Genomic DNA, 72089 nt, shown 5'->3' with positions numbered 1-72089 from the left:
AATAATATTTTGTAGTATAATTATCAAGATTTTAAAATTGTTTTTATAATTTACCAAAAAATAAATAAATTGTTTTATAAGGTAAATTATATTAAACTTCAAAAAAAAAAAAAGTTAGTGCAAAAATAGAAAACGGAAAGAGAAAGAAATTTGAAGTTTTAGAATTGGTAAATCTAGTACAAGTTAGGAATTGAGTTGTTGCGCGACATATAAAATAACTGTTAATGGGACACATAAATAACTAACTCAATAAATAAACATAAGTTGCTTTTTCCAAAATTTTAATGATTAACAAGATTTTTCTCCTTTAGATGGAGGATTGATCATATTTGGGAAACTTTCTTGCATGTTTGATGACCTCCTAACGTTCATTGCATAAGTTCTAAATCTTAAGCTAGACAATCTCACACCAACGTATTTAGTTCGATTTGAATTCTTTTTTATCCAACCAAACTAAACTGATAAAATATTTTGAATTTTGAAATTGAATGGATATTTTTTCTCAACCGGTTTTTTTAATGAACAGGTTCAAATTTTGTTCATGGTTCAAAATCAAATTGAGTCCAATTCGAAACTTTTATCCTCTGAAACAGTTATGAGAAAAACTAGAAATATGGCATTTCAATAGAGAAAACTTGCTACAGTAAACTGGTTATGAAGAATCATTTCAAGATTTGTCATGACTATTCAAAACACATAATACCAAAGAAGAAGAAAATTCCGATAACAACAATCATTTTGCAATCTTGAATTCAACAGAAATTTTTTTATAATACCAAATTAGTAAGAATGATAACAACATTTAATTCAGAAAAAGTCAAGTTAATTGGAGTTTAATAACAGAAAAATTAGTCGGAATATAAACAGGCAGGCCAAAAAGACTTTCAATTTCACCCAACAACAGTTGATTTTAGTCCCTCAAAGTCAGCCATTCTGTTTTCCAGGCACAATGTCTCCGAAAAATACTTGCAATGTTCAATCAAAATTACTTCAAGCATAGAAATCTAGCCTCTTTACTTCCAAGCATTTTCAGCATAGATAGTCATTTTTATTTTTTACAATTACAAGGAAGATGAAGAATAGACGGTCAGCCAACTAAAACGTGGCTAAATTTTAAAAATTAGTCAGCGGGGGCAACTGGCTCTGTAAAGAACCTTGGGATATACCACTCCAAAAGCTAGCTCAAAGGGTGAAAGTGTCCAAGACCTTATAAACTCCACATTTGAGCTATAAATGTGCAACTAATGTGGAGTTTATAAGGTCTTGGGCACTCCCACCCTTTGAGCAAGCTTTTGGGGTGATGTATCCCAAGGTTCTTTACATGGTATCAGAGCCTCGCCGCCGCCCTCCACTTTCTCTTGTGGCGTTTCTTAGCACAGGTAGGCTGAGCCTGTTGCATTGTCCACTATTCAAGCCCAATGGGCTCTCGTGTGAGGGGGCGTGTTGAGATATATAGTCCTGCATTGGTTGTATGTGCAACTAATGTGGAGTTTTTAAGGCCTTGGGTACTCCCACCCTTTGAGCTAGCTTTTAGAGTGGTGTATCCCAAGGTTCTTTAGAGGCTCCACCACTACTTTTACATGTATATAAAAATGTGTGAGATTATGTGAAAGGAAGAGAAAGATATGAGTTTCATATATTTTTGTATGTGTGTAAAAAATAATTTTATCTGATAACATAAGAGACAATAAACCCTACAAACATTTATCTTAAAAATTTATACAATCTCTGATAATTATAATGAGTAAAGTATTTTTCCGGTCAATATAAATAAATTATCTTCGGTAAGTATAAAATAATGTCATTTTGTGGTGAAAATCAATGTATTTTTGTAATTCTAATTTATTGCAAGATTATATTAATCTTTAACATTATAATTTTTTAATCTTAGATCTTTAAAATGACGTTATTTTGGATTTACTAATAATAACTTTATTTCTAATAAATACTTTTGCCAATTATAATCTCCAAAATCAAGAAGATATTGGTGCAATCAGCTAATTCTTTAAAAAGAAAAAGAAAAATCTTTTTCTTATATTGACGTAGATAAATTATTTTATGTTAATAAAATAAAATAATAAGATGGACCTATAAATGATTGGAAGGAAAAAAAGAAAGAAAGACTGAAACGCATTTGTTACGAGTGTGTAAAAAAATGGATTATCTTTACGTTGGGATAAATATAACCCAATAAAAAAATGAGTTTGGTGTTTGTCATTTTAAATGACATAATTGATGTCATTTTAGGAGAGAGATAGACACAGAAAAACGAAAATCATGAAAGAGAGAAAGTGAATAGTTTTTTTTAATTTAAAATTTAAATTTTCTGTGTGTGTTTGTATCTCTCTCTTAAAAATGATCATTTTTAAGATAAGAAACAATCTTCCAAAAAAAAAGCGACCTTTTTTCTTTTTGAAATAAATTTGACTATGGTTTGGTAGAGGTTGCGAAATTTTATTTTCAACGATGGTTGCAATTGAAAGCAACACACACAAGCTTCCAAGTTCCAACACTACTTGGGAAGATTCTCTCTCATTCCTAGAAGGATAGGATCACTCTTGTTGACCATCTGTATCTTTCATTTCATATTGCGTTCTCTCTTTGAAAGATGTTGAGGAATTCCAATTCCAAATCCAAAGGAGGATTTGCATTTGGATTAGGAAGGATCCTACTCGTGTGTGTTTGTGTTTGCGTAGTACCAATTGAGTTTGGCGTTGTAAGAGTGACAGAGGCTGAGTTCTTCAAACCGTTCAACGTGACCTATGATCACAGGTCTCTCATCCTCGATGACAAGCGTCGCATCCTCATCTCCGCCGGAATTCATTATCCACGCGCCACCGCCGAGGTCGGTCTGTGTGTTTGCTTGAATTTAATGATTATGAACAAAATTGATTCAAACACAGTAGCATAACATGCAAGTTCAATTAAAGTTCCATTAGATTAATACTGTTTGATTGTTTAGAGCTAGAGCTGCAGTGGTTGATAATCAGAAATCTTTTGTCGTTTTTGGTCTTCAATTGATATACCTTAAATTTATCATCAGAAATGTAGCATAAGATGAGTGAATAATACTTTTGATTTTGCTACACGTAGTGTGCATCTATCTTTTTTCATTGCCAAAATGGATATGTATGAAGAAATGTTAATTTTCCCACCAAACATGGCTACTGAAAATTGTAAATCTAAAAAAAAAGTACCCGTGGTTGACAAGAAGTTGTTGCTAACCTACGGAAAGAGAAAAGTTGTAGCTATGTTGATTATTCTAATCCAAGACACCTTCAACCAACCATCTATCTTGCAGAATGGGGGCAGTAGCGAATACTCAATCAAATAGGATATGAAAGAGTAATATTAAGTTTTTTGAAAATATAATTTTGTCTTATGCATTTTATGTAATTTTAGATGTGGCCTGATCTGATTGCAAAGAGCAAGGAAGGTGGGGCAGATGTAATTGAAACTTATGTTTTCTGGAATGGGCATGAGCCAGTGAGAGGACAGGTGCAAATTACATTTCTCCAGCTATCCTGGCTGGTAGCGTTGTGTTGTTTCTTCAACTCTATACTTGATAGTTATTTATTAATTTTTTTTTCTTTTAATATGCTTGGGCTTGTGCAGTATAATTTTGAAGGGAGATATGATCTTGTGAAGTTTGTGAAGCTAGTTGGATCCAATGGACTCTATTTCTTTCTACGTATAGGCCCTTATGCGTGTGCCGAGTGGAACTTTGGGTCTCACCCTTTTCTCATTATTATCTTTCAATTTTTTGTTGCTCAAGTTTGATATTTGTGTTTAGAGAAACAACTTGAAGAGGAGTACTTGCACTCTTCCATGGCCATCTGAATGAACTCATTACATGATAGTTAATTAATCACACTTCTAAACTGGAAAATGTTAGTTGTGTAATTACTGTGATTTTGTTTATACTATTTTCCAGGATTTTTACACTCATATCTACTTTTCGCATAGACAAGAATGCCATTTCATGTATTAAAAACAAAAAAAAATGCGGTTTCATCGTTTTTTTTTTTTTAATTTATAGTTTTGTACATGTCAAATTGAAAGTTAGACAACTTTTTGGTTCTGGAATGTAAATTAGTGACAGAAAGAAATGTTGAAACTATGCAACAGGGAAAATTCCAACTTCATGGAAAACAGAATAAGATGGATACACATCAAATTTGAACAACTATGTCATTGCATCATCAACAATGAATTGTGCAAGTTGTACCTTAAGTAGTGCTGAGAATTCACCCTTTTTTGTTAAGTTTTAGAGCTGTGCTTTCAACTCCAATTTTCTAATGGTCTGTTATAAATTTATTGGAAATGTGAAAATCAATTTTAAATTTATTGCTCATATTGAATGTTAGAGATATATATAATCATTAATATAGCCTCACCCATCAGCTTAAGCTTTTGGGTGAGATGGTTGCTTTACATGGTATAAGAGCCTCGATGTCATAGGTTCGATCCTCACCGCCTCCCATTTAATCAATAATTAATTATGTCTTGTGGAGTTTCTTAACACAGGTAGGTGGACCTGTGCATTGTCTACCCTTCAAACTCAATGGGCTCTCGTGTGAGGGGACGTGTTAGAGATATATAAAATCATTAATGTAGCCTCACCCTTCAGCTTAAGCTTTTGGGGAGATGGTTGCTTTACATTGAAAGAAGGATCAACTGATTCTATTCTAAAAGAAGGCACTTTTTTTAACCTAAAGTTAGAGTAATTTGTTTTGTACAAAAGAAACAAGGATAAATTTTATAAAAGCTGTTATTATTACTGGTAATTTTATGAAAGCATAAATAATAAGCTTTGGTTTGTGATTGATACTTGTTGATCTATCTTATTTCTCTATTTGGATATTGCCTTGTTTTGCAGCACCACTGTCTTGGTGCTATCCTTCTATTATCTGTTGTTGAAGCTGGTATATAGTTGTAAAAACATGCATAGGGATTTGGCATCCCAGCTGCACTCCTAGTTTCTTTTGTTATGTTTGTATTTTAGTTGTTTAGTTTTTCAGCTCTTAAGGGTTTCTTGTCCTCACCCCTGGTTTACTATTTCTCTTCAATATTGCTTTATATATATATATATATATATAGGGACAAGATCATTTGACACTAGTGCTAAACTAAAAAGTTTGACACGAAATCTTAACCGTTGATTTTTGCCAATCTGACGGTTATAATTTATTGGGGATTAATAATTAATTAATAAGTGTGACCCAATAAATTATAATTGTTAGATTCACGGAAATCAACGACTAAGATCCGGTGTCAAACTTTTTATATTGATAAAACCTAGAGAAATATTTGATAATTTTTACCTTGATTTGTGAGCTGTGTTTGCAGGGGTTTCCCAGTGTGGCTGCGTGATATCCCTGGTATCGAATTTCGAACAAACAATGCACCTTTCAAGGTATAATGCTTTGTTAGTTGGCATTGCTTTCTTTTGGTTTTATTTTTTGTAGCAGACTATAACAGTTGTTTCTGTTTCTCCTTTTTTGTTTGAGATTTTTCTATTTATTCAGTTTATTTAGTGTTCTCAGTTATGGACTACAATTGTCTTGATGAGTGTTTGTTCATGTTTGCACTCACCACTTGATGCTGGAAAGCGTGTCAAATTGCTTTAATTTATGTTTTTTTTTTTATGCTTTTTTGTATCATGTAATGCACCTTATTGTTCATGCTGATAGGGGTGGGGTTTCTGTGAACTCTCCCAAAATCCTAAATAAATGATGGATAGTGGGTTATTCAGATGTCGAGAATAACTTCAATGAGTGCATGATCTCTCTTCTTCTACTTCCTTCTGCTTTTCTTTATTTGTTTTAAGCGGTGTACATAGAAGATTAGAAAACTTAGAAGTATTGTTGGTAGCTGTGAATCGAAAGCTCCATGACAGGACATGGTGTACATATTGCGGATCCACTTAGAGATATGACTGATTGATCTAAGAGGATGTAAATGTCAAATTTGAGGCTTTAACAAACTAAATTATTTGTTCGTGACTAATGTTGGAGTTTTACTTGGGGTAAAACTCAAAGTTAGTAGTGCCTTCTAAAATTAACTTTCCTTTTTTCTTCAGTTCCTTGAGATTGTTTATGCACTAATAACTCCTGTAATGAGTTACATCTCCCGCAATCTCTTCATCACCTTGTATGATAAATCCAAGATACATAAATTGTGTGATTTATGATATGCTTTACTACCCAATTTTTACATGGCCAATGCTAGCTCGCATTTTGCTGAACTTGCATTCCATATACTCTGTTGTACTTCTGCTAAATTTGAAAGAAAGTGATCCTCAAGCTTCTCTCCAAAACTCTAGTTTACTGTTTTTTGTACCCCTATTGACTCTTCTGTTAGGACTATGTCATCCTCAAAAAGCATGTATTCGGTCATAAGGACAATAAAACAACGAAAGAAGTGCAGTACTATGTAATAAACACAACATAATAAAGGTTTGTTTTCCTGTGGGGTTTTTTACTTTTTGGTTTCTTTTGGAAAATACCCTTTCCTCACTTGCATTTTCCAGTACCTATCTAATAACAGTTCTTTTTTATATAATAATAAAAGTACTATAAAGGTTTCTTTTTCTAGCTATTCTCAAAATGATGTACGTAAATTCCCAAAGATGTCTGTTATTTCTTTCAAATTGTGCCGGTAAAGATTTCTTTGTTTCCGAGCAAGTTAGAAGTGAGATTATGTTTTTGTACATATTCATCATTCTTAATTTCAATTGTTGTTATATGAAGGACTGAAATTTCCTAGATAAAGCCATAACTAAAAATTAAGATGAATTTATAACACCACATGATACACTGCAATATATGTAAACTATATTTTATATTTTCATTGGATAATGTTTTCTATTTTCTTAACACCCCAATTTTATATGAACTTCCGTCATTGGACTTGGAAAGGATTGTCATTAACATGGTTTTGATCATTTTTTTTTTCTTTTTAAACTTAGGAGGAGATGAAACGGTTTGTCTCAAAGGTGGTGAACCTGATGAAAGAGGAAATGCTGTTTTCTTGGCAAGGTGGTCCTATAATTTTGTTGCAGGTTGGAAGAGAGTATGGAGTTTGGGCTTTATATGAATAAGTTGATTTCATTTTTCATAACTTGAACGATATTCGTAGTCCTGCTGCGGTTTTCAGAATTGGCAGTAAAAATTACAATTGTTTTAGATTCTTGTTTTGCCTTACTGTACTTGTCTTCTTTACTTAGGTAAGTCTTATTTTTGGTGGCAGTCAACTGCTTTTTCCAGGTTGTGGATATGTCATGTTCTCTAGAATTTTCGCTTCTCTTTTCTTACTTTAATTTCTGTTGAAATCACGTAAATTGGTGACATGTTATATAATACATGTGACATGAGGCATGGGTGGTAAAGGCGGGTACTGGTTCCCTCATATTTGATTTATTAATAGAAATTGTATGTGAGGTTTTAGTTGTTGGTTCTAGTTTTATGCTTCAATTCTGTATTCTGATTATAAAATCCTGTTTTTAATTAGTTCCCCAACTTATTAGCAGACCTAATTAATTTGCTCTAGATAATTGGTGATTATGCTATATTCTGTTATCTTAGAATTAGCACAGGCAAGTGTTACATTTGATGCTTCCCTTTATAGAATGCAATGTTTAACATGGAACATTACTGGATTTTATCAGATTGAGAATGAATATGGGAACATTGAGAGCTCCTATGGCAAGGGAGGTAAAGAGTATGTCAAATGGGCAGCTAGAATGGCTCTAAGTCTTGGTGCTGGTGTTCCATGGGTTATGTGCAAGCAACCGGATGCTCCATATGAGATTGTAAATTATATCCCTTTCCATTATAGAAAAGAAATGTTATTCACAATTACCTTTACTTATTAAAATGACAATAAATGTTAGGGTCTGTTGATTATGATAAAATAACAAAAAAGGAAACTTGGTTATAAATCTTCCTGCGTAGGAATAACTACTAATTCAAGTAGTTAATTAAATAAATATTCTTATTTGTATTCATAGATTGTATTGTTGTCCACAGATTGATACATGCAATGCATACTACTGTGATGGATTTAAACCAAACTCACGTGACAAACCAACTATGTGGACAGAGAACTGGGATGGATGGTATGAACAAACACATCCTTCAATTTAAAATGAGGGAGGGTTGTCAGTAGTGGCTGTAGCGGCCTTTATTGTTGCATAGGGGAGTGCATTGGTGTAGTAACCACCAAAAACTGCCATAGCAGCCCCTATTCTGTCTCTCCCTTGGAACTTTACATTCAACCATGTGTATTGGTTCTTTGCTGGATTGAAGCCCTATGATATTGCCCACAGCAACCGAGGCACTCTGTCCTCTGTCTCACCTGTGGAAGCTACTCATGGCGTGGTTCTCTCTTCCCTCTCTTGTCACCAGCAACATCATGTTTAATTGTCTATGTGGTCCTGGACTCTATCTCTGTGTGCATAATCATTATACGTCCTTGTCATTCTGTTGTACAGGTCTTCTCTGTTGTGTATATTGATTTTGGACAGTCTCCTTTTCTTTCTATTTTCTAAACAGAATTCTAAACTCCCTTGCTAGCTTTCTTGCAATAGTAGCTGCTTCGTTATCTGACACTATAGCATTTTAAGGGTGTGGCTGCTCTGTGCCACGTTCTTCCGTTACCTACTATGCTTTTTATATATCTGAAGTAAACTTGTCAGTCGTTTATGAGATTATTATGTGGTTATGAAAGTATATACTAGTAGGTGCACCCAAAACAAGGGAATAAAGGGTACATGTGAGAGATTATGAAGTTGATGACAGTATTAATACAAGTTTAGGAGTCAACATTATATAAACTTTTTGTAAACCATTCAGTTCAGCCAATTTATTTGTGTTCCCTGCTTCTCTGTGTGTGTGTGTGCAAGTGCATGCAGGTATTTGTGTTTATAAGAAAAAGAAGTAATGTGTTGACAGCTTAATCGGTATTAGGCTGTGTGGTGAGAAATATTTTGATTGCTTCCAATTGACTTTTTGAAGGTATACAGAGTGGGGTGGAAGATTGCCTCATAGACGTGTTGAAGACCTCGCATTTGCAGTTGCACGTTTTTTCCAACGTGGAGGAAGCTTTCAAAATTATTATATGGTATGATAGTGGATAAAATGAAGGGTCGGCTTGGCTCAGCGGTAAGCTTGCTTGCCGTGGTGTGTCAGGTCGCGGGTTCGAATCAGCCTCTCTGCAAAAAGCAGGGGAAAGACTGCCTAGAGTATTCCCTTCCCCAGACACTCACGAAGTGGGTATTTGAACTGGGTCGGCCCTTTATGATAGTGGATAAAATCTTTTATTTTGAGTAAAAGTTCACTTTGGGCTTCTTTCCTATGCCAAGCTAATGGTTATCTCATGGAGGACTCTTGTCCAATATTTGTATTGGAGGGATTTAATATATTACCGCATGTGAAAGTTGATCTCCACTTCATCAAAGAAAAATTAGACGATAAAAGTATATGTATGGCATATATTCCTATCAAGGAACAAACTACAGACATTCTTAAAAAAAGCCTGCACACACTGACCTTTGAAGACTTAATAGGCTAGCTGGGAATGATCAACATATATATCCCAGGAAATGCTAGTATTTTTATTTTTAAGGATATGATTTTTTTCCTTAATTGGGATCAAAGTGGAATGAATTTGTATTCGTTAGTTTCCGTTTTTATCCTTAGGCAACTTGTATATATTGTAATCTCTATTCATTGAGAAATACAAGTCAAAGTACATTTTTTAGACATGGAATGTTGAATTTCTAGAGGGTTTTATCTAGGAAAAATTTCTCTAAATTTGAAAAGTGGGTTTTATACTTCAATTTATTTTGTATATGGCAATTTATTTTCAATGAAAAATAAACATTAACTCAGTGTGATGGTATCTGCTAATTGCAAATTTTTTATGATTTTAGTATTTATTTATGATGAATATAATACATGTCATATAGGGTTTATCTCTACCAATGTATATTTTTGTTTTTGTTAATATATGAGTATCTGTGACCTACATCTTGACAAGCCTTTTTATGTTTACAGTATTTTGGCGGAACAAATTTTGGCCGCACTGCAGGGGGACCCTTGCAAATTACAAGTTATGATTATGATGCTCCAATTGATGAGTATGGTATGTAGAAGAATAACAAGACTTCGTGTTGTTCAAATGGTAGCTAACGTTGGGATTCATATTGTTAGAGAAACATAAAACCATTAAACATAGCCTCACCCAACAGCTTAAGCTTTTGGGTTGAATTGATTCTTTACTTGGTATCAAAGCCCCGATGTTACGGGTTCGATCCTCATCGCCCCCCATTCTGATAATTAAATATTGTGGAGTTTCTTAGTACAGGTAGGCTGGACCTGATGCATTATCCACCCGTCAAGTCCAATAGGCTCTTGTGTGAGGGAGCGTATTAGAGAAATATAAAATCATTAAATGTGACCTCACCCAGCAGCTTAAGCTTTTGGGTTGAATTGGTTTTTTACACATATAGTTGTTATGATTTATGATGCTCCATGAACTTTGTTTTTCTAGGTCTGCTGAGTGAGCCAAAATGGGGTCACTTGAAAGATTTACATGCTGCTCTAAAGCTTTGTGAGCCTGCTCTGGTGGCCACTGATTCACCAAAATATATAAAATTGGGTCCAAAGCAAGAGGTTTGTGCCAAGACAGAAATAGTTGATTAGTGTTTTATAAAAATTCCAAGCATTATGGTTGATTACATTTAGTTTTTTATTGGTAATTACAATTAGGGACCAACTCTCCTGAAGCTAAAGCTCATTAATGGTTTTATATCTGTAACACACCTCTTCATGCAAGAGCCCTCTATGCTTGAAGTGTATACAATGTATAGGCCCATTGTACTTTGCGCTGAAATTCAACTTAAAAGAACATCAAAGATTGAACTCGTAATCATTTAGTTCCAGAGACTTTGTTACCATGTTGGGACCAACTCCCCTAAAAGTTTGAACTATTAGGTGAAGGCTCATGAATGCTTTATATCTCTAGCAGTCTCTTTGATTTTCTGATCTTGGTGTTTCTTTCTAGCAAATTGTTGTTTCTTGTTTTCTGATCTTATCAAAATAGCCATGGCTTCGGAAGCAAGCCTAGAAGGTCGTTGGTGGGTTCTCCATACCTGAAAAATTTATTCAAGCATCTGGGGCTCATACCTTTGGAGACACTCATTCTCTCCAAATAACCCCAACACAAACTGAACACAAACACCCCAATCCAATTTATCCACCCAGACCCAAAGCTTTTCCTATCCAAAACTTTATCCAAAAAACTCCAACCTACACAGTCATAAGCTTTCTTCAAATATAACTTAAAATCTCAACCTCCTCTGCAGTCTAGCATTATCCTCTACCTCATTAGCAATGAGAGAAGCATCAAGAATTTTTCTACCTGGAATAAAAGCACACTGATTCTCAGAAGTGGTGTCTGAAAGGATCTCACTCGGTATGGAAGGAAGATTTGTATATATCTTATAAACACCGGAAATTAGGTTAATGGGGCAAAAATTCTTAACTTTGTTCTATCCTTTTCAGAAACGAGTAGTATTTAGGTACTAAGAGATTTTGGGATTCCGGTGAGCCAGAAGGCAGAACCCAAAAACTGTGAGCAGAAGCAGGACTGTGATATGTGAATTGCTCAAGTGAATTTGCACCCAGCAAGCTGATGCTTATGTACATACAAGAGCAATAATTAGGAATATAACTATTTCCTATGATCCTAGAATTCTTAATGTTACATTAAATTCTACTATTTCCAAAGCTACCTTAACTACTGTTATCATTCCCAACATCTATATTCAATCTTTTTCTGCCAAAATAGGCATTCACAATGAACTTAGTACCTTCATTTGTATTTTAAGTAGTGATAATGCCACCCAATTTTATCTACTTTTTTTACTACATTTATTTCTTCACAAGTACATTTAGCCAACCCCACCTAGTGCGATAAGGCTTGGTTGTTGTCTAGAAAATTATATGGGTGACATTGTTTTTTTAATGAAATACTTTTGTTCATCAATTTCAGGCACATGTGTACCAAGCAAATGTTCACCCTGAAGGATTGAACTTGTCTCTGTCTGAACATCCTAGCATATGCTCAGCATTTCTTGCCAATATTGATGAAAAGAGAGCGGCTACAGTGACCTTTCGCGGCCAAACATACACTTTACCACCATGGTCTGTGAGTGTATTGCCAGATTGCAGTAATACAGCTTTCAATACTGCCAAGGTTAGTTTATGCATGGGGATATTTTTGAGGCATCAAAAGGTTTGCCATGGCATCAATTTGTGTCTCACCTATGTGTGTGTGTGTATATATATAGGCACCGAAGTATGTCTAATATATGAAAAAAATCTGATAATATCTGGATTGTATCTTAGAATATGATCTCTCAGGAATAGTTTCCTTATTTCTTTATATTTCAAGATTTATTTCCCTGTGTAATTAGGATTTGGAGGCTAATATTAGTATATTTGGGATTAGTGCTTCACAACTTGTATCACTTCATATCATATCATATTACATCAAATTAATACCAATTTCATATTATCCTGTCTTTATTTTCTCTTTTCTTCCTTCCCCACTCAAATCCCTATAATTTTAACATGGTTTTGGAGCGGTGCTATCCTCTGTGACATGTCCCATCTGTAAAGAAACCAATTCAACCTAAAAGCTTAAGTTGTTAGGTGAAGGCCACGTCAATGGTTTTGTAGTATATTTGTCTAATATACCCCTTGTGTTTGAAGTGTGAGTAATATACAGGCTCATCTACGTGTCCTAAGAACTCAATTATACTTTTATTATTTGTTAATGGAATAAGGGTAGTGAAGATCACACTCGTGACCACTTGGTCATGGAGGCTCTGATACCATCTAAAACAACCAATTCAACTCCAAAATCTAAGTTGTTAGGTGAAGACTGCGTCAATGGCTTTGTATTATATTTCTCTAACAGTATCAGTATTTCGTTGTCGAGTTTTCTAAAATCTAAAATTGTATTGTAACTGTTGAATAACGAGGAAACAAGAGACATATGATGTAATCTGTGAATTTCAATGACATCATAAGGTTATGATAAACCCCACAAAGGCTTTGGGTATATTATAGTATAATAGACCTTGACCTTCTGCCAAATGGACTCACAAGTGATGTGAACTCATAAGATTTGCTTTAGAGATGGATGAATAGTGGATTTGATGAAGATACACAATTTTCCATCAATCTTAGTCCATCTAGGATGCTCAACAACAGGCACAAATTTAGAGTTGGTGGTGAGGTGGTCTGTGTAGTCTTGCCTAGTAAGCCAAAGTTTAATGTTGGAAGTCAAGGTGTCATATTTGGTACCATCCAACTTTTTAGAAGAGTGGCACACAAGACAGTGGAGAGTAAGGTTGGTAGGACCAAATTTGTTGAGAGAAGAGTGGGCATGTTGCACAAGCAATGGAAAATGCAAGACAGAGACTAGAGCACTCCAAACAGACTTTGAAAGGGACAATGAGCTTAGATCAGATGACAAAACAAGAAGACAAAGCAAGACAGACACAACATGGTATGAAACATGGCTCCATCTCCATCTGCGATAGAGAGGGTGCTAGAGACCAAAGAGGAATCATGAGGGCGTGTCGGTCGATGGTTCACCGCGTTTGCTGGGGATGGGCTAGATGAGAAGAGCCGCTCCGGAATCAGGGTCATTGGCCATAATGGATAGTGACGGACTTTGGTGAACCGGTGGCCAGAAGGAAGACATGACCAGAGGGGTCATAACTAGGAGTGACGGCACTGTTTCTGGAAAATGAGTTGTCGTCAGTGGTTAGTGGTTTCACCGTTAGGCATGGACTAGGGTTATCTCTTGTCAGGCTTTAGATATCATCTTAAGTTAGGAGGAAATGAGACACTTAAGTGACATTAGTTTGTCTCGACTACACAACGTGGTTTGGATTATATAGCCAAAAAATAATAAATACATTATAAATACAGACATCTCTAGTATCCTAATTACCATAATTACATGATTCTTACTACCCTATCTTAATTATCAACAAGATACTATTTATTACTATTTACATAGTTACTACTCTACAACTACCAACAATATCTGTGCACCAACGTTAGGGGTGTAGAAAATAGAAGGATTTAATTTAGATAGTGTAGAATATAGAAACATTTATTTAGATAGCGGACTTTCCTTATTTTTGCAGGTATATGTTGTATATCTCCTATGATTAAGGAGATATGTTTAGTGTGTGCAGCCTATATAAACCTAAACCTCTGTAGCGATTGATAATCAATCAGAAATGAAAAGCTCTCTTCTCCTCTATTGTTCTTGTCTTCACACACTGAATGACAGAGAATCCCTTGTGATTCCCTTTATATTATCTACGGGTTGTCTAAAACTTTCTTCTTTAAATTTGCACAGGTTAGAGCACAAACTTCAGTCAAACTAGTAGAATTTGGTTTGCCACTTGTCTCTAGTGTTTTACCAGCCCAGCAATTGATGCACCACAATGGCATTTCCCACATCTCAAAGTCATGGATGACTACAAAAGAGCCGATCAATGTTTGGAGCAAGAGTAGTTTCACCATAGAGGGCATATGGGAGCACTTAAATGTAACGAAGGATCAATCTGACTATCTTTGGTATTCAACCAGGTGATTATGCATTCCTAAACACTCTGTAGTAGTATCATATGCTTTGCAAAAAGATATATATTGCTCGTTTTACTTTTAGTTACTGATGTATGATGTATATATATTACACATGCTTTACTTTTACCCAAAAAAATATCTGCGTCTTACCTGTTTTCTTTTAGATAAATAGGAATTTATTATATCTCTAGGTTTCAAGGACCAACTTTCCTGATAGCTTAAGTTTAGTTGAAAGGTCATAAATGAACTTTTTGGGCTTGAAGTGTGGACAATGCACAGGATTACACTACCATATGCTTAAATTAAACTTCTTTTATTTGAATGAGAGCAGCAAAGATTGAAATCCTAACTACTTAGTTGTAAAAGCTCTGATACTATGTCAAGGACCAGCTTTCCTGAAGTTTTAGGTAGGCTTATGAATGATTTTATATCTAACAAGAGGAAAAGAGTATAGGAAAGAATACAGAGAATAAGATATCCTCCATACCAAAACTAAAAAGAAAAAATATAAGATGTATAAAAAGACACCAAAACTAAAGAGCTCTGCGGTATTCCCTTTGTTTATCCGCAAAAGGGATTCCCTGGAATACCATGTTCTGAATTCAAAAAAATGCAGTGAAATTCCTCAAAAAAAAATTCAAATATTTATTCAGCGGTTTTCTAATAGCATTTCCATTAATTTGTGTATAAAATGCAGAATATATGTTTCAGATGATGACATCTTGTTTTGGAAGGAAAATGATGTTCATCCAAAACTTACTATAGATGGTGTCCGCGATATACTGCGCATATTTGTCAATGGTCAGCTTATAGGTAATTGATCTTATACTACTAAATGTATGCTGTATTTGAAGACGAACATGTTCCTTTTTTTTCCTTTTAATTCCTTAAATTAATGGAAGTTCTATTCTGAATAATGCACTTTATGTAGTTGGCCGGAGAGCTCGAGAGAAAATGTGGAAAAGAGAAAGAAAACAGAGAAAAGAGAGAGAGTGCGTATGAAGATTCTGAGATGTATTTCATTTACTGAACTGAACATAGAGTACACACTTGTATTTATTGCCACCGTATCTATGAGCAGCTTACAAGAGTTTCATTCTGAGATGTATTTCATTGACTGAACTGAATGTAGAGTACACACTTGTATTTATAGCCACTGTATCTATTATGAGTAGCTTACAAGAGAAGCTCTGTAAAAGATAACAAACAAAAACAGATTGACAATGAAGCACATAACTACATAACTTAAATTTTTAACTGAATAACAGCCTAACAACATTGACTGTGATAGAGTCACTGGCTGGGACTCAGTACCAACCCACAGAGAGGTGACTCTCGCTTACAGCCCCCGTCAAACTCAGCAAGGTTGTTGAACTTGGAAGAGATAAACAACCTTGAGTTTGAGTCTGTCCTTAAGATAGTAGAACTAGGGTTTAGAGAGAGTCTTGTTGAGCACATCCGCAAGTTGATCCTGAGCTGGGACTTCAGCCACTACATGACTTATTGATGACCTTCTCACGAACAAAGAAAATGTCTAGCTCCATATGTTTGGTGCGAGTATGTAACATCTGGTTGTGAGATAAGGCTAGTGTGCTTAGATTGTCGCAGTATATAATAGGTGTGCAAATGGGAACGTGAAGTTCATGCAACAATTTGGAGGACTTTTGCTGCATTAGATGCAAGGCTACGATATTCATCCTCAATAATAAAACGAGCAACCAAGGATTGCTTCTTGGAGGACCAGGAAAAGGGCCAAGGAAATCTGCATAAACTGAAGTGGACCTGCTGTCATCAGGGTCCGAAGCACAATCTGCATCATAATAGGCATGAAGAGAGAGAGAAGCTGAAGAGGAAATGCAGGCTGCAGCAATAACCCATGACTAAGGGTGCCCAGGAGATATTGAAGGATGCACTTGACAGCCTTCCATTGAACATCAAGGGGCTTTGCGATGAACTGTCACACTTTATTTGCATATTAGCTGATATATGGTCTTGTAAAAGTGGCATAAAGTGGTCTTGTAAAACTGGCACACTTTATTTGCACATTAGCTGATGTATAGTCTGTAGATAATTATTACTTTGAATATTGTATACAGGATAATTATATCAAGTAATCATAGTAATTAACATGGTATCAAAGCCGGATGAGAGGCAACCATATTCGTGCATATCTGCTGGACCCACTACCCACTAGTGACATTATATTCCAGCAACCATCCTTTTGGTTTCCAGATCCACTATCGTGTTGTCATTCCGGCAATCTCATATCTTCTGGTTGTCGTTCGTGACTTCGGCATTGGAAAAAAATTCCTGCAACTTTTCTAACCAGTGACCATTGGATTTGGAGCACCTCCTCGAGTCTGGCGCATCCCTAGTGGACCCAATGTCAATTGGCCAGCCACACGTCAACTCTTTATGCTGCGGGTCATCTTCTCCGACAACCTCTCCATCATGCGTGACCGCGCATGAAGTCCCTTTTCTGGTAGAAGCCACAGTCGTGGTGCTTGCCCTAGTTCAGTCTCTGGATTTGGTGTTTTCCTCCCTCGCCTGCTCTGTATTGGTTGTTTTCCAATCTTTTCCGCTGTTGTATAGGCCTTTCCGTGTTCATCCTGTCATCACTAGCCTTTCTTTTTGTTTCCTAGTGTGACTCATGGATGACTCTGTTTCCTCTGTGACTTCTAAAGAGGTTCTGAAGGCTGGATCCCATTTTTTACCAATTAGGTCTGTTCCTCTCTTTCCACTGACAAATTGGATGATAGTAACTAAGACCTTGGGCTTCTGACATTAAACTTTGGTTGATTTGGAAAGATTATCCAGACCATCTCATCACCAAGGCTGACTCTGTGCTTGTTGTTGAACGTCCTTGAAGGACTAAGATTGATACCCAATTATGCAACGTCATCCATCTTTAAGTGGAACAGATGTGGGACTATTATGGCACATTTCTTTTCCTCTAGATCACTCAGCTTGGGTTTGAGATAACTTCTGCTTATATTTTATGTGCATCTTTCACTTTCAACTAACCATCTCAATGAAGCTTAATCACTCTAATCTAAATTCTTGAATAAGATATGAATGGTAAGTTGTAACACCCCCAAATTTCTAACAATTTTAACAACAATAAAATATTCCTATAATAGAGAAATTTTCAAAAAAAAAATACTTTTAATTATTTATTAAGATCTTATATCTATTGTAGAAGTTAATCTAAAACTAATTTGGAGAAATGTTACCGCTGCACCTGTACAGGGACAAGTGCAAGGCTAACTTTTTTACATTAAAATAAAACCAACAATTAAAGTTCAACTGAAAGAAGTATGTCTTATGCATAAATAAATAGAAATAATAATTAAACTCTAGAGCTAGGTAGAAATCTCTGAGTCGTTATCCTCAGAGCCCACTGCTAGCCCCATCCTTTGCAACCTGACTTAGTAATCAAATCTGGTAATCAAATCAAAACAATTAGCAAAGCTGGTAATCCTAATCAAAACACAATTTATATAACCCAAATATAATAATCAAATCAAATATATAATCACATAATAATTTAATCAAATATCAATTTCAATATTCATTACATATATTCACATCGAATCAAATATTATTCATTATCTTTATTAAGTTCATTTAGTGGGAAGGGAACCATGGTAGACCCAAGAAACTCTGTTGTCAGTCTACCCCGTGACTCAGGAAACCCTGTTGCCAGCCACGTATAATCAAAATTGACCATATCAAAATATCAAATCCTAGTGTGCATACCTCTTTCCAAAGTTGCTACTAGTACCCCGGGAAACCCTGTTGCCAGATACCACTTTGGGAAGAACGGAAACATCATTGTCACATCATGTAATATCAAAGGCATAAAGCCCAAAGGTTGTGTTCATCACTTTAAGTGGTACCATCCCAAAGCTATCCTCCCACTAATTAATTAATTACTATCACACACAATCATCAAAATTCAATCATGTCACAATTATCATATTTGAAAACTTCTTTGAATATTATATTTTCTATATCAATTGCTCAAGGGCATCATAATTGTTCAATTATCTATAATTTTCCAACATCTATCAAAATTAAGGTCCAAATCATATCAATTATCTATCATCATAATTTTCCAACATCTATCATATCAATTATCTTTTATCATAGTTTTTTCAATTTATTCAAGAATATCATAACTCAAATATCCAAGATCTATCACAGAAAGCCCAAATTCACTCATCATATCAATTATCATAATTTTCCAAGGTATCAAAATCATAATTTTCACAATTATTCAATCGGATCCATATCACACATATATGGCACATAATTAATCTTCCAAAAGATACCATAATCATAATTTTCAAAAAATTGAATTATTCCCAAAAAATAATTATATAATTAATCCCATTATTTTCTATTGTTTAGAACCCAATAAAGTTCCCAATAATATAATTAACCTAAAAATTAAACCCAATAAGTTTCCAAATAATATAATAAATTTATAAATAACCCTATTATTTTCTAGGGGTCAAAACCCAATAAAGTTCCCAAATAATATGAAAATTTACAAATAATTAAAGATTAGGGATTATGATAAATTTTTATATAAAACAAAACTATAGTGCTCTGAGTGTTAGGATTACAAACAAAAATTCATACAAAAGATAACCTATAAATACCTAGGGATTAGGGTTACATATACTAAATATATAACTACCTAAAGATAAGGACTACACGCAACAAATTTTATTTAAAAGATAACTTATGATTTTCTAGGGATTAGGATTACCCGGTCTCCGTGTTTGCTAACTTCTAGAAAAAAAGCGATTTGGGAAGAGGAGAATTGTTGAGGATTAGAAGTGATTTGGTTTGGTTAGACTAGGTCTCTATTTATAGTTGGTGTGCTAGGCTTAGATATGGGTTTCGTACAATTATTATTATTTTTCTTAAATTCTTATGCCTCAGAATATTGCTGACTCATGACTGACTTATTATTGACTCATCATATCTAATCAAATTAACAATCAAACATTAATGCATAAATGATCAATCAATTAATAATTCAATTAATCACAATTTACCATTAGTCCTAATAACAGAAATATATATATATGTATCCATTATTATTATTACTACTAATTTATAATTGATTACTATTATTAATTTTTTATTGTTATAAATTACTATTATTTTCCTGGGATATTACATAAGTTTTATTTTTAAATGATTGTTTTCAATAATTATTCATTTAGAACATTCTTGTTGATGTATGTTGTAATAAATAATAAGGTTTATGTTTTGAATCGTAATGGTTGTTTTGTTCAAATGGATGTATCAATTATGTTGTAACTTTTATGATTTAGAGTTTTAATATCTATTCCTTTTGTCTATATATTCATATAGTTCCATATCTTTTCCAAGTGAAGGTAGTGTTGTTGGTCATTGGGTCAAGGTGGTCCAAACTCTTCAATTTCTCCCAGGATACAATGATTTAATGCTACTAACTCAAACAGTGGGTTTGCAGGTGAAATTACTACCTTATTTTATCCAGTATCCTTATGGATAATTCCAAAACCTTAAATTATTTGAAATCAAAGTGTTATTTGTGTTTGTGTGTGTAGCGTAGTAATCAAATGTTGGTAGTGTAAGATCTCATACACTTTCATCATTATATAGCTTTACATGGAATTTTATATATATTTTTATTTCAACCATTGAATTTTTTGTTCTTACTTAGATTCATGGAGTACAAACAAATTTGATTAGTAAACAAAAATTATAAACATGGTACGCATAGTGGGATCTTGTAATCCAACTATAGATTTTTATTTTTATTTTTTTTTAAACTTCACCCTTTAATTAGTTGTTTAATGATGTGAGGATGATTTTGTTTTACACTAATGTAAATTGATTTAATAGGAGTGGCAAAAATTAACCGTGTCCATTAGGCCATTAAATCATCGCAAGTTGTTAACTATACTTACAGAGTTAAATGGTTTCTGTTAGAGGTGTCATATAAAACTATTCATGTGTCTTAACAGCTAAGTTTTTGGGATAGTTGGTTCAGGACAGTTTTAATGAATTTTACATACTCTTTTCCATTAACGAATGGGTGATAAAGTATTATCCAATGTGTATGCATATTCCTATTCATCTATATGCTGCGTGACTTGTTTCTCTATTTTCTTCAACTTACTTTCCTATTAAACAACGTAGGGATAATGATTACTGAGTTTACATATGATGTTTCACCATTTGAAACAATGTTACAGAATTATGGTGCCTTCCTTGAGAAAGATGGAGCAGGGATTAGAGGTACAATCAAGCTCACTGGATTTAAAAATGGAGATATAGATCTTTCAAAATCATCATGGACCTACCAGGTATATCTTTATGTGTATAATGATAAAAAATACTACATAGAATCAAAAAAGATTGTAGTATTCTCCTTATCAACTGAGTGGGGCTAGTGTTTTTTTTACAAGAAATCTCTAGCAAACCTTCTTGTAAAAGCCCTCCCTTCACTTCCTCCGTGGGGATGGTCTACAGGGTTCATAACTACTCTTCTTACTACAGGACGCTTACCTAGCCAACATTTAGATCCAGCTCTACCCAAACTTTTCTGGATGGATATCTCGTATCCGAAAACTAGCAGTTCACCCCGTCAATCCCCCATAATGTATGAGATGCTTAATGATCCAAAAAAACTATATGAACTATTAACTGATTTCTAGAAGAAAATACTATTAGATGTAGTACACTATAGCTGTACTCTCTTTGTAAGTAGATAAAAACAGAGGTACTGAAAATGACCCCGTTATTTTCATTCAAAACAAAAGGTTACAATATATACACTATTTTGATTATGCAATTAGCAGAATTAATGCTTATAATGTAGGAAATAATAAGTCAGCTGTATATGTTCTGGCAGGATTAGGTTGTTTAAGTTGCCTATATGAAGTTTTCTATGTTAGGATTTTGACCTAGTCATTGAAATTAATGATATAAATTTGAATTTTTTTGTTTTTGTTTTTTCTTGGTTTCAAGTCTGTTCAACATGAGTTGGTCATTCTATTTCTGCCTTTGTTGCAAAGTAACTTAAAATGCTGCTTTAGGGGTGTGTTTTCTTGGTATGTCACGGTTTCACTATCTTTATTTTAAGTTAATTTCCTTGTTCTATAATTTTTATCTTAATGCCGTCACATTCTATACTTGTGGGTTGTTCTTTTTTATACCTCCTAAGTATAAGGAATTTCAAAATACTAAATCCAGTTTATTATCCTAGCAGGTTGGGCTTCAGGGTGAGTTTTTAAAATTTTACAGTGAAGAGAATGAAAGCACAGAATGGGTAGAGTTGACTCCTGATGTCATTCCATCCATGTTTACATGGTACAAGGTATTTATGAGCTGTTGAAATTATATATCTATGAGAATTGTTGTAATAAAAAAGATCTTATAACTAATTTACATTAATTTTTTAGAAATATAAAACCATTCGTAAACCTCTGCCTAATAGCTTAAGCTTCTTAGAGAGTTGGTTTTTGATGTGATATCGAAGCTTCTATGACTAGGTCAGAAGTTTGGTCCTTATTTCTCACATTTTTCTTGATAAAGCTAAATTTAAGCTTGTTAGCATATGTACAAAATATTTTAGAGGAAGAGAATGATGCATAATAGACTAGGATAATTTTGTCATTTTAGGGATACTTGTGTTACTTTATTTCGAGGAATCATATCTTGTAGAAATTTTATCTTATCTATAGTAAGTTATTTGTTTCCTTATATAATTAGAATTAGGAGTTTAGTATTAGTATAAATGGGACTGATTGGTTAGTATTTTGTATCGTAAAGAATCAATTCAACACCAAAAGCTTAAGCTGTTAGGTGATGTTAGATTAATGGTTTTATATATCTCTAACACGCCTCCTCACACGAGAGTCCATTGGGCTTTAAAGGTGGATAATGCATAAGTCCACCTACTTGTGCTAAGAAATTCCACAAGAGAAAGTGAGGGACGGTGAAGATCGAACCCGGGACACGAGGCTCTGATACCATGTAAAGAACCAATTCAACCCAAAAGTTTAAGTTGTTGGGTGATATTACATTAATGGTTTTATATATCTCTAACATGTATCATGCCACAATACACGAGAATATTATTTTTTATTTTTTTCCCCTCTCTTTTTATCCTTCTCTACCAAAACCAAAACCTATAATTTGAACAAAGCACAAGGTAAAATGGATCTGGTACTTATCCATACTTCAAGCCTAATGGCTCTTTTTAACAAGGGGCTTTGTTAGAAGGGGTTTGATTTTCTCATGTTGCATGAGAATTCAATTCTCATGTTGTGACTCAACTAGTAATAGGGTCACAACATGAGAATTGAATTCTCATGCAACATGAGAAAATGTTTTTCCTTGTTAGAAATATAAAATCATTCCCGAACCTCTTCCAAACAACTTAAACTTTTAGGAACATTGCTCCTTGACAGATTTCAAACCCAACAATGAGTAAGCTGTTAGGACTAGCCCAATAATGAGTTTTGTCTTTAACATGCTCTCTCAGCACCCTGGACAGGTTGGCCACTAATTTTATGGTGAGAATATGGGAAGCGGGACTAAAGGTTTGACCAGTGGGTGAAAGGGGCTCTTATACCATGTCAAGAAGATCAAGTTGCTCAAAAAGATTAGGCTATTGGGTGTGTTGGCATAAGAATGCTTTATCACAAATGATATCCGTAGTAAAATCATTCGGACAATGTAATGTATGTAAACTGTACTGTCTGGCATTATAGGCCATCTTCCCTCTGAGAGATTTCAAGACCTCACTAGCAAGCTAGAAATGATAGATATTCTCTTACAAGCTAGAGGGGAAGTGTTGTAAAAATAAAAGAAATAACTGTGTAATTATTGTTGTAACACCTCCAAATTTCTAACAATTTTTAAAACAAAGAAATTGCCAAAATTCACATTTAATTATTTTATTTGGATCTAATAAATGCTGCGAAAGCTAATCTAAAACTAATTTGGGAAAATGTTGTCGTGCAAGGCTAACTGTATTACATTCATAAGTAATAAAATAAAACCAATAAAACTAGTGACTGTTTTAAACATAAAATTTAGCACTAGCTAGAAATATCTGAGTCGTTATCCTCACTGCCCACAGCTAGCCCCATCCTTTGCAACCTGTTTCACTGAAAATCCTGCTCCCCCGAAGGATTATTGCAGCACAAAAAACAAACACAATAATCAGCAAATGCTGGTAATCCCAATCAAAATATAACTCAAATATTCACATAATCAAATCAATTATATATATTCATATAATAATCAAATTCAATATCAATTCCATTTTTCATCATATATATCTTTATTAAGTTCATTTAGTGGGAAGAGAACCTTAGTAGACCCGGGAGACCCTGTTGCCAGCCAGGTATAATCAAAATTGGCCATCATTTCACATCTTCCTAGTGTGCATATCTCTTCCCAAAGTTGCTACTAGTAACCTGGGAGTCCCTGTTGCCAGATACCACTTGGAAAGAACGGATAACATCGTTGTCACATCAATTCATATCAAAGGCATAAAGCCCAAAGGTTGTTTTCATCACTTTCAGGAGTTATCATCCAAAAAGCTATCTTCCCACCATTATTCATTACAATTACACAAAATCAATTCAATCTTATATCAATTGTCATAATTTCAATTGTCCAAAAATATCAAAATTTCCATTGTCCAAGAATATCATAATTTTCATATTCAATGTCTACCAGAGTAAAGTCCAAATCCAATCATATCATAATTTTCCAAATCGGAATTCGAACATTCAATATCTAAAGGCCCAAATCATATCATAATTCAAACATTATTAAAATAAAGCTCAAATCAATATTCATAATTCAATCATATCAATCATCATAGGTTTTCAAGGATATCATAATTTAAATAATTCAATTATTATCATTAAAGAGTTAAAATTTAATTTAATTATTCATACCAAAATAATTATACAATTTATCCTATTAATTCAAAAATTTAATTTAAATACCCTAAGAGTTACATATGAAAACATCCTAAAATTTCCTAAGGATTAGGATTGCTGGTCTCCATATTTGATGACTTCTAGAAGGAAAAGCGATTTGTGAAGAGAAGCGCGGTTGGTAGTCAAAGAAAAATAATAATAAAATAAAAATTTGAAATAGAAAGAAAGAGAAGAAGGGGAGAAGATGAGATGGAGAAATGCTGAGAATTGGAAGTGATTTGGTTTGGTCAGGTTAGGCCTTTCTTTATAGCTGAAGTTTTGGGCTTAAGATATGGGCTTCGTAGAATTTATTTCTCATGATTGGCTAGGATAAGTTTGCTGACTCATCCTAATCCAATGCATTTAATGTTATGATATGCAAAGGGATACTTGCTATTATTATGCTTTATTACTATTGGTTATCACAATATATCATTAATATAACTTAATTATTACCAAAATAATTATTCACATTATCAATCAAATGATAATAAAATTAAATGCAGAAATTACCATACGACCAATCAATTAAAAATTCAAATAATTATTATCATAATTTATCATTAGTCCTAATAATATATATATATACATTATTATTATTACTACTAATTTATAAATTATTATTATTATTATAAATTACTATTTATCCTGGGGTATTACAATTGTAGATTGTTTTTCCCTTTTATTAGACAGACTATGATAGGACATGTTTTAGGAAAGACATGTGACACATTATTAGACAGATTTATTTCTTATTTGTTTTGCTCGAATCAGCTCTTTATTAGGAGAGTAATTACTCATATTGATCTGTATATTGTATACCTCTGTACATGAATAATCAAGTAGTAGTAATCAGTTTTTCCATATTCCAACTATATGTGACATAAGAGCTATAAATCAAATAGTTGTTTCTTCTTGCATGGCGAGGTAGCGTGGCAATTATGGAGTAGTCATTCGGGCAGTTTGGAGAATGTTACAATTATGAGGTGTGGAAAAGGAGGAAAGAGAGAAAGAAATTGAAGAATATGATATGAGATTCTTTGATGTGATAAAATATACACACCTCATTCTCCTATTTATACTAATAATTAAGTCAATTACTCAGTACTACCAGTACAAGCCTAAGCCTACTGATACAAGAAGACTCCTAACCCTGATATTCTAACGAAGAAGTTTCTATCTTTCAAACTGATTGGGAGTTTTTTCCCCCAATCCACTTTAGGTCTGGGAGTAGAAAGAGGAGTAAGGTGCTCTGAAATTATGCTTTTTGCTAGAGTATGGTCTATTTGGCTGGAGTTCAACTCCAGAATGTTTAGCCTGAGATGTCTTCTTCCTCTTATTTTGTGGGATAGGCTTGTTTTCTTAGCTTACATGGAGGTCGTGGGCTTTCTCAGGGAGTTTCTGTGTCTAATATGACCTGATCAGTTCTTTCTTTAAAGTCTTGTGTTCTGTTTTAGGAAGATTCCTGACCCTCTTGCATATGTTACTTTCTCTTAATAAATTCTTCTATATAAAATATCAAATGTGTTAGCTCCCTCAATTCATTTTTCGTTGTGCTCCCTTGCTCAATTCTATATATGTTTGGTCTCTGTGTGCCTCAGATACTGTCTATTTATTTATTTATTGTAATTATCATGCCCAATGCACACCAACGGAGTGAGAGTGAATCTAAAATCATGATCTTACTGCTCGGATTGTATGAATGTTGCTATTAAGCCCACTGGTCATTTTTTCCTGAGGAATTTTTTTTTTTTTCACAATAACCCAATAATAACCATCTATTTATTCAAGCAGACATATTTTGATGTCCCTGGTGGCACAGATCCGGTTGCTCTTGACTTGGAAAGCATGGGGAAAGGTCAGGCTTGGGTCAATGGTCACCATATTGGAAGATACTGGACTCTGGTTTCCCCAAAAAGTGGATGTGAAGAAGTCTGTGATTATCGTGGAGAATATAATTCAGACAAGTGTTCAACTAATTGTGGAAAACCAACTCAAACCTTGTATGTAGTCTTTGAAGTAGCTAAAACTGTTGGTTTCACAAAAAATCTTGATGGACAAAGTGTGAAAAGCCATTCAAGGCAACATTTATCCCCCCGTTGATTTACAGCTTTACATCCACTATTGTACTAGAATAATTTAAATTCTCGCAGCCAATCCTCGTAATAATCTTACTAATTGCCAAATGAAGAAAGTATTGAATGATTTTTATGTTCCCAAGATATTAAATATATCTACTTTTTCATTTAATACTTTCTTGATAAGGACTAGGAGGATTATTAAGATTTTTTTAGGAGGATATGGCATTACTCATTGTATTATCCTGCGGAAATAAATTTTCAAAGCCACTTTCCTTGACTATGGTCAATCTCCAGGTACCATGTCCCACGATCATGGTTGAGAGCATCCAACAATTTACTTGTCATGTTGGAGGAAATTGGAGGAAATCCCTTTGGGATTTCTGTCAAGTTACATTCGGCCACAATAATATGTGCTCAAGTGTCAGAATCCTACTATCCACCTTTGGAAAAGTTGGTGAATTCAGATCTAATTGGTCAAGAAGTTCATGCAAATAATATGATGCCTGAAATGCACCTGCGTTGTCAAGAAGGACACATAATTTCCTCCATAACATTTGCTAGCTTTGGAACTCCAGGAGATAGTTGTCAGAGTTTTTCTAGAGGGAACTGCCATGCGCCTAGTTCAATATCCATAGTTTCCAAGGTAAACTCTAAATCGGGTAGCACTTTACTCTTGGCAAGTACTTTTGATATTTGTGGATATAATTCTCTGCAAGAAGGCAAAAGCTCCATAAAATTTTTGCGTTGTGCACTTGACATGGATAAAACTGACAAGGGCAGGATATTTTCCAAAATACTTAACTGTATATTTAGGTAAGTATTAGGATTAAAGAAGTATTATAATCAGTGATAGACGTTTCTCTTATATTTAGGTAAGTATTAGTATTAGCCGCAGGCTTGTAGTGTTTTAATGAAAAATATTCTCATTCACCTAAGAAAAGAGGGGGGGGGGGATTACTTACCCGCTATTCACAGTTTTATGAATATAGTGATTACAAATCTCCTTCAGTATAATGATATGGGTGAGCTATCTTTGAAAAGATGGTATTGGGTTGACTATTAAGGTGTGAAGTGAGCAAGGATCTGCTCCATGCTAATTCATGCCTATATCAAGCAAAACAATAGTAGGCATGGTTACACAAAAGCCTAATTTTTCTAGCGCCAAAGTTAATATGTCCTTTCTGTGTGATCTTACCTAATTTATGTTGTAGACCTATCGATATACTTATTACGTTTTGCAGGCTTGCCAAGGGAAAAGGAGCTGCTCCATTCAAATCTCAAACTCGGTATTTGGAGGTGACCCCTGCCAGGGTGTTGTGAAAACGTTGTCTGTGGAAGCACGATGCACATTACCGAGTCGTGATGGTTTCTTTAACTTTGAGGCTTTAAGCAGCTTCTAAAACGAATCAGGTATGAACCTTGTTGCCATAAGCCAACCAGCTGGCCCATGTACTATTCATAAACGACCCTTAGTTGTGTTCAATGGTCGATTGTATAAATATGATACTACAGAATGCGGGGTCTTTTGGCTTTTGACAGTAAGTAAATAATGTCCTTTGTACATGCAATAACATCTGATTATCCTTGTTGGGCTATTCTGGATGAAGGTTATAGGATTAGCACCTCCTTTAATCCATAAGATCTTTGAGACATGGAACATTTGAACAGATCTCACTGTTATAACTAGAGAGCTTAAAACCAACGATGCACTGCTTAATCTTAACAAATTTTTGTAAGCAATATTTATTATTTCATCATAAAACAGTTACTTATTTCTAAACTAAATTTCAAACTTATGATAATTTTGGGGCATAAGACCTGAATATTCAAAAATAATGTTGAATAAAAACATGTTATAATTTAAATTAAAAATAATATAAAACAATATTCTTTTTAAATCAATTGAAAAAAAATGAAAGCACTTTTTGATGTACAAATGCTGAAAAGGAGAAGTAAAAGTAATGGAAAACACCTATAAGCTTAACAATATCATAATCAAATTCCATAATAAATTTTTATTTGTATTGACATTATGTAATCAAAAAAATCGTTTTCATACATAAATTTAAGTACTTTTAAGAGAAAGATAGACACAGAAGTAGAATTTATATATTTTTTTTCAGTGACACCTACATCTCTGTGTCTATCTCTCTTTTAAAAGGATTAAGTTTGTGTCTTTTATTTGTTCATAGTAACTTATTTTCCTTGATACAATATCACCCTCGAGGGCATTTCAGTAGGTTGTTAAGTGTGCCTAGAATAGAAAACGATTAGCAAGAAATGGAGGGAAAAGCTAAGTAGTGGAGGGCAGGGGAAGGCGAGAATCATCTAGAATTTGACTTTGGGTCATGGAACTTACGAAAGAATAAAGTCTCTCTAATTAATTGAGTACTAGACAACACAATCCCAGATTAATTGTTGGTGAAACCAATATCTTGCCTTCGTAAGGTCTTGTATAGGTCATAATTAAATCAAATTCTATGGCTAGGGCCGATAAGGATAAATAGGAATAGTTACGTTGTGACTGACAACTATAACTTTTAATTTAATAGTAAATGGTCAATCCAAAACCATACATTCAATTCCTTGAACAACACTTTGCGAAAAGCAAGATGTTTACAAAAGGGGATTGTTGTCAAGACCAATATCATATCTTAAAAAGGTCTTAGTATGTGTTGAAATCAAATCAAACACTCGATCCAACATTAATGACAAATTTCTAGCTCAACAAAATCACGCTTTCACACAGGTAAAAAGTATAAAGTTCATATAGTGACAATGTTGCATTTTTAATAAAATTATTGTAAACTAGTTGGGTACCAATTAATTTTATCTCCCAAAACCTTTTTTTTTTTCAATCAAGAATTCATATAGTATATTATAAATAAGAGATATATTATTTTACCTATTATTTTTTATGTCTACCTTTGTCTATCACTCTCTAACGCCATTAGATCATAATTTCAATAGGAGAGATAAATTATATAGATAGTTGAAATTCTGATCTAACAATATTGAAAAGTGATAGACAAAGATAAACAGAAAAAAGATAAGTAGAATAATCTATCCCTAAGAAATAAACGGTGAAACCGCTAGGGATGTACATGGGTCGAATCGAACTAAATTTTTTGAAAAACCCAACCGAATTGGTTAAATGATTCGGTTCAAAAATGATTCAATTTAATTCAAAACTGGTTCGATTCAAAAGTGATTCAGTTCGACCTCATTTTGAAAAGAAAAAAAAAAATAAAAATAAAGTTATAAAAATCAATTTAGTTCAGTTCAGAAACTATTCGGTTCAAAAACCATTTCGGTTCTTAAACTGATTCTAAAAACCGGTTCGGTTCATGAACTAGTTTTTAAAAACCGATTATTTTAAGGGCAGTTCAGTTCAGTTCAATTTTTTTGTTATTTTGCACACCCCTAGAAACCGCTACAATATTTTCACAAGCAATTATACAATATCCAAATAATTGATTCACATGTACCAGACAATCCGCAGATCAGTGACATTTTTAGCTCAGCAAAATCAACGCTTTTACAAATATGAAAAGTGTAATGCTTTTAAGACAGCTAGGGAGGAGAACTGGGTTTCACTTCAAGCGTCTGATTTTCTTTGTCGCATTGATAATGTTTTGACCTATCTCTGGATGTTTAAAGTTCAACAATTTATCAAGTTTATGAGAAGCTTCAGAAAAGCAGCTATCCTCGATACAGGACTCCGATTTGAGAGCAAAATGAACCTCGTTGACGTCCTCATCAAGCTGGAGGCAAAAGAGGTGGCTGAAGACCTATGTAAAAACATAAATATTACAGAATGATCAAGAGTCTCTAAATACAGTAAAAACCACGTCGTTGGTGGACAAGGCATGGTTATATATTCGATAAGAACATCCAGGTTGTAATATTCTCAATAAACTAAAATAAGCTTCCTCATAGTAAACAAATGAAATATCATACTAGAAAGGATGGGTTAACATCTTCTAGGAGATAGAATCACAGCTTTCTCACAAATCTCTGTGATGTGTTGCACACATTCAGAAAAAAGCAACAATCATAATTATTTCTACTTTTTCGCAGCAGCTAGTTATAAACCTGGGAGAGGTTTTCTCATAAATCTTCATTGAACACTCGAAACTTGGAGCACTTTTCTTTGAAAAGTTCACAGGTTACGTCAGAGTAAGGGTGCATTTTTACCCAACTGTGCAACTGACTGTATGGTGTTTGCCATCAATCGGAGAGCACAGCTTCAAAGGAAAATATTTGCTCTACTCTATAGATTTGTTTTGGGTTGGTAATGTTTTCACGGCTTCTTAATATCTTGCTCATATCTTAGGATAATTTAACGTATATGATAAATGAGGAATAATTTCCTTATTTCTTCATATATGTTGTATCTTAGGATTCGGAATTAGTGTTTTATACCTTGTATCACATCAAATCACAACTAATTTCATATTCTGTCCTTTCTTCCTTCCATACCTAAATTACCTATAATCTTAACAATATTTATACGCACACAGACTCCTAAAGAGCTCCTTATGTATTATTACTCAAGGAGGGACACCATTGGTGACCATAGTATGAATTTTGTTTCTCATGAAAAAACAGGAAGAAAACAAAAACAGAATACAGATGTTTAACACGTGTAATCAGTATCTAATCAAACAATATGATACAGAGACTGCTAGCAAAAAGCATAGTGTCAAATGAATATTATTGCACTAATATTTGTTTTTACCGTTTCCATTCTCAAGAGGACCATGTCCTTAATGGCCTGGGACCGTGACACCAAATTCACAATAAACAGACCTTGCTCTGAAAGTTTATCCTTTACAGTCTCAAGAAAAGATTCATCCAAAAAGCCCGGAGCAGGGCATGTCATTCCAGAGCTGCATAAAATATGTAAAGGATAATTAGGATTCCAGAAATCATAGTAGACATTATTGAAACGCATCCATTCATTAACTAAAAAAAAAAAACTTTATTAATTGTTCCACAGAGGTTGACCAAGACCTTTTCATTTCATCTTCCTCTGTCCTATTGTTCGTCTCCCTCTCCCCTGTTCTGCAATTTTTTTATTCTCTTCATTTTCTCCATTTTCACAACAACTTCCTTGCACCCAACTTGTAATAGGAGCTTAAGGTCGGTTTCTACTCCTCTGATTCTTGTTTCTTTTATACCAAATCCCATAATCTCTCAAGCTTGGCTAGCTCAAAAATGATGGGTAGGTATATTTTGTAGCTTTGGTTAAAATTAGACGGATTGTGGATTGTGGGTTCTAGTAAGAAATAATAGGAAAGTTAATTTTTGGATATTCACATGAGTTTCTAGAAAACCCAATAACTTACAATTAGGGGGCGTTTGGTTGAGGAAATTTTTTTGAAATAGTAGGGAAATGAGATAGATAGAGAAATGATTGGAAAGATAGATAAAGTGAGATAGGTAGAAAAATGTAAAAAAAAATTGTTTGGTAGGGAAAAAATTTACTGGGAAAATTAGGTAACTTTATGAAATCAACAGTGCATTAAAAGTCAGATACCCGGTTTTCCGAAAAATCCCACCTTCAAATTGGGTTTCTAAACAGTGCGGATATCTATGTTTCTCATAAATCCAGACAAATTAGATAGATGGGTTTTTGGTGAAAAACGTTGAAACAAACATGGTGTTTCTAAAAGCCATACTTGAGAAAGATAGATATCCCCTAAAAAGCTCCCAACCAAACACCACCTTAGGGATTTTAGAAAATCCTCACTGCCTCCTACTGTTGATGTTCAGTCATAGGAAGTTTTCTAAGTCGTGAATCAATAGTGCTCATGGTGGCATAATTTATTTCAAATATTTTTTTTACTTATTTTGTTATATCATTTTCGTTTAATAGCGTATGCAGGGAGACAACCCTTTTATAATTTATGTGATCACTCATAAATTCCATGTTATAGATTTTTGTATAACGGCATCATTATACCTGTGATTTGAAGCAGTAATTACTTATCACATTTTGAATTGGAAAAAAAGTAATTACTTATGACATGTTAATTTTAAAAGTATGTGATTACAGAAAGTTTTAAACATTTGAAATGGATTTGGTATAAGCCAAGTATGATTTAATGATTTTTATGTATATATTGGAGATCCATATTAGAATCTCATAACCATTAGCAAGGGTAACACTCTAAGTGCACCTAGTCATGTATATGAATATTTTACTCCAAGAGAGGGTATTAGTTAGATGAAGCCACTACAGGAGAAAAGCCACCCTTCGATGAGAGGACTGTTAACGAGATAAAGCTGTCCTTGATGAAATGATATGATTTGATTTGAGGGATGAATGCGTTACTAGTTAGATGGAGCTGCCTCTAGAAGTAGAAGGCTATCAACGAGGAACCGCTGCCTCAAATTCAATTCTCACACATATGACTGGGGATGTGATACAGCCCAGCCCATTAAAGTGTACAAAAGAGACAACAATAGAAGAGTTTGGGCCTCTGCTGTGGCCTCCACTGCTGCTGACTCAGCAACAAATGCAACAAATGCCCATCCTACCCTCCAACAGAATGTAGAGCTGGCACCAATTGGTTAAGAAGGGAAGCGTGGTGCTGCAGTGACTATCGGGTAGCATTTTCTGGATTGGAACTTAGGAGAGTGTGGAGTCTCTCGAATACTCCTCATTATCATTTCCTTCTGTTTCTTTTATCTTTTCCTTTAAGTGTAGTTTGCTGTTTGAGATACAAAGAGTGGAATAGTGTAATTTGTTTCTGAGAACGATTGAATTACATACTGTAACACATATACAGACCCATAATATAGCAATTTGAATTTCTTTTCCAGAATTGTTTGTGTGATTTGGTTTTATTGTTGAGAGGTCTGTATCAAGTGGTATCAGAGCTCCGATCTAGGAGCTCTGTGGATGGTATTGACGCGTCAGATGGATCAACGTTTAGCGTTCTTGGAAGAAGGACAACGCCAGAACGAGGCAAGGCAGGAAACAGCAGCGCGTCGAATGGAAGCTACTGAGCTGAGTTTGGCTGAGGTATTGCGTCGTTTAGACACGATAACTCAGACGTTGCGCGAGAGAGACGGTCGTAGCCGTTCAGGAAGTAGAGGAGGATCGCGACATAGCAATCACGAAAATGAAGGGAATGGGGACGGTGAAGGGAATGGGGACGGTGAAGGGAATGGGGACGGTGATAGGTTCGAACGGCGAAGGGTCCCTTTTAATAGTAACCATCGACGACTCGAAATCCCCACGTTCTCCGGCGAGGACGCTTACGGTTGGCTAAGCAAGGTTGAAAGGTATTTTGTCATGAACGGTGTAGAAGAGGCAGAGAAAATTACAGCAGTCATGGTGGTTCTTGAAGGAGAAGCATTGCATTGGTACCAGTGGTGGGATTTAAGCGCTGCAAACACGACTTGGGCGCAGTTTCGTAGAGAATTACTTAGTCGCTTTCAGCCTGACATCCTCGACAACCCTTTTCGTGCCCTATATACATTGAAGCAAACTGGAACCGTGGCTGAATTTAGGGTGGAGTTTGAGAAGGTGGTGGGGGCAATGAGATTTGAGGACGATGAGTTGCTCAAGGGTGCTTGGTTGAACGGCGTCAAAACCAGCATACGTGAGGAGCTGCTAATGTACCCGTCGTTAGGATTGATGGAGATGATCAAGCTTTCGGTGAAGCTTGAAAAAAGAAACCAGGCTTGGTGTGAAGAGGGGATTGGGCCAGCAAGTAGAGCCCAAATGGCTGGAACCCCAAAATTCAACGCTACCCATCGATTGGGCCTAGGCCCAAATGACTCTAAATTAGGAACCCAACCACCATCAGGTTTGGGTATACCTAATACAAAGACAGCTAACAACGAAGGTTCCAGAATGACAAACGCAACGAAGGGATCTGCAATCCCTAATTCGTACGAAGTTGGGGGTCGATTTCAAGAGAGCCAAGGAAGTACGAACAGAAGGTTGTCTCAGACTGAGTGGCGAGACAGACAGAGGAAGGGCACGTGTTTCAAGTGCGACGAGAAATGGAGTCCTGAGCATAAGTGCAAAGTGGGACAACTCCATTTGCTGATACTCGATGAAGAAGAGGGAGAAGTAGTTGAAATGCAGGGCGATCCGCCGGATTTGACACAGGAGGCAACCGTGGAGGGTGAGGAAGTAGCGTTTCACCTGTCAATGCAAAGCCTTATGGGGCTTTCGTCGAATCATTCGCTGATGGTTTGGGGGGAGATTCAAGGAAGAAAGGTTGTTGTTTTAGTCGATAGCGGTGCATCAAGGAATTTTATTCGCAGAGAGTTGGCCCATGCGCTGGGGCTACAAGTGACTGAGACTCCCACATACCAAGTGGTCGTCGGTGATGGACACAAAGGTCAGTTGCAGGGGAGTATGTTTTGGGGTCACGGTTGACATACAGGGGACTTTGATTACACAAGATTTGTACTTGTTTGAGTTGGGAGGAACCGATGTAGTGCTTGGGTTGGACTGGTTGACCGGATTGGGAGAAATCAAAGCTAATTTTAAGGATTTGACCTTGAAGTACAGAGAAGGAAGTGGAGAGGTATTAATAAAAGGAGATCCCTCCTTATGCACATCCATTTGCTCTTTGAAGTTTATTGTCAAGGCTTTCAGAAACGAGGGCCAAGCTTTCTTATTGGGTTCCGGAGAATCTAGTCAGGCACAAGATGATGAGTCATTTTCGTGGAGGGAGCTCGAAGAACTGTTACAGGAATACGAGGACTTGTTCAGAGAACCCAATGGTCTTCCTCCTAGCCGTACACAGGACCATGCCATCTTGTTCAAGCCTGGCAGTCAGGTACCCAACATTCGGCCCTACAGGTATCCTCACTACCAAAAATCTGAAATAGAAAGATTAGTTGCTGAATTGCTTGATAATGGGATGATTAGACACAGTGTTAGCCCCTACTCGAGTCCTGTGATTCTAGTCAAAAAGAAAGATGGTAGTTGGCGGGTATGCGTCGATTATAGGGCACTTAATAAGTTGATTGTCCCAGATAAATTTCCTATTCCGGTAGTAGATGAGTTGCTGGATGAATTAGGGGAGTCAATAGTGTACACCAAACTTGACTTGAAATCCGGATTCAACCAGATTAGGATGAGGGCAGAGGACATCCCCAAGACTGCCTTTAGGACACATGAGGGTCATTACGAATATTTGGTGATGCCATTTGGCCTCACCAACGCAGCCTCTACCTTTCAATCCCTTATGAATGACGTATTAAGGCCATTCCTCAGGAAATTTGCTTTAGTATTTTTTGATGACATTCTTATATACAGCAAGAGCCGTGAGGAACATCTAGTTCATTTGGAACAGGTTTTTCAAGTACTTCGTAAGCATGTCCTGTTGGCTAATAAAAAGAAATGTAGTTTCGGTAAGGGCCATGTAGAGTATTTGGGGCACATTATATCAGCTGAAGGAGTTCGGGCAGATCCGAATAAAATTAGTGCCATGGTTAATTGGCCAGCCCCAAAGAATGTTAAGGCATTGAGGGGCTTCTTGGGGCTCACTGGATATTACAGGAAATTTGTAAAGGACTATGGAAAAATTGCTAAGCCTTTGACTGATTTGCTGAAGAAGAATGAGTTTAAATGGTGTCTTCTTGCTGAGCAATCTTTTACACAGTTGAAAGAATTAATGAGTACCGTACCAGTTCTTGCACTGCCAGATTTCTCCAAGGTTTTTACAGTAGTGACAGATGCTTCTGGGAAGGGTATAGGAGCAGTTTTGACACAAGATGATAGGCCATTGGCTTACATCAGCCAAGGTTTCTCTCAAAGGGCTCAAAACAAGTCAGTATATGAAAGGGAGTTGATGGCTATTGTGTTTGCAGTGCAGAAATGGAGACACTATTTGATGGGCAGGCACTTCATTGTAAAAACTGACCAAAAGAGTTTGAGATTCCTTTCTGAGCAACGTATTCTAGGAGAAGACCAACAAAAGTGGACCTCCAAGCTTTTAGGATATGATTTTGAAATCCAGTATCATCCTGGAAGACAAAATCAGGTTGCAGATGCTCTTTCTAGGCAGATGCAAATGACCATGGTGTCTCAAGTGCAGCTGCCTGACTTGACTCAGTGGGAGGCTGAGGTTCAGCTTGATCCAGTGCTCAGAAAAATTATGCAGGACCTTATTATTGATCCAGAACAGCATGTGGGGTTTAAATTGAAGGAAGGGAGGCTGTTTTTTAAGGATCGGCTAGTCTTATCAAAGGAATCCAGATTTATACCTCTCTTACTCAAGGAGTTTCATGACACATCCATAGGGGGGCATTCTGGTTACTTCCGTACCTACAAGAGAATGGCTGGTTTAATCTATTGGGAGGGTATGAAGCGCACCATTCAGAAATATGTGGCTTCTTGTGAGGTTTGCCAGCAAAATAAGGTTCAAAACCTTTCACCTGCAGGGTTATTACAGCCCCTCCCAATACCCACTAAGGTTTGGGCTGATATCTCCATTGATTTCGTGGGTGGGCTGCCACGAGCATATGGTGTTGATACAATTTTTGTGGTGGTGGACCGTCTCACCAAATATGCTCATTTCCTCCCCTTGAGCCATCCCTATACGGCTAAAGATGTTGCTGAGTTGTTTATTAAGGACATCGTTCGACTTCACGGTTTCCCTCTCACCATTGTCTCGGATAGAGATAGAGTGTTTTTGAGCTCGTTTTGGTCAGAATTGTTCAAGGCTGCTGGGACCAAGTTACATTATAGTACGGCTTATCACCCACAAACTAATGGTCAGACGGAAGTGGTTAACCGTTGTTTAGAGACATACTTGAGGTGTTTTTGTAGTCCTAAACCCAAGAGTTGGCCCAAATGGGTACATTGGGCAGAATTTTGGTACAACACCACCCACAAGGACTCAACTGACATGACCCCATTCAAGGCTCTATATGGTAGTGATCCCCCACATATTTTTAAGGATGCTCAGAATGGCTCAACGGTTGATGCTGTTTGCCAGCTCCTTCGCGAGCGCAATCTTATTTTGAATGATTTACAACAGCATCTTTTAAAGGCCCAAAATCGGATGAAGGAGCAAGCAGATCACCATAGGAGGGATTTGCAACTCTCTGTTGGGGACCTTGTTTACTTGAAATTACAACCTTATAGGCTCAAGACTATTGCCAGAAAGGTTAATGAAAAGTTAAGCCCAAGGTATTATGGACCTTACCCAATCTTGGAACGTATTGGTGAATCAGCTTACAGGATGAAGCTCCCAGATGATTGCAAGGTCCACCCTGTATTCCATGTATCACTCCTCAAGCCAGCTGGTTGTCCTAGGCCTAATTCACAGCCCCTACCTTCTGTCTTAACAGAGGAGTGGGAGCTAAAAGTGGAACCAGAAAGCTTGGTGCGATGGAGACGCTCCAACAGGGGATTTCTGGAGGTGTTGATCAAGTGGGTTCATCTCCCTGAGTTTGAAAATACATGGGAGCAATTTTCTGTCATCAATCGTCAATTCCCTAATTTCAACCTTGGGGACAAGGTTCTTAAAATGGGAGGGAGTATTGATACAGCCCAGCCCATTAAAGTGTACAAAAGAGACAACAATAGAAGAGTTTGGGCCTCTGCTGTGGCCTCCACTGCTGCTGACTCAGCAACAAATGCAACAAATGCCCATCCTACCCTCCAACAGAATGTAGAGCTGGCACCAATTGGTTAAGAAGGGAAGCGTGGTGCTGCAGTGACTATCGGGTAGCATTTTCTGGATTGGAACTTAGGAGAGTGTGGAGTCTCTCGAATACTCCTCATTATCATTTCCTTCTGTTTCTTTTATCTTTTCCTTTAAGTGTAATTTGCTTTTTGAGATACAAAGAGTGGAATAGTGTAATTTGTTTCTGAGAACGATTGAATTACATACTGTAACACATATACAGACCCATAATATAGCAATTTGAATTTCTTTTCCAGAATTGTTTGTGTGATTTGGTTTTATTGTTGAGAGGTCTGTATCAGGATGTAAATGGGCCGAGCGGCTTGTCAAGATCCCAAGGCTTGACTTGCTTTAAGCTTGGCTTGGCCTGTCTTGCTTAATAAATAAAACGAGCTCAAACTTTGAAAAAAGCTTGTTTAGCAAACAAGCCCAAGCCTATTTAATGAGATTTGACTTGAAAGCCTGTGAGCTGGCCTGATAAATTATTATAATAAATAATATCTTTTTATGCCATTGAATCATTTGTTTGTTTTGGATATGTAGAGTTGGAGATGGTGACTTGTATTCAAATGATATTGGAGAGGGTAAATTTTGGGTTCTATACAAGTTTCATGTGGGTGGGTCTGTGTGATTCTCATGAGCTGGATCAATATTTAAGAAGAAATTGTGGAACTCATTATTTGATCATGAAATCTCGACTTTATTGTACCTTGAATTGGTTCCAAACTAGCCCATGAATCGAATCTCTAGGGGGATAATTGAATGAATTGAAAATGTTATTTTTTTGTTTCGGCTAGATAGCATGAAAGATGTAGTTATATGTGGACTGTGATGGTTCTATGATTGTTTTTTCTCTGATGAAGAATACATAATTTGATGATTTATAGTCTCAACATTAGGACGTATATGAGTTCGGAAAAAATACATTTTATAATTATAAATGAACCAAGCCAAACCTTTAATTTTTCATAAACAAGCCAAGCCTAGAATTTAGCTAGCACCAGGCTAACGGGCCAAGCCAAGCTTAAAATATTTTTCATAGGCTTGGCTCGGCCCAGCTCATTTACACCCCTATATATGACCCCTTTAGTTTTAAAACCTAAACTTCACTATGTTTTGCAAATGGTTATATTTCATCATTAAATTTATGTATTTTATCTCATGCTTGTGAAATAAATAATGATATTTACTGTTAGAGAGACATAATATAAAAACCATAGATGTACCTTCACGAAACAGCTTAAGCTTTTAGGTAAATTGGTTGCTTTACATGGTATCAAAGCTTCCGTGACCACAGGGTCGTGAGTTTAATTCTCACCGCCCCCCATTTCTAGTAGAATTAAGTCAACATAAGGCAGAATAAAAAAATAGGCCTGTGTAATATCCACGCTTCAAGTCCAAAGAGCTCTTACATGAGGGGATATGTTAGAGAGATATAATATAAAGTCATTGATGGGTCTTCACTTAAAAGATTAAGCTTCTAGCTGAATTGGTTACTTTACGTTTACATCATGTTATAAATTTCTAAGAATTCTTGTTTATGCACATATTTTATTGGTTTTGTTTATATTGTTTTCTTTCATTGTCCTAACATGTTTATAACGTAGTTTTTAAAGATCAAACCACTTGTGCATTGTTTGTTTTCCCTCCTAGTTCATTTGGATTGGGTTTCCATCTAGATCACACCAGGCAACTGAGTTGCAGGTTGTTAGAAGTTGCAGTCCTTCACGGTAAATTTGTTTTTGGTAGGCCTCCATTGTGTAGGTGGCCTTTTGATTTCTTTTGGAGCTCAAGGCATTTTGCAGCTATAGAAGATTAGTTTGTAATTATTTTGAGTTGTATTAAATATTTCAATACTTGAGCATTATATCTAGTTTAATACCAGTGGGCTGTATATATATCCTAACAGGTGCTAATTATTTTGGGATGTTAAACTCACTGGAGAAACTCTGCTGAGATTTAGGTAAATTTTGCTAAATATTTTTTTTTGATAGATAGACTTATGAAGCTAAAAGGTATTTGGATTAACTTAGCCTCTGCACCAGGCATGGCTAGGGACTAGGACATAACTATTTATAATCCTCTAACAGCCTAATACCTTATTTTTCATGACCATTCTTTAATAGCTTAAAGTAATAACCAAATGCATAATTAAATCACCTTGGATCTGAAGAGTCAACATCAACAATAACTATATCCATTTTTGTAGCTTCTACAATCTCTACATGAGATGCAGTTGAACTCCCATTTGAAGGAGACTCGGTGTGACTAGAATTATTACTTTTTCCATGAACCTGAGCTGCTTCAGAACTGGCAATTTCTCGGACAAACTGGATCCCATCAGCTATATGCACCTGGATTTCCATAGTAATGAGATTTAGTAGACAATGTTGTGACGTCTCCATCCCAAGATTAAAAAAAAACACTCAACATGCTTTATCTGCTGTTACCACATTTTTATCATTCTCCATACTCAACATATTTAAACCAGTGTTTATAACTGTATAAAAATTCATGAAATAAAAATAACTACTTGCAGCAGTCAACAGCATATGATTCATGTAGGGATAAATAATCTTTTGTTTCATGTGGATATTTCCTTTGTGGAAGTTAGTAATCTGGCTTTACTTCTTTGGTTCATCCAACTTGGATTTAGAGGCTTTCACCTAGATTTTTTGGTGTTGATTGAGCAATAGGTTTAACCATTTTTGTTATCCCCTGTCCCCCCCTCCCCAAAAGGAAAAAAAGAAAAGAAAAAGTTTTCTGTTACCCCTCCAATTTTAATGTTTTTCACTGTCCAAATATGTAAAGTTCATTTCTCACAAGCAAAACTTTCAAAGGATCTATAAGTACCGTTAAACCTTGAGAACACAGACATTGATGTATATTTAACCACCTTTAAGCGTTTATCCTCCACAAGACTGAAGTAGTCCCTTGCAATATCAACAATTACGGGGTCCAACTCCACCGCCTGAGATATAAATTAATAACAAGCCATGTGAAATCATATAAAATTATTCCTTAGACTAAACCGTTAGGGACTCTAGGTATGTATTCTAATTTAGTTCCCTCCCTTCACTTGAAATATATATATATATATATATATATATATATATATATATATATATATATATTGTAAAGAACCAATTCAACCCAAAAGCTTAAGCTGTTGGGTGAGGATTTTTTAATGGTTTTATATATCTCAACACGCCCCCTCACACGAGAGCCCACTGGGCTTGAAGAGTGGACAATGCACATGCCCACCTACTTGTGCGAAGAAAGAAATTCCACTAGAAAGAAAGTGAGGGGCGGTGAGGATCGAACCCGGTACACCGAGGCTCTGATACCATGCAAAGAACCAATTCAACCCAAAAGCTTAAGCTGGTGGGTGAGGATTTTTTAATGGTTTTATATATCACAACATATATATATATATATATATATATATATATATATATATATAACATATTACCTCAATTTCCAAACAGGGGATACACCCGTGAAGAAACATAGGAAGTAAACCTGCTCCAAGACCTAGTATTACTGCTTTTACCTGAGATATGCCATTAGTATGTATCAGCAATAATCAAAAGCAAAAAAATGTCTTAGAGCATGTAAAGAAATTTGGCATGTAATTAGCATATCTTAATAACAAGCAACTAAAACATACAACAGACCGAAGAGAGCGGATAAGATATCCTCACACGTAGATAATAAAAAGAGGATTTTAGGTATCTGTCCACATAGGTAGATATTTAATACTAGCGGGTTGTGTGTATATATATATATATATATATATATATATATATATATATATATATATATTGTAGCATGCACACCCTAATACTACTCATTATACATGTGCTTTAAGTCTAACAGATTATACATGCACTAGAAACATTTAATTCTAACACTCCCCTCAAGCCAGAACATATATGTCAATTGCATGCCTTCTTCCATCCTCCAAAACCAGGTGCACTAGTCTCTATTGTTCGCTGAACATTCTCTTCCTCTTCATGTCTTCAGATGTACTTACTTTATTCATTACCTTACTCTAAGCAAGGATAAGTTCACCATTCACAAAATCTCTTAAATGAATATTTCTTGATTACTTCTGACTGTAGACCGGCTTATCACTACCGCACTCCTGACTTTAAAATAGTCTCCCCCCCCCACAAAAACAAAAATAAATAAATACACACTGAAAATAAATACATACTGAACTTGCTTTGTCTGCTTCCTTCTTCTCATCTACTTTTTATATGCATCATGACATTGATACTTTGCTTCCAATTGGTCATTTTTTTTATCCAATACTTGTCTCGACTCCTCCCTTACTCATAAATCAATAAAGACCAAGATAGCAACTTGTTGATGCATCTATTTACCCAGTTGATCAACCAGTCAACCCTGTTGCTCCTAACTTAATTCCTAGCCCTCCTAGTGACTGATCACCTACTTTGTTGGACTCTCTTGCTCCTCTCCCTGCAGTGGAACTGCCTATAGCATTCTGCGAAGGTATTAGGCTTAATCATAACCTTAATTCTCTTTATGTTTGTCATTTGCATTATCATTGTTTATCTCATTCCTATTATGCCTTTATGTCATATTAGGCTTCTGTGTCAATACCTAAAACAACAGGTGAACCTCTATCCGATCCTGGACAGCAACAAGCTATGCTTCATGAAATAGCTGCTTTGCACTCTAGTAGTAGCCAAGAACTTGTCCCCTGACGTCCTAGCAAAACAATTGTTGGTTGTTGATGGCTTCACCGTTTAGACTATCAAGATTGGACCCAACAGAGAGGTTGACGATTTAAAAGCTCAATCGGTGGCCAAAGGACATACACATATATTCCACCTCAACAGTGAATGAGGAAATTCACAAAAAAATGAGGAAATCTTGGTTTAAAAAAGTTATTGATTATGAACAAGTAACCACTTGTAAATAAGTGATTACTCATTGTTAGAGTATATGTCATTGCATGTTTTTGAAAGCTGAACATGTGTTTGATGCAAATCGGTTTGCACCAGTGTTAATGTAACAGCACTGACAGAACTGTCAGGATTCTGCTGTGACAGAATTGGTTAGTTGTCAGAGGAGTTAGAACTCTTCAAGTTTGCAATTAATCAAAATCTCAGTTCCACACAGACTTCTTTCTCATTTTCTCTCTTTCTGTTCTCTTTCAATTTCTATCAGAGTTCACAAATAAGTGATTACCATTTTCCCACTTGTTGCCACGCTTTCCATGTAAGAAGATATTAACGCGAATCCTGATATAATCCCTGTATGATAAGAACTAGCCACATAGCCATGATAGACTGTCAAGTGGCTGCTTGCTCCTGTAACATTAGAGGAAAAAATATTAAATTGGCACGAGTGAAGTTATCAGCAATCAGCAAACATTGCAAAACTTGAATGGGAAAATATTGAATATTGTTTCTGAATAATACTGCACAATGTGCACATGAGTTTCAATCTAATATATAGATCTAAATAATTATTTTCCTAATATAATGACAAAACTAAGTTAACAGAATATTCTATAACAATTTATAGAGAATATCATGTGGTGAAGTGTGTTAGACTACTGTGGGACTTATTACAATAGTAAACTTCAAAAAAAAAAAAAAAAAAGAATGATTCTGGAATTGGAAAAATTCCATGAAAATTCAATAAATGCTAAAAATAAAATTAGTTTCATTCGAAATCATCTTTTGACACTAGAAAGGATTCAATAAAAGGGCAAATGATGAATACAAATCACCATCTTTTGACAGTAGAAAAAGTATATCTATTTAACAACGGATTGAAAAGTTTAGTTTCAATACTAGAGTATTATAAAATCTGATCCAAAATGGTTTTACAATAATTCCATCTCTAGCTTCCACATGAAATTCTTTACACCATCATGTGAGCAATGTCTAATTGAACCCTACACCAATGGCAATCAGACTAGGACACAATAATGATACCAATGTTTTGACAGGCACATTTACTGATGATTTACGATATAATTTCCAAAGAGCCTTCCAATACCTCTACATTGACTATAGATCGTTTGGATGAGATTTCCAATCAATACGAGGTTTAGCCTATTATCAGTGGCAAGTAAAGCACAGCAAAGAAGTATGCACAACTACACAGCTAACATAAAACATTGCCTACAACACCTTTTTTCCGAAAATAATTTGTTTTTATAGAGAAATAGAGGGAAAAATGCAATGAAAGAGATCCTCATTCCTCTTAATCTTATATAATAAATTAACAAACTAACAGGATTTGACAAGAGCATTGGAGCAAAATTTAAGGTAGCATCAGCAATGAACATAAAACGGTGATTTTAAATATACAGAAGGAAAGAGGAAAAAAGTTACCACCATTCCGTCTTTGAGATCCCCTTTTCTTAGATTTAGAAGATGAGTTGGTTTTCTTCCTCCCTGTCTCACCGACCGATTTGATAGGTAACTGTTCATCTTTCAGCAGAGCTTCAGACTGCACCAAATTTGCAGCTCTGTCGAATACAAGACGTCGAAACACCAACTCTCTAGAAGGAAAAATACAACTGAGTTCACTATCAACATTTTCATAAACTACATCTTCAACAATAATTGATCCAGTTAATGAAGATGTGACCTGCAAAACACAGATAATTATTGATGATATAATGATAATACGAGGATCATTTAATACAAGATGAGCATGATATAAAAAGTGGAAATCACGAAAGCAAAAGACCAGTGAATAAATACCTTTTAATTATTATTGATGAGGGCTGTTCTTAAAATATTAATAGAATAAAGGGACAAGAGACACTCTAATAGATCTATAAAGTTGGGGGGGGGGGGAGGGGGTAAAAGGATGAAAAATCAATTAAGAACATGAGCTCAGTACAACACTCCACACTCTCTAAAGTCAATGAAGAACCCACAATGAAACCAAGGCTGAACACCATAAAAAGAAGCCAAGTAAGTAGTTAAGAATGATATTTCTTGTAGAATACTTGAGTTAATCTTCATAAATATACACCAGAAGTATTGATAGAAAAGAAAGATACGAAGGGAAAAAAGGAACAGTAAAGAAAAGGGAAAAGACAACATGGAGAATACAAAGTTTAAGGAGAGAAATGGGAGGATCAGAAGGAGAATGACAATCAACCAGCAATAGTATTTTTTTATAAAAGAAAATTTTATGCAAGGAAAGAAACAGTATAAAAAAGGCAGAGACCTGTGTAAGGAAATTTCAGCAAAATTAATGTAATGAAGCACTAGCAAGTTCAAAGGGTAGGAAGAAGCACAAAAAATAAGTCAGAATAAGCTGGGAATTAGCTAAAATACAAAGAGAAGAGATTAAACTTAGCTAAGATACACATAGCAGTGATTAAACTGAACTGAACTATATAAGCTTAATTAAATAAAGCATCTATAAGCAGAGGTTGCATAAAACAAATTCACATTCAAAGCATTCTTACAAAACTAACAACTATTAAAGGATTTATACAACTCAAAGCATTAAAATAAAAAATAACAAGATTAAAAGCACTCACGTTAGAAATAACCTACACTCAACAATCAAAACTGTAGAGAAAGAGAATGCAGTGTGTTTGTTACCCTCTCTTCTAGATTATTTATACTGAGAGCTCCATGAGAAAGAGACAAATGTCTATAATGAGCTTGGACATATCACTCATTCAGATCACTTTGCATGATTTCTGATGTGAGTCAATCATGTAGCATAAAACATCAGGCATGAAATCTGCAATATTGTCACTCATTTTTTTTTTTTTGCATGAACCTAGATAGGAATAACTAAATCACAGTTGCATGACGACATGGAACCCACTCCCAAGAGAAAAAAAATGAAGAAGTAGAAGTAGTAGTAGAAGAAGAAGAAGAAGAAAGAAACAGAGAGAGAGAGAGAGAGAGAGAGAGAAAGAACAAAATAGGAACCTTACCAATTACCAAGCATCTAAGCAATCATCTAAACCAACCACTAGATCACAGAAAGAAGCATTAGGCTTTCCCCCCAAAGAAAAACCTAAATACACAAGGCGCCACAACAAAAGATAGCAAACCCAGCCAGCATCACACAACAATCCAAAAGAATGAAGCATTAGAGTTTGACTGGGATTAGAAGGTGTGAAAGTTCTCTCCAAAGCTTCAGCAGGACTTTACACCCCCATAAAATACCTCCTGCATCCTTCCATTTAAATACAAGACTTGAGTTGAAAAAGTTAAGAGCGCTGGCACCTGGTCCTATGTTGACTAACAACCTATGTGACTGAATCAAGCACAATTCACACAAAACCATAACAGAACAGAATATCGCAACTCTCTAGAAACCCTAGTGGAAATCCACAGCTCCCTCTAAGGTCAAGTCTTCGATTGGGACTGCGGTACACAGAATTAATACTAATGACAAGATGCAGATGTGTAGGCCGCATATGGCTCTTTTGCTTGATATGTGTATAATGTGTTGTACTTACCGAGAATCATTTCCCGACCAGTTCCTACATTTTTCTGCTACAGTTTCTGATGCACCCGAGCTGACTCGCTTGGATTGGACATTTCCATAATTTATTTCTTTATTTAGGGGATTTTAATAATTACTAGTTATTTCCTTTTTGTTATTTAAGATTATGTTTGAGTGTGCGTTGATTGTGCGTTATCTCCTTTGATTGCGCATGATTATAGTTATTTACTTTTTTTGTTATTTTTGTTTTTGCCTATTTAAGGCTTGGAGAACCCTATTGTTATTAGGTTGTTTTTTGGTTAATAAAAATTAAGAAAAGAGAAATAGTATTTTCTCACAATCCTTGTATTTGTTTTTACTTTTGTTTAGCCAAATTGGTTACTGCTCCGACATTATTTGGTAATCAGAGCTCTGGTTGTCACATAAATGGCTGAACAGAACAATGGCGGTCGAGGTCGAGGTCATGGACGACGGGGTCGAGGCGACGGCGGCGATAGAGGGCATGTTAACACCCTTAACGTCGACGGCAAACAACCACACATTGACGTGCGACACACCATAATTGTAGCAATGGCTGCTACATTGGCAGAACATGGTAGGCGAATTCAGGAGCTCGAACAACTATTTGCCCAAACACAGTTGGACGAGTCAGATGAAGGAAGGGAATCTGAAAGATCATCTCATGAGGAGGAAAGGAGCAAAAACTCATTCTGGAATTGGAATGAGGAGGGACAAGGACGAAGTCAACCTCGAAATCAATCTTTTTTTGCTAATATTGGGGTGAAGATTGAGATCCCGGAATTCGAGGGCACCACTCATACAGATGAGTTTATCAACGGGTCACACACCATCGAAAAGGTCTTTGACATCATAGACTTGACAGAAGACCGGAAGGTCCCGATCTATGATGAATATGATGAAGAGCAAGATGGTGAGAATCTTGTTATGGATGCTCTAATTTATGACGAGTTCCCTATCTACGATAAGTATGATTGGGAGCAAGACGATGAGAATCCAAAGATAGAAGAAATCTCTTATATTAATTTCGGTGGAAAATCAGTTATTAGAAATTCTAATATCTCTGACGACAAAGATGAAGTTCTACCCCAGTATTATGAATTTGGGGACAACGAGCATAACAGCCTCATGCTCCATGGAGATAAAGATTTAACTTTTGATAAAAGTTTAATTGGAGATCGTCAGGGACAATGGGAATTACTGTTACATCAGACAAAAATTTCCAAAGACGGATCACAGATGCGATCATTGAACCAAACTATGGGCAATAATCCTTTTGGAATAGTTTATGGGTTTTGTCCAGTTACTCCCTTAGAAGAACTCACAATATTTCTAGTTCCCAAGCAGTTCAATACGAATGCAGGCGAGCGTATCAAGAAAGAATTGCATTCACAAGTCCTAATCTTAATTAGGGAATTTGGTGATATTGTACTAGAAGAATTGCCACCTGGGTTACCACCTGAAGAAGTTCATATCAATGAAGACGAAGCAGATTTGAGGGCGAATCTTTTTCAAGTGGGAGAGAATGATGCACCCGAGCTGACTCGCTTGGATTGGACATTTCCATAATTTATTTCTTTATTTAGGGGATTTTAATAATTACTAGTTATTTCCTTTTTGTTATTTAAGATTATGTTTGAGTGTGCGTTGATTGTGCGTTATCTCCTTTGATTGCGCATGATTATAGTTATTTACTTTTTTTGTTATTTTTGTTTTTGCCTATTTAAGGCTTCGAGAACCCTATTGTTATTAGGTTGCTTTTTGGTTAATAAAAATTAAGAAAAGAGAAATAGTATTTTCTCACAATCCTTGTTTCGTTCTTCTTTCTGTTTAGCCAAATTGGTTACTGCTCCGGCATTAGTTTCTTTATGGAATTCCTTATTCGGCATTTTTGGGGAATGTACTAGATCCCTAGACCAATTCTTGATGATTAGCTTTTATGGTCTTGGTAGAAGAGGCTAAATTGCTGTGGTAATGTCCAACCTATGCTATGTTTTGGTGCATTTCGTTGAAGGATAACTCATTTTCTAGGACATTTCTTTGGTAGAACATTTGATTAGGGATAACATTATGCATTGAATTTCTAATTAGTGTAAAGCACATGGCATTTTTAATGGGATCTCACTACCATATATGATGACAGATTGGGCAGCTTTGCTTTGCTCCATTGAATTTCCTTTTCTTCTTGGTTATTTTCTGCTTTCTTCTTTTATTTAGGAGGATCCTTATCCTCCCTTCTCTCTGTAATTTTGTCTCTTCATATTGCTGAATTTTTTATTTTATTAAAATAAAAATTAATAAACAACAACAATCCTCCCTTGAAACTAAGCAATGAAGTAATATGGAATCCATTGTGCTCAAAGTTACTTTTATACACTGTAAAATCAGATTGCTAAAAAGCACCCTCTTCTCCCATGTTGTATATTTAAAATACAAGGATTAATTGCAGTCCAAATTAAGAGTCACACAGCCCTCACAGACAGAGACAGAGTTCCATTGATCAAAATAACAACAAAAAAGAAACAGCATTATGTACATTGTCACTAACCTGGTGAACAATGTTTCGTTCCTTGATCCCCTCACTTGCCATCATGAAACTGTAGACATATATTCAAGAATTTAAGAGAAAAGATTTAATTCATGAAGTGTATAAGTATGAGAACAGCATCTATAAAAAACTGGCTTAGACTGTAGTAAAAAGTGTAACACATAGCGGAACATGTTTCAATATTTTGGCATTAATAGATTAACAGAATATAATGAATATTTAGATTCAAACTGTTCAAAATGGAGGAAAATCACATAAAAGCAACTGGTACAAGATACGGACGGTATTTGAGCTCCATTCTCATTTTCTGCAGGTGCCAACTGTTTAACCAAAGGAGACAAATCTTTCTGAAAAATGATAAAAAAACACAATTCAGTAAAAAGCAGTGTTGTTAACCTGTTAGAATAGCATACCCCAAGAAGCATAATTTAAGAGGATGTTTCTACCTGAATCTCATCCATGCTGGCATTTGTATGGCTGGCATCCAAGAAAACCTAAAGTTGCAGAGATTTACTTAGAAATTTCAATTAGAAAAGTAAAGTAAAAATACTCAAAAGTACCAGCAAACTGTAATGTTATAATAAAGTACCATTATGAGACGAGCTGCTTTGGAGCTTCTGACCACCATCCACTGTCCTTCTTCAGAAAAGAAAAGCCATTCCCGAGCACGAGTCTGAAATTTAACATTCAGTCATGAAATTGATACAGAATAACTGCATCATTTGGAGCACTAGTAGTAAATTGCAGACGGATATAAAAAAAAGTAGATTCTGTGCAATCTCCTATACAAATGCATATTGATGAACATCTTAATCCAAAACAAATAAAATAAAATTACACGAAAGAAAAATAAATAAAGGAAGAACATAAGAAATGCAAGAAACTCTGTCTAGTATCAAAAAATTAACCAACCAGTATCCTTATAGTCTTGTATAATAACAATTAATGTGATCCTAAATGCATCAGAAACTACATCTAAAGAATTAAATAAAACAATTACACTTTGATCATTTCCAATATGAACAAGCTTGAGGCCAGTAAGAATTGAAATAAGAAAACTTTTTTCTCGGATAATTTGAAAATAACAAATACAGAACTGGCCATGATTCTTCCTAGTTTCAAAAAATATTTTCAGCAGCAGATTACAATTAAATGCAAATTGGCCATGATTGTTTCTCTTCTGATAATTATTTCCCATTTATTCAATTGTTAACACCATCATGCATGAATCTGAAGTGAAGGATCACTAATTCAATGTGAAATTTAAGAGCTGACATACTAAGAGAAATTTTTTCTTGATATAAAGTTTGTAGGAATGCTTGAACAGAAAGCTAAAAGGGATCTCCAATAATACACACCTTGGGCACAATGAAAACCCCACAGTGATATGTAAATGGGTCAGACTGTTCCTCAGCATCAAGAACTACAGCTCTATAAGAAAAAAGAGAGCACCCTTGTCCACCCAAAGTTAGCTGCAATCGCCGACCTTGGGAAAGCTTTTTCAGTTCTTCTTGCAGATCTTCCACAGAGTATAATATATCAGAGCTACTGGAGTATTTTTCACGAATTTGATTCTCATTTTTAAGAGCTTCATGTAGTCCAGAAGTCTTCAACATATGACAAAACAAAGCATAAACGGAAGACAATAAAAAATATGCTAGTAATAGAATATGTATAAAACATCTTACAAAATCTTCAGAGTATCTTTAGAATATCATGCATATATTATAGGATTAATTAGTCCTTTAACAGAGGAGCAATCTTAGGAGTTATCCCAAATTTTATTATGTTTCCTAACCTTTTACCCTAATTTGATTAGGGTTGGGAGTCTTATTGCATTGGTGGGCTTGGGCTCATAAAGGTAGTCCTACCCAATACTTGACCTAATTCTCTGTATAAATAGTATTAGAGCTTACTATTTTACACACATGAAATCAATTCAATATCACAGTATTCAGAGCCTCTTTTGTCTCTATACCTATTCCCTATTTAAACCCTACAACTTCAATAAAAATTACCACCCATTCTCTACAGCCATAACATTTAACACACTAGCTATAGTGCTATATATGCAGCAAACAGATGTTACATTAATCATCCATGAATCCTTATTTTAAGAAATCACTTATGCCCATGAGCAATTGAACAAAAAGCAGCAGAATCGGCTCAGATAGTACCTGTTTTGAATTACAATGAAGCGACGAATTATGAAGTAATGATATAATTTGGTGCAATAAAGTAGACAGCTCCTTCTCCACAACCACCATGAATGTTTGAAGGCTAGGTTTACTAGAAGACTTCAAAGGTATGGCATCAACACTCATTTTCCAACCAAGTCGGAACTTTGAGAAAAGTAGACCTGAAAAGCACAAATTAGTTATCTTTACCCTCCAGCCATGCAAAACCAGGCCAAAAATAAAAAAAAGATCAAATGCAAAACCAGTTCCAGCAAATCATTTCATTGCAAGTAATTAAGCTCCCTGTCTAGGTGCACTACAATCAATTCAAAAAGAAATTAATATAACATACAATAACTTCTGTGATAACATGTTCTTTTAAGTTAGAGATCCAGGAGATAGAAGGCGTTTTGTTCTAAAAAGTTTATAAGGGTTAGAAACCCCAAAACATAAACTGCGAGTGCATGTTCAAAGGAGTTTGGAAAATGAGTACCCAATATGAATCCTCTTCCGTGTATCAGTAAGGACTTTTGTGGCTAATACATAAGGGAAAGCTTGAATAGTGAGTACCACATATGAATCCTCTTCCATATATGTCTTGCGGCTAACACATAAAGGAGGTGGATTCAGGGCTATCTGATGTACAATATGAAAAAAATATAGAAACATTTTATCTATTAAAAGAGTCATGTTGTTAACAAGCAGGGGAAGTAATTTTTCCCATGATTCGAATGAGTTGTGCTACTCCTAAAACAATGAAGGAGTCAAGGGAAACTATTTTATGCAAAAAAAACCAGATTCAATTAGTGGAACATGTATCTTCAGAGTAATATTTGCATTTCTAAATGGATAACTTAATCTGGGGTAAAGGAAGACAAAAACTTGTGCAATTGAAACAAGCACCATGTAATCAAACGAAAATACCATCACAGCCCGGTAGTGTTTTCAGTTATATTTTCTACATATCACAAATTTTAAATTTTATAATTTATGGAGAGAAAGAAAAATTGAGAAAACATACCTAGTACATGAGATTCAGCCAAGGTAAGGCACACGAACTTTCCCCCAGGCTTTAGAACTCTCTTTACCTGGAAATATAAATCAGATTAAGCTAACAAGCACAAAATATTGAAATCCCACCACCAACAGGTCTATATTATTATCTATAGAAACAGATAAAATCCGAGAAACCTCTGACAGATACTGATTTCCCAATTTTGGACCAAGCTCTGGCTCCATTAAAGCATCCAATCCACCTTTATCAATAATGGCATCAAACGTCTCATCTTCAAACTGCACAGTGGTAGCCAAAGGACAAGAATAAAAACCATAGTGTAAAGAAATTGAGACAAAAAGCTAATTGTGAAAGAAATGAAAGGAACAAAACACAGTGGGGAAGATAAAATATAAATATCCTCCAAATATACATCATTGAAAATGAGAGTGAAATTTAAACACATGATATTTTCTCCAATCCAAGATTCATAAGTGTAAGAGTGTACTAGATTGTATCCTATCGTGACGGTGTGACTGTTACTCACAGTCACTGTCAGTCACAGCTGGTAATCGCAGCATTACCAAGCCTCTGATCAGTTAGGTAGTTAGCAGTCCGTTAAGTTCTCATGTAATCTGTTACTGCTGACATGGCCATTCTGTTAACTTCTATCATGCCTAACTAACTCTGTGAATAGGTCTCTGTACTCTCATTTTCAGTTTTTCTCTCTTACTCTGTTTCTCTCTCTTCTCAGTTTGTCGCCTCTTAATGATTAGAATACTCTTTCTACAAACATAAATCTTTGAACCAAGACAATGGAGAATGGGAATTCACCTGCATGGCGGTCACGTCCATGACTCGCCAGCGCATGTCCGGGCGGTGGCGGACGTTGCGGCGGAGCATGTCGGAGATGACGACCTTGGAGAAATCGATGTTGGTGATGGAATTGTAACCGGCGTCGTAGAGATGCTCGGAGAGGCGAGAGTTACCGCAAGCAGGAACGAGCAAGTGAAGATGTTGAAGGTTGAGGAGGGTTTGGAGTTGGGAGAGGAGTGGGTCTCGGAGGTCAGGCCATTCAGCGTACCACTCGAAGGAGTCATCTACACCTCGAATGGTGAAGAACTTGTCCCAGTTCTCTTTGCTCGTGAAGTCTCCTAGGGTTTCCAGAAGATCCTCTGATACACCCTTCGATCCCATTCCTTCTACTGTCAATGGCAGTGAGTCTGTGAGTGGGTTTTACAAGGGTATATGTTTGTATGTGTATTGTATTGGTCCTTTTTCACTTCACAAAGAGGATTTTATTAGGCCATCATGACTTTAGGGCATATAAACTCCACATCCAATTAATTGTGTGAACGTTAAAATTTCCGTGTGCCATTTCATGTAGTAATTCCATTGAACTCAGATGCTATATACTAACAACACCTTTTTTTTCATTTTTAAAGCGTCACTTGACTCACTCCCCAATATTTCGACACTTTTCAATAATTTGATATGTTTTGATATTTATAATATTTGAAATTTTATTATATATAATAAAAAATTGATTGATGTTTTATCAAATTAATATAATAAAAAATAAAAATAGATACAGAATAAATCTCAATGAAATGCATAAGAAATTTTCAAATTAAAAATATAATTATAAATATTTATATGTTAAGTTTCTTTGTAAAATTGATTAGTATTATAAATTTAGTTTTTTTAATTATTAAATATAATATATACTACATAAATTAAAATATTATTTAATATCAAAATATGTTCTAACATGTCGAAATCTCATTTTTTTTATAATTAACATGTCAGAGTATCATGTTATGTCATGTCGCTTCTCGTATTCTCTATCGATATCAGTGCAACATAGCTCACATATGGTAGTTCTAATCATTTCACATTATACACTAAAATCAAAACAAACCAAATAAAAATCTATTGATAACTAAACAAATATGATTTCTCATAAATAAATTTATATTTTTAACATAATTAAATTTTGTGAAATTTATATATGAAAAATATTTATTACAATTTGGAGTTTGATGGATGTGGGTTTAAATTTTTGTCCTGACAAATATTTTTTCTTGAATTTATCATATTTATTTTGGAGTTAATTTAATTCTTCCTACTCAAACTTTTTAATAAAATATTAATTTATAATTTAATAATAATATACATAAGTTTACATTTATTTTAAAGGAAATATAATCGTAAAAAATTGACGAATAATTGATTTGGACAAATAACAGGGTTAATAAATTAGTAACTTGACCACTATACGCGTGTTGCATGGTAAATACAAGGCGCAAATTGGTCAAGTGTTAATCCATAAGGAGGTTGGATGCTCTTCTTTCTGGAAGGAAATATGCAAGATAGCATAGTTTGGGAAATCGAAGATGGGGAGGCAATTTCTTTTTGGAAGGACAAGTGGATGAGACCCTCTATTTGCCTTTTGGGTTATGTTTGAAGCAAAATTGACGGATTGCCGACTCAATCAAGTGGCTAGGCATGATGGTAAGTGAAATTACAACACACTACTACAACTTTTCGATTTTGAGGTGGTTGAAAAGATCAAAAACATACTCCATCCTGATATGCTTGACGGCCCAAATAGAAGCTTATGGTTATTGGGTGGAACATCTGTAGTACAGGTCAGTAATTGCTATCTATATCTTACAAAATAGTCTTTTCAGCTTAACAATATTTCAGAGGTGGTTTGGAACAAGTTGTGGAATTGCAAAGGGCCTCACCGGATTCAAATGTTCTTTTGGAGATTAAGGCACGAAAGTTTGCCTACCAAAGATTGGACCAACTCGTGGTCCACAGCAGACCTATTATGCCCAAATTGTGATTAGGAAAGGGAGTCTGTGATACATGTCTTCCGAGATTGCCCGGTGATCCATGATATATGGTACAGTCTCTTGCCATATGATAGACTAGCTAAGTTCTTTGATGCCAATTGGGAGGATTGAGTGATTGATAATTGGAGTTGTGATGCCATGGCTTTGGAGGGCTTTGTTTGGAGTTCATTGTTTATCGTTTGTTGTTGGTTTATTTGGCGCTGGAGAAACGAAGTCACCAATGCTAGTGCTTCCAACGGGGACCGACACATTACTCGACCAATACTTGAGCACTTGAAAGAGATCCAATGTGTCTATACAGACACAAAGTTAAGGCTGCACCTCCAAGTTTCTAAGAATGTGAGTTGACAGCCCCTTTGACTTCATATGTTAAATTAAATACAGATGGAGCTTCAAAGGGTTAAATGACCACGGCAGCTTGTGGAGGACTTCTACGTGACCAAATGGGACTTTGGCTAGGAGGGTTTGCTGCAAGAATTGGATAATGTAATGCTTTACAAGCGAAACTATGGGGTGCATTTAAAGGGCTGAAGTTAGCTTGGGAGGCAGGTTACAAAAATGTTTTAGTTGAAAGCGACTGTCAAATAGTCATTGCATTAGTTTTCAAGGAAGAAGACAACGAAGCTCGTGAGCCCCACTTAGTGACTCGAATATAAGCATTTGTTCATCATCGTCAATGAAATGTTCGATTTATGCATATTCTACGGGAAGGTAACAAGTGCGCAGACTGGTCGGCAAATTATCTGTTGGTGCACCTGGAGCTACCTGACGAGGCTCATTTTGTTGACCCCCAAGACTATGATGTCATCTCCAGACTGATAGTAGGGGTATGATTTTTGCCAGACATATGTAGACTCGTTAGAAGTTCCCCTATTTTTTTATTTTTCTCTGTGTTTCTTTTTCTTTATTTTTTATCTTTACTTTAATGTATCAAAAAAAGGAAAAAAAATTATTAACATTTAAAATGATCTTAACCCTTGAATTAGTCTAAGCAAAGCAGACAAATCATTAATTTAATGCAACTATAGTTTATAAGTAATATTTTTTATAACCTAGACTTATATATTCAAATAACAAAGGCTTTAAATTCATTGCATAAATTTTAACGAAAAATTATTACATGTTTATTTTAATTTAATCTTGATATACAAATATTTAGTTGAAAACTTTATGGTAACTTTTTGTTTGGGGGGGATGTTTGGGTGAAAGCTATAGTAACCTTTTAACTAATGTAAGATTTTCAATTTATATATTTATATAAGATTCTCAAATATATAAATTAATCAAAACACACGATAACCATGTAAAAACGATAATAAGATTAAAAGAACATGTATGTTTGAGGTATTATAATGTAACTGAGCTTTTATTTTTTAATATATAAACTTTGAATTAAATAAACCTAAAAAAAGAGAGAATTATGAAAAGTACTTAAACTATAATAACAAATTTTAAATGATTACATCTTACATTTTTTTTTCAAAATTTTTCATCTTTATTCATTTTATCTATTAATTTTTAAATTAAATTTCTTGTTTACCACAGGTCACAGCCATGTTATAGCATATGATCTTGACCAAATGAACTATAAAGGTAAAAATAAAAAATACTTACTTTTACGAAACTGAAAAGTAAGTATAAAAAATAAAAATGTTTTTAAATATTTCAAAAAATAAAAAATAAAAAATAAAAAATAAAAAATAAAAAATAAAAGAGAAATATCCAAATAAAGTTATACTGATCCAAAATTTCAACCATTACTCAGTGCCATTGGACTCCGAGCGAGAGATCAAGCAGTGAAGGTGCTTCACACAGGTAATTAACTTTCATAATCATTCTTCTAATTTATTTTCTTTTGAATTTATTTATTTTTATTTTTGAATCTGAACTGAACGATGAAATGACTGAAATGTGTAATGCTCTGTTTATGTTAATGGCTTGAATGGATGTATCACTGTTACTTTTACTCTTTCCGTTCAGTGGTGATTTTATTTTGTGGTGTGTTCTGATTGGTTTTTTCTCTCCCGATGCGTAGTTGATTGCCCATAAACTGTTCGATTAAATGTCGATGTTGTACCGAACCTTCCCCAGCTTGTATCCTTAAAAATAAAAGAACTTATGGGTTTGGGTGGGGACTTTAAACTTTGATTCTAATCACTCTAATTTTGTTGTTGGTTATAGTTTAATCGCAAGATGGGAGAGCTGGTTACTGAGAAACATGTTCAATATATATTGTCAGTTGAAAAGGTATGCTTCCCATTTATATATTTTTTCTAAAAAGAAAAGGGGGGAGATAGATCACCTTGAGTGGATGTATCATGATGACTTGAAAACTCTTCTTTTCTGTTTAAAAAGCTTAGTGTGTTCAGTTTTTTTTTTTTTTTTTTTTAGAGGAAAGATGATTTTGAATCTGTGGTAATGGAGCATCTAAGAATGAATGGCGCATACTGGGGATTGACTGCTCTGGATATTATGGGAAAGCTTGACACTGTGGATGTTGATGAGGTTGTTTCATGGGTGTTGAGTTGTCAGCACGAGTCAGGTTGTTCAATGTTTTGTTTGTTCCCTTACTATTAGAATTAATTTTTTTTAGATATTATTGACATCGATAATTTCTTATCTTATGAGATATTCGATGTTATGCAGGGGGATTTGGTGGAAATGTTGGACACGACCCACACATCCTGTATACACTAAGTGCTGTGCAGGTTCTGGCTCTCTTTGATAAGCTGGATGTTATTGATGTAGATAAAGTGACAAATTGTATCCTGTGACCACATATTGGCTGACTTTGAAGGATCTATATTGACAAATGTTCTTTGGTACAGAAGAAGCTTTGTTCTTTTTGCAAAAATATTTTAATTGTTATACTTATGTTTGCTTATCAGGATGTGTAGCTTTAGTTGGCCATATACTTTGATGTTGTGCTTAAATGGCTTAATATGTTTTATAAAAAAATGTAGAAAAAGATATCTTGTGTATTTTATTTCAAATGTACAGAAGTCTCTGCATATAGGAGAGACATGCATATTATTGGGAGCATTAAGGAAATAAATCCGTAAAAGTCAGGAAGCTATTAAACAGATTGTTCTATCTTTGGAAACTAATGAGCCGATCTACTAATTACAGAATATCAATGAGCTGGCCTGCTAACTATAGAATATTTACAATAAGTAAAAGAGGATATGCTCAAACCATTGAGATATTATTCTAATTCACAAAAATCACAAAAAGTAAATAAAAAAAAGTTTGCCGTGAATTTTGATACAATTTGATAGATTAGTTACTAAAATTATAGTAGTGAAATTTAATTAACTACGAAGTATACTGGATCTTGTGTTTCTTAATATTTTTGTTAGATATTGTCAGTCTGCAAAATGAAGATGGATCTTTTTCAGGGGATATGTGGGGTGAAGTTGATACGCGGTATTTTTCTTAATATCTTGTTTGATTATTGTGCATGTATGATCTTACTGTAACTTTGACTAAAATCCACTGAATTATCTGTCTCAGGTTCTCTTATATTGCTATTTGTTGTCTATCAATATTACATCACTTGGATAAAATCAATGTGGAGAAGGCTGTGAAGTACATTATAAGTTGCAAAAATATGGATGGTGGTTTTGGTTGCACACCCGGTGGGGAATCTCATGCTGGACAAAGTACGTTATATATTATTCATGAACTTTACTTAGATATTACTTTCTGTATGTTACTCAATGTGTGTATAATACAATAAGGGCAAGCAAGATATTTAAGCGGGTGTATGAAAGAAGGAGAAATAAGGGATTATTTATTAATGCTGAGCTGACTCATCATAGAGTCTGTTAGCCAGGGTACGAGTTAGTTAGGAGGTTACACATCGAGTGGGGGAGTATTTGAGAGGCGCATCACGCTAGAGGAAAACATTCTGGAAGCTTGGAATCTGATTGGATTTTGGGAGAGAACCAGAGCCTCTCGAACTGCTCTGGGTGGTTCAGTTTTGCTGCTTTCTTCCCATTGTTGTTCTTCTTCATTGTCATTTTCTTCACAATGTTGCTGTCATAGTGACTGTTCTACTTTCAGCTCTGAGATACTGTACTCACAAGCTTCCAGTTCAATACAAATTTCCTTCTATCAGTTTAAATTCTTGTCTTATTGTTGGTTGGTTGTATCAGTGTACTTTTATTCCCTTTGAAGATTGTGTTGTTTACTTCTTTCCCACATGAAGGGAGTGTTTTATGTGGTTAGGGCATAGTTTGACTATGTTGTTTGAAGTTATGGATACAAGAATCTGTTTTCTCCTATGCAGCACTGTTCGAGGGGGCTAAAATAATATTTTCATTAAGAGAACTTTTTTTGTGGTTTAAATCTTGGGATTAGGGTACACTGGAGGTACATAACATGTTTAAAAGTTGTATTACTTTGAGTTAGTATTTTCCTGACAAATTAAATAGTGAGCATTGCAGCATACCTTTAACCTTGAACTCGTTAACAAGCTTCTACTGAACTTGTTAACTATATTATCCTTGCCATTTAGTAGTTATTGAAAAAGGTTTTCAGTATATCGATATTGAATAATTACATGAGGAATGAGGAGTATTTATACAAGAAAAAATAGCTAAGCATGACTCAGCTATGACTCACCAAACCTAATCACAATCATAAGAATGACTCAGCTATGACTCACTAAACCTAATCACAATTAATTCTAATTAATTACAATTAATCCTAATTAATAGGAAATAAAAACGGAAAAATATTTGAATTTGAATTCTGATTTTCTACACTCCCCCTCAAGTTGGGAGGTAAATGTTGATCATTTCCAACTTGCCAATCAAGTCTTCAAAGGCTGGCCGGTGTAGGCCCTTAGTGAGAATATCTGCAATCTTCTCTTTGAAGAAATGTTTAGCTAATCAGTTTGTACTGAAGGATCTTGGATCTCTCAAATATTTCCTAGGCATGGAAGTTGCTCGAAGTAGTGTATCCCAAGATTCTTTAACATGGTATCAGAGCCTCGCCAAAAGCTAGCTCAAAGGGTGGGAGTGCCCAAGACCTTATAAACTCCACATTAGTTGCACATACAACCAATGTAGGACTATATATCTCAACACGCCCCCTCACACGAGAGCCCATTGGGCTTGAAGAGTGGACAATGCAACAGGCCCAGCCTACCTGTGCTAAGAAACGCCACAAGAGAAAGTGTGGGGCGGCGAGGCTCTGATACCATATTGAAAAAGGTTTTCAGTATATCGATATTGAATAATTACATAAGGAATGAGGAGTATTTATACAAGAAAAAATAGCTAAGCATGACTCAGCTATCACTCACCAAACCTAATCACAATCATAAGAATGACTCAGTTATGACTCACTAAACCTAATCACAATTAATTATAATTAATTACAATTAATCATAATTAATAGGAAATAAAAACGGAAAAATATTTGAATTTGAATTCTGATTTTCTACAGTAGTAGTATTTGATACATTCTATTGTATTTACTGTTCACTCAAGATATGCATATAATAAAACAATTTTTTTAATCAGTGAATGCTTGGCTTAATAAGTCTGCTTTGACCTTTCTATTTTCTGAATTTCAAATGAAAGAATGAAATGAGTTGTAGACTTGAAGCATCCTCGTAAGAAATTGCCTTTCCAATTTTCAGTTTTCTGTTGTGTGGGGGCCCTTGCTATAGCAGGGTCACTTGATCTTGTTGACAAGGACCTACTTGGTTGGTGGTTATGTGAGCGACAAGTTAAATCTGGAGGTCTGAACGGGCGTCCTGAGAAACTACCTGATGTAAGTAAATCTTTTCAAATTTAGATAAAGCTTTAAATGCCCCTGTTGTCTTTCTCAGTTTCTCTTACTAGCTTTTAGATCATCTCAGGTGTGCTACTCATGGTGGGTTCTTTCTAGCCTGATCATGATTGATAGGGTTCATTGGATCAGTAAGGAGAAGCTTATAAAGTTTATCTTAGACTGCCAGGTTATTTAGTTGAATTTCTTTTCTGTGTTTATAATCAGCATGCTCTTGTTTCTTCTTTTGGAGTATTAACTGTTGTGAGGTTAGTATTTCTGAAATATTATGTATGTTGAAATTGTAAGGACACAGAAAATGGTGGAATTTCAGACAGGCCAGATGATGCCGTGGACGTCTTTCATACATACTTCGGGGTGGCTGGTAGTTTAACTGTCTTTTTGCCCCTCTTTTTTGTACCATTTGTTCTTGATCTTTTTGTGCTAAAAATCTTGTCATCTGGTGTTTCCTTGGTTGGTGAGGGAACCAACCAACCAAAGTTTCCCTTTATCATTGAGATTAAATGGTAGTGACCAGTGACCAGTGACTTCATTCAGTCACCCTCTTTCAAAAGAGAGACGAAAAGCCATTCTTCATGAATCCTCGTGAATTTCTGTTGCTAGCTTCATGTTCCTATAAGATTAGTCATAGTAGTTCAACATGCTTATGATGATACAATAGAACTGGATACGTGAACTGTTATTTGTAGAAAAGCAGAGTATAGATTTTCTTTGTATCTTTTTGTTGTTCATGAAAAAGGTGACTACAATTTAAGGGTGTTGCCCACACACAGAATTGGCCAATCAAATCCCATGATTTTAAGAAATAAAACTAGAATTATTTAAATAAGAAAACAGAATATTTCAATGTTGACTTGCTTATGGGCATTATCAACTCAAGCTAGGAAGAAAAAAATAAAATAAAATAAAATAAAATCTGAATGGATCATGTGGAGAATCAGACGTGATTGACAACATTATTCTATTTTTATTTCAGTTGTTTGGAAGGTTTGAAATGAGGACATATGTGAATTATGATTTATGAGACTTGTTGTTCTACGTTATTATATAATTCTTTGTCCCTCACCTTTTTCCCCTTTATAGTGTTGATTCAGTGTAAACTAGTATTGGATGTAACTTAGCGAGACATTCTTATTTATCCTTTCCTGACAGTGCAGTTCCTTTCATATTCCTTTTGTACAATAAACTCAGGATGCTGATGTTGTTTTGTTTGTTCTTTCAGGACTTTCACTTCTTGAATATCCAGGATTGAAACCGATTGATCCAGCTTATGCTTTACCGGTTGATGTTGTAAACAGGATTTTCTTTGATAAATAGGGACTTGAAGTTCAACGACAGTAATCCAGTTGCGACAAGTTCTTGAGTTTAGACTCACTCTTCGGAGTTGGATATAATCCCCCCCCCCCCCCCCCCCCCCCCTGTATAATAAATCATAAGATTTGTAATTCTCCTTTAGAGTTTATATCTATTTTCCTGTGAATAACTTCAACATTTTGAGCATCTTTTACTTAAATTTGAAACACGCAGTTTAATTAAAAAAAGAAAAAAATAAACTTCATATGAATTTGCCTTCCAAAACAGAGGTCGAAGAACACTTCTGCCATCTCTGTCCTCCTCTCCCATCGTTTCTCTCTCTCTCTCTCTCTCTCTCTCTCTCTCTTCATTTTTCTCCATTATTACTTCCTTTTATTAACTGCAATGAGAAACTATTTTTTCCTTTTTTTTAATTTTATAAGCAAATCATGGGGTGATTTCGAGGAAATGATTTTGGAAGATAATGTGGGTGGTAGAAAATTCAAGCTGGATGCAGGAAATGATTACGAGGATGGGGATTAAGAGGAAATAATTCTGGAAAGCACATGAACATTATGATGAAGGAAGTGTAGTCTTGAGAACTTAGAGATCAAAATCTTGTATTTGTCCAGTGTCTCTACCTGAATAGAAGGGCCTAGAATTAGGCCAGCCTGCAAATGGATCGATTAATTAGCTTTTTATATGACTTGAAGAAGGCATGGCACTATGTGGTTTAGTAGAATTTTTTTATAGATATCACCCGGTGTCTAAAATCCTAATGAACCCAACTGTTCTGGATACTACTCACTTAGGCTCACCAGATGGGCCTAATCGTTTAAAGCCCATATCTAGAACTTTCTAGAGGGAACTCATGGCAAGCCATAGAGGCTCACCACTGGGATATTCTCCATCCTGCACTGCTGCCCCACTGACAGGGAGCAGCTTGATGAGACAGCTCATAGGCTGACCAGCTCAAGCCTCCATGCAAGAGAGAATTCTTCTCTCTAAATACCCCTCTCACACATGGAGGAGGGAGCTTCTTCTTCCCCACTCTTGACTATGCTGTCACTCTGCCTCTATGTAGAGCACTCACACACACTCTCCCTTTGAGCACATACATACATGGGAAGCTTCACTAGTGGCTTGGTCTCTAGCATTGTCACTATGGACACCCCCTATATCAACATACTTCACCCTCCATGGGAGACATTTATGTACCACTATGAGTACACCAACTAATCTAGTTTTATGTTTAAGCCTCTCCACCTTTCCCAGGAATTGCTATCATCAGGAATCGAATTCACTATCTTTTGGACAGGTCAAATCCTAGGATCTAATTGAGTCACCACTAGACCAACAACTCTTGGGTTAATAGAAATTTTTAACAACGTGAAAATCAGTCAAGTTTAGCTTTCTATATTACAAGTTTATTCCCTACTTATTTGGAAAACATTAATTAACAATGTGAACAAGAAATTTTCAATTCATATAGGCTTTGACTAAAACATAAAAACATAGAAGTGGGGTATACTTACCATCATTTGTGAAATAAATAGAGGGAAGTCCAAAGGCTTTAGGAAGAAATGGCACATTTGGGTGATAGCAAAAATTACAAGCACTTGCAACTCAAACAATGGGAGGGATGACTTCATTGGATTCCAGATATCAATTTTGTCACGCCATATGCCATCTGAAACAATATGGGCTGGAAGAGGAAAGCAAACTGTGTACAAGGTTTCATTGATTTGTGTAATTGACACGAATAAAGACTCATTTGCTATTAAATTCATTTTTGCTCACAATACCAAGTTCCCAGATAGAGGAACGTAGAGAAATATGAGAATAAGAATTGAATGGAGAGAAAGTGATAGGAAGTAATATGACTCAATAGCTATATAGGTATCATAACTTCACCAAGTTTTGATCATAATAAAGTATGTGGTCAAATGCTTCCTTCTTGAACTTTAACAGACAAAGTAAGGAAAATTGACTAAATTTTAAGTTCAACCATATAGGAAACCGCAGCATACAACTCGACAAATAATTTTTAGAGTTTGTAGCTTATTTCAGTATCTACTTGAGACAGAACATCCGTATCAGAAGTAGAGACCATAACGGTGTATATTTATATAAATAGAGTTATCTATTTTCAACCTTATACTATAATTAGACATCATTTTTTATCTAATTTTTTTTTTTTTTCATTTTTAAATCATGTTACAACTACTGTTTTGTCTTGAAGAAAAAGAGAGATAAGAAATCTATGTTCGACTGTGTACCAAAATTAGACAACTTACGAAAACCTTTTTCATGTCTTGTACTCTTCCATTCATGACGTACCGAACACCATCACTTTTCAAAAAACATTTTCATAGACTATGTCACCTTCTAAGCAATTTTCTCTTCCCCAAATATGTTTTCTCATTAAATTTTTTGACCAATGAACTACAAGAGTTTTCATAATGGAACATGCTAGCAGCATACCTCATTTAAAAATAAGCTTGACTACTTTGTTGAATGAGTGTCTGTGAGATATTGTCCTAATAATTCACTTTAGCATTAACCAAAACAAATAATAATAATTAAATACTGTAACTTTTAACCGAGTGCGTCAATGCTTGGTAGAACTAGTCATATACTTGCCGATAGAGATAAATTATTACTGTAGTCTCAATTTTGAATAGAATTAATTTTTTACATGGTATCAAAATTTTTGCGTCACGAGTTCGATCTTTATCTCTCTCAATTTAATTAATAATTAATTAAATTTTGTAGAGTTTCTTAGCATAAGTAGTTGAACTTATATATTGTCCACCTTTTAAGTTTAATAGACTCTCGTGTAAGGAGACATATTAAAGAAATGTAAAATCATTAATATAACCTCACCTATAACTTGAACCTTTTAAGTTTTGAATTGATTTTTTACATTTGCTATACCCAAATTACTTAGGTGAAAGAAGAGTAACAAGTAGTGTGTCAAATTCTCCTTAACACAAAAAGACTAACATCTTGGCCTTTTGGTTTTGTTTGGTATCGTATAGAGAAATTATCTTAACCACCTTGTTTGATATTATTTAGGGAAAAACAAAATGACGCTTACCTCTTTTTGTTTTGATTTCATTGAGGAAGTATTTAATTTTTTAAGTATTCTGTATCTAATAAAAGTTAATTCTTTTGGTGAAAAAATAAAAAGGATTTAAAAAAAGATTTATAAAAATGGTAAAGTGAGAAAAACATTTAGCTTTCCTTACTAATCATTCCCCCCATAAGGGAGGGACCAAAAATATGTAGGGCCATGAAAAATTAATCTGTCCAACTTGAGACTTATTTCCATGGTCCTGGATCACGGGTCTCTTAGTATTATAAGAGGGGCAAAATGAAAAATAAATTAAAAATAAGGGCAAAATGAGAAATGAGTGAGAGGAAGCACAAAATTACTCAATGATCCAGGATCATAGAATTATTTTCCATCCAACCCTTACATACCAGCCAATGAAAAATTAGTGCAATCTTTTGCTTCTTGTTTTTTTCCTTTCTTTTTCACTCCAAAATAATATATGCTTTTTTTTGGTATGTTTTATTAATAAGATATAGTATTAATATGACAAATATTTTTTTTCTCTCTTCTCAATCACATTAATTGACATATAAAGTGAATTTGTTTTTTCATATTATAATTATGCCTTACTAATAAGATATGGTATAATACACGAAAAAGTCACAAATTGTCAAAATTCACTCCATCCACCAAATATATGCTTACTGAATACTATTGGAGGTCTCAAGTCTCAATAATAACAAATTGTTTAGAAACGATAGATGATATAAAATAAAATAAAAAAGTAAACACGCATGTGGTCTTTGTGTATCTATATTCTATCAATAGAAACATAAAATGTTAGTTAACATATTTTTTGAAGAAAAAAAAAACTTTAACATTATACTTATATATTCTACATTTTAACCTGGACTCGTACCGAGTGCTCAACGAAGATGTTCTCTCAGTGCAATTATGTTTGTCTTCCAATAATAAATCTTAATATATATAATCTTAAACTCGCCATTGGAAACTTTGCTGACGTGTCGCTCTGTCCTTCATTCTCAGCTTTGTGTTCACACTTGAGAAGAGTTTGAAAAGTTGCCTCTTTTGGAAATCTTTTACTTTTTGCAAAAAATTTTTTGTAAAAAGGGTGGGATAATATTTGAAATTTAAAATTCGTTGGTGGAAGACACGTGTATTAATGATCCACTACTTTCTGCATGGGTAGGTGGAAAAACATTAATATCCGATTACTTTTTGCATTGGTAGGTGAAAAAGTATTCAAATTCAAAATTTAAACTTAAAGGTGGGAAAAAAGATCATCGTTAATATCCCACTACTTTATGCATAGGTAATTGTTAACCCTATTAATATCCCACTAATGAGCCAGGGGTGGTAAACGAGCCAGGGGCCTTTGGCTTGGCTCGTAAAGGCCTGAGCTCGTTTAATAAAAGCTCGTGTTGGAACTAGGCTTGGACTTGTATAAAAGCTCGTTTAATAAAAAGGCCTCAGGCTCTAATTCAGAAGCTCGACCTTAGAGCCTCCCAGGCTAGCCTAGTATATAAATTTTTATTTATGCTTTTTATACTACTTGTAATAACTCTCTCTCATCAATTTATTTCACCCCATTTTATTAGTTTAACAGACTTTTTGAATGATTTTGTTCTATATTATGCTATTTGGATATATATTGAATTTATGTATATTTATGGAATTACTAGTGTTGTTCTATATTATCCTTCATCCTCCTTCACATAAACAAACCCAGAAAAACTCATTCGTTCCACTGTGCACTGCTCGTTTGTGTCAATTTATTTTTTATTTTATTTATTTATTTATTATTTTTGTTGGCACTTTTTTTATAATGGGCTAAGATAATATAACCTATTATCTACCTTCTCTTACTTTAATTTTTTTTATTTATTGTAGACTTTGTAAATTATTGCTGCAAATTGAAAGCTAAAGTTTCTATCTGGAAATTGATTTTTTGTGGAATTCTGTTCTCTTATTTTTATTCTTTAACATGCTAACAGGCTAAGACAGGTTTCACACAGACTTTTGTTTTTTGTAAATAAACCAGGCCACAGGCCAATATTATATTCGTAACAGGTAACAGTCTAAGGCCAGTCGGACACGTTTAAATATAGGCTTGGCCCGTTAAGGTCAAAGCTCGGCTCGGCCCGTTAACACCCCTAATTGGGCTTAATTATTAAAAAATGAAATTATTTTTTGTATAAATAGGATATGTGTTACTGAGTTTTTTCATTTGGTAATTAGCTTTTGTGCATATGTTTCTTCTCTTTTATGTCTATTTATCTTCTTCATCTTATTAAGTTGTTCTTCTATTAGATGAACATGCAATATTTTTCATTTTATTTTTGTAGCAATATTATAGAGTAAAGCTGACGGGATGATTTGGAATCACTAGAATATGTATTTCTTTACTTCCTCAGAAGAAGGTATGACATTCTTCTCTATCTTTTTTTCTTTTACAAGTATTTTTTTCCATAACATAATATCATGAACGAGCAAGATGAGTTTTTCCTTCTATTTTTTCTGTCCATACATAATTTGTTTCTCACTATTATTGTTGTTCTTTAATTTATTTTTGTTCTTGACATATATGTTTACCGTGATGGTGGTAGTGATGAGTTTGATATGAATGATACTACTTCGACCTCATAAAACCATCATCTATTTCTTCAAAGGATGTTCGAAGTGTGCCGGATGCTAGACCAATACAACCCAACAACATAGTTTCAAATGGTGATTTAGAAGAAGACAAGATAGAATAAGCTATAATGTTGCTCTAATTCTATACTTTTGTTGCTAGAATTTTGTTCTCACATGTTTGTCTTGAATAAGCTATATATCTTTTAATATTCCTTGAAACAATAATTATTATAGTTGTTACATGTATTAGTCTATTAATCATTGAAATCCTCCAAATTTAACTCAACAAAAATGAGGAGCCATTCAAATATTAATTTCTTTGTTTTAATTTTGAAAAATAAATAAAATTTAATAAAATAAATTTATATTAAAACACATACAAGCAAAAAAATGTTTCATAAAATACATGTAACAAGGAGCCACCATGTCATTAAATTTTTTGAGCGTCTTTATTTTTTTCATAAGATTATGCATTAAACAATTTATATGGAAATGAACATACGTTGTTAAATGGATATTCATGTTAATTAAATTACTACAAGGGAAAAGGACAAGCCACCAATGGATTGTCATCTTAATAACGTTTCATATACAAAAAGTAATCAATTTACAAAAAAAAAAAAAAAGTAATCATTCATAGTAGTCATAAAAAATGGTTCGTAAAGCGTATTATGGTTGATTATTATTATTATTATGTCTATTGGGAGGGAAAATATTTAATACTTAAAATTTAAACTTTCTAAATTTGAATTTTGAACTTGAGAGGTGGAAAAAGATTCAGCATTTAATATTGTCCACTACTTTCTGCATCAAAAATTATTAAGCATATTAATGATAGTTATTATTATGTCTATTGGGCTTAATTATTATACCTATTAGAATTAATTATAAAACTGGAAAAAAGATATGTATAAAATAAATTTAATTTAATAAAAAAATATTATTTAAACGAAAAAATATTTAAAATTATAAAAAATTTACTTTAAAATAAAGTAAATTAAAATATTAACTTAAAATAATGATACAAAAAGGAAAAAAATTTCGTACAAGAAACATTTTAAAAAAAGAGTAAACACCCTTTTTAGTCCCTGTCAATATCTACGAAGTCCTTTTTAGTCCCTGGCAATAAAAAAGGACCAAATTGGTCCCTGAAATTACAAAAAAAGGGTCATGTTAGTCCTTATGTCAACTCCCAAATATGTAGAGTGGCCCTTTCCTTGTACTTTCAGGGACCAATTTGGTCATTTTTTATTGCCAGGGACTGAAAAGGACTTCGTAGATATTGCCAGGGACTAAAAAGGGTATTTACTCTTAAAAAAAAACTTAAGATAAATATTTTAAATGTATATATATATATATGTGTGTGTATGTATATAATATAAATTAAAAGAGGAAAAAATTATTTTTTAAAAGTATATATAATTAATTTAATTATCATGTTGAATTTTAAATTTTAAAATTAAATATATTAGAAAGAAATTAAACTTTCATTCTTTTGATGTAAGAGTGTAATTAACACAATTTTCTATGTCGTGAATGATTACCTAGAAGCTATTACTTGGATGCATATTTCCCACTACTTTATACTTTCTACTTAGAAAATTATTAAGCCTATTAATAATATTTATTATTGTCTATTGGTTGAGAAAATATTTAAAATTTAAATTTTTTAAATTTGAATTTTGAACTTTATAGGTGGAAAAAGATTCAGCATTTAATATTGCCTACTAATTTCTGCATGGGTAGGTGAAAAAGTATTAATATCCCATTACTTTTTGCGTTGGTAGGTGAAAAAACATTCAAATTCAAAATTTAAACTTAGAGGTGGGAAAATGGGTCATCATTAATATCCACTACTTTCTGCATAGGTAATTGTTAACCCTATTAATATCCAACCATTAATTAACACAATTTTTTATGTCGTGAATGATTACCTAGAAGTTATTAGTTATTACTTGGAGAATGTGCACAGACTTCTATGCATGTTTCCCTTTATCTTTTGCATAGAAATTTGTTAAGCCTATTAATTTATTATTATGTCTACTGGGAGGAAAAATTTTTATGGGATAGGATATTGTGACACACAAATAATGTTACGCACAATGTTACGACCACATCTTAACCGTTGATTTTTGCCCATCAACGATTATCATTTTTTAAATCAAACTCATTAATTAATTATTAATTCGCAATAAATGATAACCGTTGATGGGCAAAAATCAACGGTTAAGATGTGATCGTAACATTGTGCGTAACATTATTTGTGTGTCACAATATCCTATCCCAATATTTAATACTTAGAATTTAAACTTTCTAAATTTGAATTTTGAACTTGGGAGATGAAAAAAGATTCAGCATTTAATATTGCCCACTACTTTCTGCATGAAAAATTATTAAGCATATTAATGATAGTTATTATTATGTCCATTGGGCTTAATTATTATACCTATTAGAATTAATTATAAAACTGAAAAAAAAAGATATGTATAAAATAAATTTAATTTTAATAAAAAATTATTAGTTAAACAAAAAAAATATTTAAAAATATACCTTAAAATAAAGTAAATTAAAATCTATATAAACTGAATGACTTATAACGTGTGCAGTGAAAAAAAATATATTGAATATTGCTGAATACAGTCCACATTGAATGAACCAGGATAAATTGTATCTCTATTTTCTTCCCTCTTTCTTTTTTTCTTTGCGATTGTTTGTGTGTTTGTATTCGGCCCCAAGAGTCTTGTGCCAGAAAAACCTAAGTGTTCTTCCTAATTTTAAGGATCTTGGAATAAATGGAACCAGAAAAAGAATCAAAACATAAGACGTACAAAACAACAAAATAAGGAGAGAAAAAAAAATTAACGTGGTTTGGCAATCAACATCATCCTATATTCAAAGAGAGCATTGGCATTTAAAAAAATCTACTATCCCATGAAAGGTTACAATGGTAAAATCATTTTTTTTTTCACTCTATTTTTCTATGTATGGTGAGTATTTTTCTTTTCATGAAGCACGCTATTTATGGAAGAAGAAATGGGTCAAAACTAGGATGCGGACAGGATCTCCCTGAACATTTTCGTTTCTGAATTTTTTGAATTCACTGTCTTATATTTCGGATTTACTAGACAAATACTCTTATAATTAGGGTTATATTGACAATTTTTTTTTTTTTACAAACTACACTATGTCTGACCGATATTACTCTACTCAAGAGTGTCTTACCGGTCAGACATAATGTAGTTTGTAAGATTTTGCAAACCAAAAATTTGTAAATATAATCTTTTCCCTATATATATATGGTTTGGTATTTGTCATTTTAAATGATATAAGTTATGTCATTTTAAGAGAGATAGACACAAAAAATAAAAAATCATGGGAGAGAGAAAATGGATGATTTTTTTTAATTTAAATTTTAAATAAAAAAATTTATTTTATGTCTATCTCTCTTTTAAAATGACATAACTTTATGTAATGAAAAATATATATGTGTCGTGTGTGTGTGGGGATATGAATTCTCTCAAGTTCATAAGCAAATTGTACTGTTCTGAATGCAGTCTTTCTGTGTGGATATGAATTCTCTTAAGTTCTTAAGCAAATTGTACCGTATGCACTTCATAATCTAATGAATGGAAATTCTTAAATCAAATTTTACTTTTCTTTATATAACCTTCTTGCACAATATTACATTACTTATTTTATTTCATTATTAAAAAAATAATAATTTCATTTCATTACTTATTTAAGAATGGAAAATATTCAAATTTTAATATGAATTT

General features: G+C 34.4%; 3 protein-coding genes across 9 annotated transcripts; 2 read left to right on the top strand and 1 right to left on the bottom strand.

Annotated features, from left to right (window-relative positions):
* The first annotated feature begins 2479 nt into the window (after nt 1–2479).
* Nucleotides 2480–28415, top strand: LOC133315410 (beta-galactosidase 9). Of its 3 annotated transcripts, none has more exons than XM_061517037.1 (19): nt 2480–2845; nt 3403–3498; nt 3616–3728; nt 5350–5416; nt 6971–7063; nt 7670–7813; nt 8031–8119; nt 9018–9123; nt 10059–10146; nt 10555–10676; nt 12058–12261; nt 14449–14681; nt 15376–15491; nt 20093–20190; nt 20939–21049; nt 21955–22062; nt 26480–26688; nt 27061–27409; nt 28008–28415. In XM_061517037.1, exons 1-19 carry the CDS (start codon nt 2609–2611, stop codon nt 28164–28166), a joined length of 2742 nt encoding a protein of 913 aa, XP_061373021.1. In that variant the 5' UTR covers nt 2480–2608; the 3' UTR covers nt 28167–28415. The 3 variants fall into 3 exon arrangements, with proteins under 3 accessions (XP_061373021.1, XP_061373020.1, XP_061373022.1); XM_061517036.1 differs by having other exon boundaries at nt 5338–5416; XM_061517038.1 differs by lacking the exon at nt 2480–2845 and having other exon boundaries at nt 3404–3498; nt 5361–5416.
* Nucleotides 28416–30178: 1763 nt separating this feature from the next.
* Nucleotides 30179–53903, bottom strand: LOC133315400 (uncharacterized). Of its 3 annotated transcripts, none has more exons than XM_061517014.1 (16): nt 53479–53903; nt 52842–52943; nt 52672–52738; nt 51651–51832; nt 50832–51080; nt 50063–50146; nt 49920–49967; nt 49756–49820; nt 49474–49522; nt 44789–45071; nt 43656–43756; nt 41908–41988; nt 41332–41406; nt 40596–40789; nt 31508–31658; nt 30179–30557 (listed from the first exon to the last, which is right to left on the bottom strand). In XM_061517014.1, exons 1-16 carry the CDS (start codon nt 53839–53841, stop codon nt 30360–30362), a joined length of 2292 nt encoding a protein of 763 aa, XP_061372998.1. In that variant the 5' UTR covers nt 53842–53903; the 3' UTR covers nt 30179–30359. The 3 variants fall into 3 exon arrangements, with proteins under 3 accessions (XP_061372998.1, XP_061372996.1, XP_061372997.1); XM_061517012.1 differs by having other exon boundaries at nt 43656–43777; nt 44813–45071; XM_061517013.1 differs by having other exon boundaries at nt 43656–43777; nt 44816–45071.
* A 3346-nt stretch (nt 53904–57249) lies between these two features.
* Nucleotides 57250–62702, top strand: LOC133315412 (geranylgeranyl transferase type-2 subunit beta 1). Of its 3 annotated transcripts, XM_061517040.1 has the most exons (10): nt 57250–57320; nt 57687–57752; nt 57897–58047; nt 58152–58268; nt 58865–58931; nt 59019–59167; nt 61156–61289; nt 61378–61476; nt 61596–61671; nt 62530–62702. In XM_061517040.1, exons 2-10 carry the CDS (start codon nt 57699–57701, stop codon nt 62622–62624), a joined length of 942 nt encoding a protein of 313 aa, XP_061373024.1. In that variant the 5' UTR covers nt 57250–57320; nt 57687–57698; the 3' UTR covers nt 62625–62702. The 3 variants fall into 3 exon arrangements, 2 of the variants coding, with proteins under 2 accessions (XP_061373024.1, XP_061373025.1); XR_009752066.1 differs by lacking the exon at nt 62530–62702 and having other exon boundaries at nt 61368–61476; XM_061517041.1 differs by lacking the exon at nt 57687–57752 and having other exon boundaries at nt 57274–57320.
* Nucleotides 62703–72089: the final 9387 nt, after the last annotated feature.

This window comes from Gastrolobium bilobum, unplaced genomic scaffold (assembly GCF_033153095.1).
Source record: "Gastrolobium bilobum isolate Gb01-03AN ecotype WA unplaced genomic scaffold, APGP_CSIRO_Gbil_v1 utg21167, whole genome shotgun sequence".
Classification (NCBI taxonomy): domain Eukaryota; kingdom Viridiplantae; phylum Streptophyta; class Magnoliopsida; order Fabales; family Fabaceae; genus Gastrolobium; species Gastrolobium bilobum.
Note: the sequence above shows the minus strand (reverse complement) of the source record. Positions and strands in the feature narration are given on the sequence as shown.

Bases quoted from the DNA above. Each gene is read 5' to 3' on its own strand.
- LOC133315410 (XM_061517036.1), top strand. From the start codon at position 2,609: ATGTTGAGGAATTCCAATTCCAAATCCAAAGGAGGATTTGCATTTGGA. The intron at 2,846-3,402 runs GTCGGTCTGTGT...ATGTAATTTTAG, and splicing joins ATCCACGCGCCACCGCCGAG to ATGTGGCCTGATCTGATTGC. The intron at 7,064-7,669 runs GTTGGAAGAGAG...GGATTTTATCAG, and splicing joins GTCCTATAATTTTGTTGCAG to ATTGAGAATGAATATGGGAA.
- LOC133315412 (XM_061517040.1), top strand. From the start codon at position 57,699: ATGGGAGAGCTGGTTACTGAGAAACATGTTCAATATATATTGTCAGTT. The intron at 58,932-59,018 runs GTATTTTTCTTA...TATCTGTCTCAG, and splicing joins TGGGGTGAAGTTGATACGCG to GTTCTCTTATATTGCTATTT. The intron at 59,168-61,155 runs GTACGTTATATA...TCCAATTTTCAG, and splicing joins GGAATCTCATGCTGGACAAA to TTTTCTGTTGTGTGGGGGCC.
- LOC133315400 (XM_061517014.1), bottom strand. From the start codon at position 53,841: ATGGGATCGAAGGGTGTATCAGAGGATCTTCTGGAAACCCTAGGAGAC. The intron at 41,407-41,907 runs GTAATATGTTAT...TTTATATCTCAG, and splicing joins TCCCCTGTTTGGAAATTGAG to GCGGTGGAGTTGGACCCCGT. The intron at 31,659-40,595 runs GTGATTTAATTA...TATTTTATGCAG, and splicing joins GTTGACTCTTCAGATCCAAG to CTCTGGAATGACATGCCCTG.